Source organism: Dioscorea cayenensis, chromosome 15, assembly GCF_009730915.1.
Source record: "Dioscorea cayenensis subsp. rotundata cultivar TDr96_F1 chromosome 15, TDr96_F1_v2_PseudoChromosome.rev07_lg8_w22 25.fasta, whole genome shotgun sequence".
Lineage (NCBI taxonomy): Eukaryota > Viridiplantae > Streptophyta > Magnoliopsida > Dioscoreales > Dioscoreaceae > Dioscorea > Dioscorea cayenensis.
The window spans coordinates 5747921-5801886 of NC_052485.1; the positions used below are offsets into that span (position 1 = coordinate 5747921).

The 53966-nt window shown below is 31.9% G+C and overlaps 6 protein-coding genes across 11 annotated transcripts; 3 read left to right on the forward strand and 3 right to left on the reverse strand.

Moving 5' to 3' along the window:
* The first annotated feature begins 972 nt into the window (after positions 1-972).
* On the forward strand, positions 973-6003 carry LOC120277077 (TATA-box-binding protein). Of its 3 annotated transcripts, XR_005541460.1 has the most exons (10): positions 973-1732; positions 2365-2452; positions 2659-2730; positions 3717-3767; positions 3954-3998; positions 4090-4182; positions 4560-4661; positions 4742-4815; positions 4958-5041; positions 5160-5638. XR_005541460.1 is itself a non-coding variant. In XM_039283822.1 (9 exons), coding segments are annotated over exons 1-9 (603 nt in total). In that variant the 5' UTR covers positions 973-1655; the 3' UTR covers positions 4959-5638. The 3 variants fall into 3 exon arrangements, 2 of the variants coding, with proteins under 2 accessions (XP_039139756.1, XP_039139755.1); XM_039283822.1 differs by having other exon boundaries at positions 4958-5638; XM_039283821.1 differs by lacking the exons at positions 4958-5041; positions 5160-5638 and adding an exon at positions 5696-6003 and having other exon boundaries at positions 974-1732.
* Positions 6004-6083: 80 nt separating this feature from the next.
* Positions 6084-10514, reverse strand: LOC120277076 (2-oxoisovalerate dehydrogenase subunit beta 1, mitochondrial). The gene is made up of 13 exons (XM_039283820.1): positions 10307-10514; positions 9911-10022; positions 9736-9771; positions 9551-9610; positions 9153-9210; positions 8976-9073; positions 8734-8823; positions 8392-8460; positions 8231-8317; positions 7592-7687; positions 7437-7514; positions 6376-6462; positions 6084-6291 (listed from the first exon to the last, which is right to left on the reverse strand). Exons 1-13 carry the CDS (start codon positions 10462-10464, stop codon positions 6256-6258), a joined length of 1065 nt encoding a protein of 354 aa, XP_039139754.1. The 5' UTR covers positions 10465-10514; the 3' UTR covers positions 6084-6255.
* Positions 10515-14450: 3936 nt separating this feature from the next.
* Positions 14451-16882, forward strand: LOC120277859 (sugar transport protein MST3-like). The gene is made up of 4 exons (XM_039284701.1): positions 14451-14583; positions 14687-15009; positions 15578-16207; positions 16359-16882. The coding sequence occupies exons 1-4, from the start codon at positions 14451-14453 to the stop codon at positions 16830-16832; spliced, it is 1560 nt and encodes a 519-aa protein (XP_039140635.1). The 3' UTR covers positions 16833-16882.
* A 2763-nt stretch (positions 16883-19645) lies between these two features.
* Positions 19646-24190, reverse strand: LOC120277059 (YTH domain-containing protein ECT4-like). 2 transcript variants are annotated; one of them, XM_039283806.1, is made up of 9 exons: positions 24007-24190; positions 23407-23483; positions 23178-23304; positions 22729-22805; positions 21937-22521; positions 21075-21674; positions 20780-20992; positions 20545-20691; positions 19646-20308 (listed from the first exon to the last, which is right to left on the reverse strand). In XM_039283806.1, the coding sequence occupies exons 1-9, from the start codon at positions 24032-24034 to the stop codon at positions 20069-20071; spliced, it is 2094 nt and encodes a 697-aa protein (XP_039139740.1). In that variant the 5' UTR covers positions 24035-24190; the 3' UTR covers positions 19646-20068. The 2 variants fall into 2 exon arrangements, with proteins under 2 accessions (XP_039139740.1, XP_039139741.1); XM_039283807.1 differs by having other exon boundaries at positions 23178-23301; positions 24007-24189.
* A 4143-nt stretch (positions 24191-28333) lies between these two features.
* On the reverse strand, positions 28334-33173 carry LOC120277308 (YTH domain-containing protein ECT4-like). 2 transcript variants are annotated; one of them, XM_039284100.1, is made up of 9 exons: positions 32976-33173; positions 32406-32482; positions 32160-32286; positions 31777-31835; positions 30938-31522; positions 30078-30674; positions 29782-29994; positions 29541-29687; positions 28334-29075 (listed from the first exon to the last, which is right to left on the reverse strand). In XM_039284100.1, exons 1-9 carry the CDS (start codon positions 33001-33003, stop codon positions 28848-28850), a joined length of 2061 nt encoding a protein of 686 aa, XP_039140034.1. In that variant the 5' UTR covers positions 33004-33173; the 3' UTR covers positions 28334-28847. The 2 variants fall into 2 exon arrangements, with proteins under 2 accessions (XP_039140034.1, XP_039140033.1); XM_039284099.1 differs by having other exon boundaries at positions 32160-32289.
* Positions 33174-47582: 14409 nt separating this feature from the next.
* LOC120277847 (pumilio homolog 12-like) lies at positions 47583-52844 on the forward strand. 2 transcript variants are annotated; one of them, XM_039284682.1, is made up of 6 exons: positions 47583-47876; positions 48510-50346; positions 50460-50622; positions 51712-51875; positions 52004-52262; positions 52339-52844. In XM_039284682.1, the coding sequence occupies exons 2-6, from the start codon at positions 48608-48610 to the stop codon at positions 52444-52446; spliced, it is 2433 nt and encodes an 810-aa protein (XP_039140616.1). In that variant the 5' UTR covers positions 47583-47876; positions 48510-48607; the 3' UTR covers positions 52447-52844. The 2 variants fall into 2 exon arrangements, with proteins under 2 accessions (XP_039140616.1, XP_039140617.1); XM_039284683.1 differs by having other exon boundaries at positions 48547-50346.
* Positions 52845-53966: the final 1122 nt, after the last annotated feature.

A 53966-nucleotide genomic window follows, 5' to 3' on the forward strand; every position in this document is an offset into this window, starting at 1 on the left:
AATAATGTATAAAGTTAGTGAAGTGTTTGTAGTGAGGATGACATTAAATGTGTAACTTTAGAAGGATTTTTAGTGGAGATAATAAGACTTTGGTTGCACCGTTGTTTCCAGTGGTATTCATTTAGGAGAAACGGGGAGGGGTGGTTGGATTATAAGTAAAGTATATAATAAACAGAATTTATATAATAATAAACAGAATTTATATAATATATGATTATATATTAGTATAAGCTAATTAAATATATTATATTATAGGTTATCATAATATCAATATGTTATTATGCTTGATATTTATTGTTTTATATTATTCCTTTTGTTTGATAAATTTATTTAATTTATTATTTGAAAAAAATTAAATTATTTTCGTCTTCATACTTCTCCCATATACACATATATATTAATCTTTTTTCCTTTCTGTTTTTATATATACATACACACAAATATTCTTCATATTAATATATATATATATATATATATATATATATATATATATATATATATATATATATATATATATATATATGTATATATACTCGGACGAATTATATAAGGAGCAAATCTTGTGTAATTGTCCTCCTTTTCTCAAATTTTTAAAAATATTTAAAGTAAAATACCACAAATTCTTTATTATAATATTAGTGAAATATAATCATTAATAGGAAAGTCTCTTATTAAAACTTCCCAATTAAAAAAAGGAATCATCTGAAATATTTATTTAAAAACAAAATCATACAATAACTTAGCAGGTTCCAACTAAGGTTCCCCTTCAACCGACACCAGCCAGTCGGTCAAAAAATCAAGAGGAGCAAAACCGGCACTTGCCAGTCACCCACCAATTGATTCCAGAACGTTCTCATCATCAAGTCAATCCATCACCGTCCATTGAATCAAAACCGTATCTCCACGCGCATTTTCCAATCCAACGGTTGTCCTTATCCCCAACCCTTTTTCTCTCTCTCTTATCTCTCCATCTCTTTCTAATTTCGGACCAAACGAAACCCTCGCCCTTTACCTCCCCCTCTTCGCTTTGCCTCCAGATCTCGTCTCCCTTCCTATAAAAGACCTCATCTTTCAAATTCTCTCTCTTTGAATCCGAACCCCTGGCCTTCTTCCCGCTTCGATCCATGGATTTCTTTGTTTTTCTTTGCTGATTCATGCTGGGAACCCTATAATTTTGGGTTTTGATTTGGATTTGTAGCAGGAGGAGGTATCAGATCGAGCTCTGTTTTGCCGCTTTGGGTGTTGGGATTTTTTGAGGGTTTTTGCTGTTGATCGTGTCTGGATGATGAATGAGTTCTGATTTGGTAGCCTTCTCATTCTGCGAATCCGATTTTGGGGGAACCTTTTGATCCGCTTTCTTTTGCGCTGTTCTGCTGTTCTTGAGAATTTCAGGGTTGTTTTTGCTTTAGATCGTTGCTGGACGAGGCTTACAAGTGGAGAAAAGTTGGGATTTTGAACGAATCATTTCGATCTTGGACGATCGGATCATTTTTTCTACTATATTTCTGTGATTTTCGCCTGTGGTCTGATTGTTTTTATCTGAAATCAAGGGCAAGAGATTTGGGGGAAAGATTTTTGTGTGGTGGGTGAAATTTGAGGATAAAATATAAATTTTTATTAGTAGGGCTAAGATCGGTGAGATTTGGGAAGGAAATATGGCGGATCAGGCGATGGAAGGAAGTCAACCAGTTGATCTGTCCAAGCATCCATCTGGAATCGTTCCCACGCTACAGTGAGCACCTTTGCTTTCTCATCTCTTCTTTTGTTTTTGTGAAAAAGAAGAGAACCATGGAGTGTGTCTTATCATGGTTTTTAAACATCATAATTGAATTATAAATCAATGCTCATTTTATTTTTCTAATATTATGAGCTGATGATGGTGAAGAATGTTTGTGAGTAGATAGTTGCAACCTTAAAGGGCTTCTAGAAGTTATATCATCTGTAGGATGTTGCATTGATATCTAAGAAGATCATTTACAATTATTTTGGCTGATAGCTGCTAATATTATTAACGTGGTGGTATAATTTCAGAACTGTTTTGGAGGGTTTTTTTTGATTAATGAGAAAATAACTCCGTTGAGAACTGAAAATGGCAAGTTTTGAGAGGAAACTTTGTAAAGTAGACCTACTTTCTGTGGGATCATCAATCCTATGACTGCACTTGTTTTATTTTTGTGAGCTTTGGTTTCGTCGTTACCCCCTTTTTGTTAAGGATCTTTACATTTGTTCGGGGCTTTCCTTTGTGGATGTTACTTCACTTTAAATGGAAATCACTCATCATTTCTCAGTGGAATGCCTAGAAAAATTGTTTCAGCTTTTAATCTTTATTATTTCTCACTTCTTATTTTTGGATTGATGCTTAAGGAATATTGTGTCAACTGTCAATTTGGATTGCAAGCTGGACCTTAAAGCTATAGCTCTACAGGCTCGTAATGCAGAGTACAATCCAAAGGTAGGTTTTCACAATTGATTTGAAGATTTAAGATTATTTGCTCAAATTTTTAATTCTTGTGCACTTGTGGTTTGCTTTGTTTTCCTGTATTTTGTAGTTGAAATGATATGTGCACTTCTTTACTTGATTTGTGACTTCGCGAATGCTTGGCGTGGGTGTTCTTTTAATTGTTTCTTCTAATCACATTTCTTTTACTTTTCTGATAGCGTTTTGCTGCAGTTATCATGAGAATCAGAGAGCCAAAAACCACTGCTTTGATATTTGCATCTGGAAAAATGGTGAGTTCTTCTTGAGATGCTGTTAAATTTTGCTATTCAATGCTCAGGTCACAGGCTTTACTAGTACCTTTGATTTCATCGATAGAAAAGAGAATTGTATTGTTCTATTTTGCTCAAGGTGCCATTTTCTTTGGGAAATTGTGTATTTCTATTGCTGAAATTTGCATTTTAACTAAATGAAAAACTAGAACCTTCCATAACAATTTTATATGGTGGTTTTTAGATAGTGAAATGAAGGCATGAAGTGGCTTGCTGTTTTTGTCAAAAAAAAAAAAGACGAGTATTTTTTATATAAGTAAATGTAAATTATGAGCTATGAAAGCATATATATCTTTGTGGGTTTTCCTTAGTTATTCCTGCATATACATTTTAGAATGGTTCCTAAAAGGATGATGTGGTTGAGACTGGTTTCATAGATGATATATGTCTTGGTACTTAATGTGGCTGATCATTATGTTATTTTTATCTGAGTCCCAGCAAATTCGGAGTTGGTTTGCGGATCTGGATTGTTTTATATACTTTACACAGTTTCCCTGTGGCACCTGTGGAAGCATGAGTATAGGAAAAATTCTATGGTTTAAATGGAGTTTAGCTACTTCTAATGAAAGTATTGGACACTATTATACTTTTTGAACTTGCTTATACCAATTATGTGTGGTATAGTTTAGTATGATTTTGGTATCAAATTGATGCTTAACTTTGAACAGTTCTTTTGATCTTTAGGCAATACGCAAGCCTCATTTCAGAAATCACTGATTGAGTTTTTACCCTGCAGAAGATGATTCATTGCTACTGTTTTGGTTAGCTTTCATATATATGGGTTTTGTGGATTGACTTTTCGCATAGGGGTTTGATGTGATATTGAAAATACATATTAATTAGTCATAGAATTTGTATGGGAGTGAACTCTTATTTTTATTTTTATTGTTTTTTCTAGTTTGTGTTATCATGCTTTTGTTTGTATTGACTTGGAGTTCTATGCTTAGGTCTGTACTGGGGCAAAGAGTGAACAGCAATCAAAACTTGCAGCGCGGAAGGTAATCTGCTCATAGGCTTCCTTTACTGTCAAAGTCTGAACAAACAATGCCTTGTCCACTCATGACCTGTGTTGAGGATTCACCACCCTGTTTTGAGTTTATTTTTTTTATATTATGTATACCATATGATTTTTCTTTTCTGTTTTTTGTGCTTTTCTTTGCTAATGTGGTTTCTTTACCTTTCAGTATGCCCGTATCATACAGAAGCTTGGTTTTCCTGCTAAATTCAAGGTAGTTATTTGTCGACTTCTCCAGTCCAACTTTGCATCTCGGATGATCTTTCTTCATACATAACAATCTGATTTTATGCTTTGCTATCTAGGACTTTAAGATTCAGAACATTGTTGGATCATGTGATGTCAAATTTCCAATTAGACTCGAAGGCCTGGCATATTCTCATGGTGCTTTCTCCAGTGTAAGTTGCGATATATTTGGATCTGAATATTGCAATTATATTTGAAGAAAAGTACATGTGTATTTTTCCTTGCAATAATATGATTCCATGCATTTGAATTTAATAACTCTGAAAATAGATTGGTTGCTATTGTATTGAGTCGATGGATATTTATCAAAAATTTCTTTTTATTCGCTTTCTTTCTTTTGTCAGTCTCCTTATCCCTTAATTACTGAACAATGGGAATGAAGCTGCTGTACTCTGTCCATTCTGAGTAGTGTGCCCTTTAGAAAACTTTGGAATCACTTTTCATAGGATAGTGTAGCACTTAATCCTTGTGGCCAGTAGGTTTTTGGTCAAACTTGTTTCTTTGATCATCTGTACTTGTATTTGAACAGTATGAACCTGAGCTTTTCCCTGGACTGATATACCGAATGAAGCAACCCAAGATTGTGCTCCTCATTTTTGTTTCAGGCAAGATCGTTCTAACAGGAGCCAAGGTGACTGTTCTCATCCGGCATTTAATAATTTCATTTGTTGTTTTCTTTTTATCACCTTATTTAATTGATGTGCATTGCAGGTAAGGGATGAGACATATACTGCTTTTGAGAATATTTATCCAGTGCTCACAGAATTCAGGAAAAGTCAACAGTGGTATGTCATCGATCAAAACAGATGTATATCTGTAGTTTTTATTTATATTTATATTTTTATTGCTGGTAATAAAGTTGGTAGTGTTTTCGAATCAGTCCTGTGTCCAATTTACAGCTGCTTTATTATTTTATTTTCTTGGCAGACTGCTGGATTTTTACTAGGGTTACTTTTCTTGCATCAATAGAGTGCAATGGGAGTTTTGAATCTTTTGATAATTAAAATATCAGTAAGCCCTCAATTGTCATCTTCTGTTAGTTTTTTATGAGCTCCACTGTAGGAAATGTTTCTCAGAAAAACCAGAGTCACTAGTCATCTGGCAAGTTATATGGTTCTTTTTATTGTAGAGCTGTCAAATAAGGGGTGTACTATGTCAATAGTGACAGCTTTAAGATTTCATGGCCCTATGCATCGTCAGAGACATGGAATTCAAAGCTAGCAAGAGACTTGCATGGGCAAATTGCAATGACCCTTTTTGCTCACTATGTCATAACCATATTTCATACATACTGTCTTCTTGTAAATTGATGACGTTTTGTTAGATCTTGTTGATGATAACAGTTCTTGGCTAGATTGATCCTTAAATCACTATGCTTTAAAGATATTTCCTTGTGTGTGAGGAACTGTAAAAAAAAGAGCTACGTTGAGTTGTTTTTTCTGGAAAACTCAGATGCAGTGGAAGCGAATTGCTTGTTTCTTGTTATTATACAACTCCCCCCCCTGATGTTTGAACTGTTTATTATCTATTTTAAAATGCAAGACAAGATGTATACTCTATGTTTTGAATTGATGAACAATTTAATTTAACTCCTGGTTGGTCCTGTCATTGCTTAGCATTATTTTCATACCAAACTTATTTATTTCGTTGCTATACTTTGAGCAGATGATTAAGAAGAGTGCAGCAAGACAAAGATCTAGACCAACTCTCGCTAATCTTTTCGAGGCTTTAAACTGTTTATACTTCCATAAAAGTATGCAAAGATTACCCAACAGGGTGGGTGATGCAGACATGATGATGATCATGTATATTTTCTTTTTTGTATGGGAAAATTTTCTTCTTTGGTGCTTTTGTAAGACTGATGAGTTCCATCCAAAAAGCGCGCGAGGGACACAAATTAACCTGGAAAAACTTTTGTTGTGTTCTTGAACCAGTGAGACAACTTGTATAAATCATGGGCTCTCATTCAAAAACTATTCTGCTCTGTTATTATCTATGGAATCCAAACATTAGGGTTTTGATATGACATGAATAGCTGAATATACCATAGATATGTAACTGCAAAACAGCAGCTGGATGGGCATTCAAAATGCTTTATTGTTGCCCATGCATTAAGTTAAAAGTCAAGAATTACCATAAATTTTCAACTTATCTCTTGCAGGGACATTGCAGTATGTTACAGTAAATTATTTCATGACCGGAATTGGTTGGTGGTTTGATTCCCATCAGTAATTTACTGTTGCTTTAATGGCATCCAAGACCTGCAAAGCAAAACTTGAGATGATTTTTGTCCAGTTGGTTAAATGTGTATGCACATGTTGGGTAGGCTATGTTGATTTGCATACCTTGTTCTTTGTCGGCATATAAAACGGCTCGTAAACAAGCGGGAATGGAGTGTCGAGACCGCAGACTCTGGTCACCGGAGCTTCCAACTATGAAATAAAAGTCGCGAATCTCATTAAAATGACTTCTTATAGAGAATGATTTTTAGGAAAAGAAGCATGATAACAAATTTGGCTTGTCCTTAATGTTCAACCTCGTATTGACACAAAGCATTATTTGGATTCATGACAGTCTCAAACAATTCTATCATATATGTATAGTTCATACCAGGCTCAAAAGTTCATGAAAAAATCCTACTGTTACTCTTAAGAATCAGCGAATGTGATTTTTGAATAAACAAAAAATATGATACATGGGCATGATAGTATGCTCGTGTAGGCATAAATCTTATTGTCTTAAAAGGGTAATAAATATTTAGTAAGTTATTTTTTGAGCTATAGTTTAAGATAATATTTTATTTTAAAAAAGTGGATAAACAACATTGGTTAAAAGACAAAGATAGCACCGGAATTTTAATCGGCAAAAGAGTATTCACCAGCGGTGGAAAGACAACAAACAACAGGCACTGAAAACAACTGGTCCTAAAGATAAATGATTTAAATCATATCAAATTTTTAATTAAAATAAATCAAAAATTTTGAAATAGAGAAAATCATTATTAAAAAGATTTAAAACATAAGAAATAATTTATGAAAAAACATAAAAAAAAATTATAGAGTTTGAAAAATAAGGAAGAGATAAGATACTTCAAAAATGTAAACATAGAGATTAAAAACTAAAAAAAAAAAAATCTGATGGAGTATGAAACAAGAACATTTTTGTAAAATAAAGTAATAAACCAACATAAAGTAGGATCGATTCATGTGGACAACATATAATGATGAAAATGTATATCTGAACAAAAATTTTATTTGAATACGCCTTATTACTAGTTGAAAGTGTTTGGCTAATTTGATGTCTAAGTTTGCACTTCATATAAATAAAACTACTTCTTACCTATAACATAAAAACATGCATTGAAGTTCGACCAATCTCATATCAAAAAATTTATAAGAGAATTTACCCTCAAAAAGCAGCGTTCAACGATTGAAGCCGAGATTTCAGCACCGAACCCTCCAGTCACTGGAGCTTCATGGCTAACCTGCCAGTTGAGACACAAGCAATAAATTACAAACTCAACATTGAACACAAAGACTAAAGTTGTCATATATAGCATACAAGAAGCCTTCCGGTCTTGCTAACCGAAGCTTCGACTGTTTCCTTATCCCAGGGTATCAAAGTCCTTAAATCGATCAGCTCACATGAAATTCCCTCCTGTAAATTATCAAAATAAAACGAGATCAATGAAAAAATCACATTAACCAAACATGTATGCTTGATTTTCTCATCAAATTATCCAACATTATGTGTTATCATTCATGGAAGTGATATATTGGGTTAGTCAGTCATGGTGGAAACTAGAAAGTGTATAACGCCAATAGGTCTTGTCAGAATCTATATAATGCACTGGAATTGAGACTTGCTCCCTGGTTTTAGTTTTTTTTTTTTCCATTTAACATGAATCTCTAAGTGATATGGCTATATGGCAAAGACAAGGGAAAAATCTATGTACAGTTCGCAGAAAAATTATCATATGCATCATGTCCTTATGATTGAGCCAAATATTTCTAATGCATAAGATGCACAACAAATAATATACTGGGGGGTAAATTCGACTTGAATATAACCAATGGACGTAAATTTAACTTATCTAAACTGATGATGGTTTGCTAGAACTGTGATAAATATTCATTTGCCACTGTATAGATGATGAGTTAGACAAACTATAGTGCTGATTTTTTGGTTTTGTCCACCAACCTTGGCAGCGGCATCGCATGCTTGTTCCAGAATCTGGAGCTGAGCTCCCCACCCAACAATAGTTATGTCATTTCCTTGACGAATCACCTGAAGATAAAAAGACTTAAAAACTTTGTACTGTTTTGCACTAATGCAGACTTGTTAGTTCAGGTAATACTGACCTCTGCCTGAGAAAGAGGCAACATGTAATCCTCTTCGGGAACTTCTTCTACAGACAATCTATACAACCACTGGATAGTACATAGTTTACCAAGAGCACAAATGGATTAGATAATAAAAATTCAACAACTAAAATGCAAAAAGAGATTTCATCATCTATTGCCACTTTTGTTGATTTTTATCATAAATGGTCAATCCTATGAAGTTGTTCACAGAGATAATTCTAATGCAGTGCTCATGCAACTTTACTATAGAAACAAAAGATCTCTGTAGCTCACATAACACATTTCATAAGAACATCTTGTAAGTTTGAAACAAAATTATCCGTAGTTTGATATGGATACCTTTGGCTCAAAGAACACAACTGGGTTTGGATCACGGATGCATGCCAATAATAATCCCTTAGCTTGCCGTGGGCTACGAGGTATCACTACCTGTAGAAATTTACTTTTAAGCAAGTTGGACAAATATCAAATACATAGGATGCTTCAATGACCCAACTGATTCACATGTTATCCAAATCAATCTTAACATCCGTTAATGTTAAAAATTAAGCAGTGTACCAAGTGGAAAATAAGTTTGGGACCTTAAGACCAGGTACATGGCAGAAGAAGGATTCTGGTGATTGTGAGTGGTAATGACCGCCGTGTCCTACAGCTCCATAAGGAGTTCTTATTGTCAAACCTGCAGTAACAAAATTGTCAAGCACAAACATGCGCAAATTTAATGATGAAAAGCCGATCAACCTTACTATGAACTTTACCTCCACAATTAAATTGGTTCCCACTCCGATATCTGAATTTTGCGGCTTCATTTACAATCTGAAGATCATGAAGTTAAGCATATGTCAATTATTGTACATTATGATAATATCACATATATTCATAGAAAATGACAACAATTTTATCAGTAATTTTTCTTCTTTTTCATTTTTAAATTGAAGAAGTTACCACAAGTTTCTGACTATTGTATCTAGAAAGGAGATTGTAAACAACAAACAGACAATAATTCCAATGTGTAATTATTCATCAGGCTGTTCAAACAAATGTTAACTATTTATCAATCCAATTTGACTAAATCCTTGATTCACAATGATACAATACACGAAAGATGAAAAATAACAAACATTCTAAGGAAATTAAAAGGTACAAAAAGACATGCCTGGTCAAAAGCAGGAAAGATATAATCTGCAAACTGAATTTCAGCAATAGCACGATTGCCCTACAAAAACAGAAGCCGATCATCGAATAATTCAAGAAAACCAACAATAATGGTTTACCACAAAAAAGGCATAGCAAAAATCAAAACAAAAAGTTCGAAATGTAACACAATATTCATATACTCACCATAGCTGCCAAGCCAATAGCAAAACCAGCAATCCCCTGAATGACAAAATTTATACAAATTAACAAAAAAAATTAAGAACAAAAGATAGAAAATACCAAGTTAATTAAAACAACTAACATTAAGAAAAAAAAAGAAACAAGAGTTATCAAGCAGGATGAAAAATCAAGGATAAACCTGTTCACATAATGGAGTGTTAAAAACTCTATTTCTACCAAAACGATCAGCCAAACCGGTTGTGCAGCGAAACACACCACCAAACCCTATATCTTCTCCAAACACATAAGCACTGAAAAAAAGCAACCAATTTGAAGATAAGATCATGAAATGAAGCCCAGAAACACACTCAATCTCACATGAACAAGCTAATGCAACAAACAAATTAATCTATTTCTTTTTTCCACGAATTTTCATCAATCCAAACACAACCCATGAAATTCAAACTAATAAAAAGCTAATTTAGCTTCAAGATCAAAACTTTATCAATCAGAAGGAAAATTCCAATGAAACCCCAAAACATAAAAGCATGAATAGCTAATGATCCAAAGCACAAAGAAAAAGGGAAAAGCTCACCGGGGATCGGTGTCAAGGGCGATGTGCAAAGCCTGATTGATCGCAGAGAAGAGGTTGAGCGTCTTTCCATCTTTCTGGGGCTTCTCAATGGCCTCAAGTGAACTGGAAAAAGCTCTCTTTGGAATCAAAAGCTTCCCTCCCGCTCTTCTCAACGCCATTATCGAGCTCAGAGACGAAGCTCTTCCTCTCTTCAATTTTTGGGATTTTAAAAATAAATAAATAATTTTTAAGATTGGAAAGAAAAACTTCAGGGGATAATCACTGACGTGGCGAGAATTATGCTTAAAGCCACACGGAACACACTTTGGGGCAAGGTTTTTTTTTAAATTTAATCAAAAATAATTTGAACAAAAACTCCAAGGAACTGTATAACTTTTTATTATTATTATTATTATTATTTTTTTATGAAAAAGGGCCACATCATGCCAAGGGTTTATAATAGCTCGTAATATTGATCCACTGGGAAAAAAAAAATATAGTATGTATATTTAAAATATTGCTAATTTTAATTAGTGATAACGGATTTTTAGTTATGAGTGTGAGTTTGCAATCTAAACCTTTCATTCTTAATAAAATCATATTGGAGGAATGATTAATTTTTTATGTTTTCTCATGAAATTATCCTACAAAACAATTATATCCGATAAAAAATAGTGTGAAAAAATAACTATAATTTGAATATATATATATATATATATATATATATATATATATATACACCACAATTTCAACTATTGTCAATGTTTGTGTTCAATGTATGTAATATTATATAAAAGAAAGTAGTTGCATATTTTAGTTTTGTATTTTCTGAAAAAGCTAAAATCTATCCCTCTCAACTACCTCTCAACCAAACTATAATTTATTTATAAAAATTGTGGTATATTTGACTTGCCATCTCATGAATTTTTTTTAAACTACTAATTTTTTTAAAAAAAATTAACATGCAATTTTTAATTTTTATTAAAATTTCTATAATTTTTAAAATAAATTTAAATTAAAAAAATGGGATTTAAAAAAAATGTCACAAGCAAGATTCCAACCTGCTTACTAACATATGACATGCCCTTAAACCATACCCAATAATTCAAACACATCCATGTTTTACATTTAGAACACCTAAATAAATCATTATTAGATTAGTCTAAATATAAAAGAACACTTATTTTTCAAATACTCTCTTTCCATAGGGTAGTTTTCGGATCACATTAATCTAAATATAAAAGGACACTTATTTTTTAAATACCTTTTTCCGAAGGGAAGTTTTGGGGGGATGCTGAAGCCCCTCCTTGGTTCCACCCCTGTTGGGAGAAGGACATTTGTCATGACCCGTTAAATCGCCATCTAATGGTCATCATCATCTCACCAGATTCGTTCTATGAATAGTGTTATCATGCTATAGTGCTTATAACTAGTATTAAGTGGGATGCACAGTTATTTGATTTGAACCATTCGAACATTGGATGTACAACACCTCAATCAATCACAACTTTCTAAACTCATTTCTACTAGATCTATTAAAGAAATTATAAACCAAACCAACACTCTCTCACCGGCTCTTTGAGCTAGTACAATTATTTGATGCTATTCCTTATCTTGTTCCATTCTCTCTAGGGGAGTAATCGATCGAGTTTGAGCGGAGTAGTAATGGGCTCGAGCTAGAGCTCGCCTGAAAATTCGGTACTCAATACTTGACTCGAGCTCAATCGAGTATTCATTTTATAACTCGAGCTCGACTCGGTACACAAATCGAGCTACTCGAGCTCGCTTGACTAAGCTCACATGACCAATAACATTACTTTCGAGCTCGAGCTTGACTCGAGCTTGAAAGTTTTTCCCCTTGATTTTCATCAAATAAATCTAATATTATATATTTACATATATGCTCGATTAGGCTCGCGAGCACTTGAGCCAAGTATCACAATACTCGAACTCGGCTCTACCGCGACCGAGTCGAGTTTGAGTTTTCGCCGAGTCAAGCCCGAATAGCTTGCGAGTAGAGGTGCATCATTTACACCCTTAATTCTCTCTCTAACTAAATTGTGCATGTCTCTCTCGTCTAGTCCTCTCCCAATCTTTTTTGTTTAGTCAAAAAATAAAATATGCATTCATCTAATAATTTTGGTTTAGGTGTAAAAAAACCTGTCATATTTACATAATTAGCATATAAGTCAACTAGCTGTTAAACACTAATTAACAAATAATACAATTAAAAAAACTTAGCACAAATTCAATTATTAATTACAATAATTATTTAAATATAATCTAACTAATAATCAATTAATCACAGCAAATATCTAACAATTCTCACGATAATTTTCATAATAAATACTCAAACAAAGATTTAATGAATGTCAAATAAATTTACATAACAAATAATCACACAAAAAATTAAGAAAATTAAATTAGATATGAAACAAATTAAAAAAAATATATAATAAATCCCTATAATGAAAGATAAAATATACTTGGAATAAATTGAGCAAAGAGAAAAAAACTCATCAATCGACACAATTCATGAAATAACTTTTTTAGAGAATTTAAGATAGCAATTACAATTTTTTAAAAGTTTTATTATTATTATTATTTATATTAATATCTTAAAAAATTATAATTATGTATTAAAAAGTTCAATAAAAAATATATCTAAATATAAAATTTAAAAACAAAATTATTTGAAGATCTATTTTGGCTAGAGATATTATTTATTATTATCCCAACATCAATTTAATTTAATATAATAATTTTATTATTTTTCTTTAACTTATTTTAAATATTGTGGAGGTAGAATCTTGAAAAATAAAAATAAAGAGTGTCGATATAAATTATACTTACTAATATTTTAATAATATATATAATATATATTATATTCATGGGCAAGGGGTAGGGATGTAAATGGGGGTGGGGCGGGGTGAAGAATGGGATCCCCGTCCCCATCTCCGCTTCCAACGGTGTGGGGATTCCCCGCCTCCAAATTCCCCGCGGGAAAAAATTCTATGTATATATATATATATATATATATATATATATATATATATATATATATATATATATTAAAGTAGAAGACCTATTTGACACTTGTCTATTTCTCATAAAAATGTTACCAATATTATTTTAATAATATTAAAATATTTATAACATAATACTAAATTATATTATTTTAAACTAATTTTTATTATTTTATCACATAATATATAATAAAATTAATTTTTTAAAAAAATATTATATCTTTCAAGTTGATAAATAGCTTATTTTATCTAATTTTAATTTTATCTGTATTACTAAAAGTCTAAAACATCCCTATGGAGAACGGGAATTTCTCGTCCCATTTACATCCCTAACAAGGGGGTGCTCACTGCTCAAGCACCCGCTTGCCCCTTTTTAGATCCACCCAGGCCTAGACCTAGTTTTTGAACCCTAAGTTATAATTCGAGTAAACTAGACATTAAAAACACAAAATCACACTCTCTTAAGTTTTTTATTTTTATTTTACAAATACGCAATAAAAATCACTGTTGATAAAGGATGTGTGTAAAATTAATACCTCAATATCTGGCCTCATTTTATATGAATTTTAAATTTGAGTTTGGATTCTTTCTAAAACAAACATCTTACATAGACTATCTACTACTGTCAACTACAGAACAAATAGTTAACTATATTTTTATTAGTCATAAAACCAACTTAAATTTATATTTATCTAAAAAATATTAACAAAGGCTTCGACTTTTACTAAGAAAAAGAAAACCAACTCAAATTTATATTAATTATCTAAAAAATATTAAAAATGGGTTCGATTTTTACTAAAAAAAAATTCCGACTTTGGTTAGGAGCATGCTTACTAAAGATCATTTGGATCCCACGTCCTTTGGGAAAGATCAAGAATATTAATCACAAGATAAAATCACACCGAAAACAAAAGTGTAATTTCGAATTTATTTCAAAATCAACCAAACATTTTATCTTATCTGCAGAAAAAATTAATGTAATTTGAAATATATCCTTGTTTGGATATATCCTTAAGTTTTCACCTTCCTAGTAATCCTTTCTCTATATATAGACCTCCTCCCCTCCTTCCCTTACTATACATCTCGTTCTCTAGCTTGTTCCCTTCTATCTTCTGATTTGGAGCTCTTGACGTTCATCAATGGCAGGAGGAGCAATCATCAACACGGCCGGGGCAAAAGACTACCCCGGAAACATGACTCTCTTTGTCTTCTTGACCTGTCTTGTGGCCGCAACCGGAGGCCTCATCTTTGGTTATGACATTGGCATCTCAGGTACATGAAGGCCTAGCTTCATCAAAATTAATCCAATTCTTTTTTAGTTTCATGGATTTGTGATTGGTTTTGTTTTAAAACTGGATGTGTTGATTTGTTGCAGGTGGTGTGACATCAATGGATTCGTTTCTGAAGAAGTTTTTCCCATCAGTTTACAGCAAGGAGCTGGCAAGTCATAGCACCAACCAGTACTGCAAGTTTGATTCTCAGGTGCTTACTAGTTTCACTTCTTCGCTCTATCTGGCTGCGTTGATAGCTTCTTTCTTCGCTAGTACAGTCACTAGGGTGTTTGGAAGGAAGTGGTCCATGCTTGGTGGTGGTGTCGTCTTCTTGGTTGGTTCTGCCATCAATGGCGCTGCCAAGAACATCGCCATGCTCATCATTGGCCGTATCTTACTTGGAATTGGTGTTGGTTTTGCCAATCAGGTGAAGCTTCTCTTCCTTTCTTCTTTCTTTTTATGAGTCTTCTCTCTTCTTTGATCTCTTTGCCCTTGTCTGCGTGTGTGGTTTTTTTTTTTAAAAAAAAATACATATATACATATCATAGTAAAAGAAAAACCTTTTTCTAGCATACAATTATTTTGGTTTTCTTATATAACAGTACTAGGTTTTGTTTTCTGTTTTATTTGTTATATATATATTTGGTTTCTCTCTTTCAAATTGTCTGTTAAGTTCTATGAAGTATGTTGTTGGTTAAATCCACCAAACAGTTTATATATATATATATATATATATATAACTTTGACAGTCAATTTCTTTTGAATATTTAGTAGTGAGATACGTAAACCAAGGATCATATGTTGAATAATATTATTACTGTGCTGTAATTTGATGAGAGAATTTTTATGAAACATATTGGCCTATATTATTGTTAAGAAGATTCTAATGTTATATTTCTATGCTCATATGTAAGATGTATAATGTAATGATTTGCTTGTATTATATATTTGTGATGAGTGAATTAACTAATGTCGAAATTGCAATACAATGACAGTCTGTTCCACTATATCTCTCTGAAATGGCCCCGGCGCGCCGACGTGGTTTGCTCAACATGGGATTCCAATTGATGATCACTATTGGCATTCTTGTTGCCAACCTCATCAACTATGGAACTGCAAAAATCAGTGGAGGGTGGGGCTGGAGAATCAGCCTTGCTCTTGCTGCTGTCCCTGCAGCGATTATCACTATAGGTTCTTTGTTCCTCCCTGATACTCCTAACTCACTTATTGAGCGCGGTCATGATGAGAAGGCTATGAACATGCTTCGCCGTATTCGTGGCACTGATGACGTGACTATAGAGTACAATGATCTCGTCGTTGCTAGTGAGGAGTCCAAGGCTGTGAAACACCCATGGAAGAACATCATCCAAAGGAAGTATAGGGCCCAACTCACTATGGTCATCCTCATCCCTTTTTTCCAGCAGTTGACAGGCATTAATGTTATCATGTTTTATGCACCTGTGCTTTTCAAGACAATTGGCTTTGGAGACAATGCTTCTCTTATGTCTGCAGTTATTTCTGGTGTTGTCAATGTCTTTGCTACCTTTGTTTCCATCTTTTCTGTTGACAAGTATGGTAGAAGGCTTCTCTTCTTGGAGGGTGGAATTCAAATGACCATCTGTCAAGTATGTCATACATATATAGAGCTCTTTCATGAAACACTTTACATATATATATATATATATATATATATATATAGCTCAATTCTATGTAGACACATATTATATATATATATATATGTTATTTGACATTTATGTCTAATTTTTTGCATTGCAGATTATTGTTGGAACACTACTTGCTGCCAAATTTGGGATAAGTGGAGAAGGACATTTGTCCAAAACTTATGCAAGCTTTGTGGTGCTATTCATATGCATCTATGTTGCAGGCTTTGCATGGTCTTGGGGACCTCTTGGGTGGCTAGTCCCTAGTGAGATATTGCCTTTAGAAATCCGGTCTGCTGGACAAAGTATCAATGTCTCTGTGAACATGCTTTTTACTTTCCTCATCGCACAAGTGTTTCTCTCCATGCTTTGCCACATGAAATTTGGTCTCTTCTATTTTTTTTCTGGATGGGTGATGATTATGACTATCTTCATTTATTATTTCTTACCGGAAACTAAGAACATGCCTATTGAGGAGATGGTCCTTGTGTGGAAGAAACATTGGTTTTGGGGGAAGTTCATTGCTGATAATGAAGTTCATGTGGGCGATCTAGAGATGGGCAATGGCGGCAGGTCTATTTCCGTGTGATCTTCTTCTTTGATGATAAACTGAAACTATCATGTTCTTGGATATAAGTAGTTTTTACATATAGTTGGTTATTAATTTAGTAGTTGAACTAGTTTTGAGTCACTTCCTATGTATATCTCTCCTGGGTTAATATATATAGACATATACTTATGTATATGTATATATGAACTTGTTCAAGTTTTCTTTGTTTTCTTTGCTTCATATTTGAGGTTTCAATAAAAGATTTAATTTATATATATATATATATATGATGAATTTACAGCACAGTTGAGTGATAATTCTCTGTGATGGTTATTGTTATGGTGTTGTTTTGAATGTGAGTGGAATGTGATTTTTCAACAATCTTTTTTTCACAAGACCGAGTAGTCACTAGCTCTTGTATATTCATTCAACCTTTATAAAAAATAAAAGAGACATATATGCTGTTTGTATGCTTCACTTTCTTTTATTTAAGCATTCAATTTTATATATAAAAAATTAGTCTTAACTACAAAAACAAAAGAGACATGATGCTTCTCTTATGCTTCACTTCTCTTGTTAAGGTATTTAACTTTATAAAAAAAATATATTAATTACAAAATAAAAGTAACATGCTTCTCATATGATTCACCTTCTTTTGTTCAAACATTTAGTTTTATAAAAAAATAATTTTATTTAATAAATGTGGCTTATTTATTTATTTTAAATACTATTAACAAAAAAAAAGACATATTTCTCTTATGCTTCACCTTCTTTTATTAAAAAAATTAACTTTATCAAAATAAGTATTGAGTTATAAAATAAAAGAGGCATACTTACTTCACCTCCTTTTGTTTAAACATTTTAACTTTTTTTTTTTTGAATAAAGTGAATAAATCATAAATTTATTAAAAAAAAGACATTAGGTTTATTAAAAAATAGACATTTTAACTTTATAACAAAAGAAAAGAGACATGATTCTTTTTTCTCAAACACAAACTTGATCAAACATAAAGATATATATATATATATATATATATATTACAAAATAAAATTTAAAAATGTTCACAAAATTTACACCCTCCACATCTATATATACAATATTAGACCACATCCCTCCTCCTGCCTTTCTCACACCATCTCTCTTTCTCTCTTTCTTTATCTTTGGATTTGGAGCTCTCCATCTTCAACAATGGCAGGAGGAGTAATCATCAAAGTAAAGATGACTCATTTTCATCTTCTTGACATGTTGTTTTAAAACCAGATTTTTTTTGTTGCAGGTGGTGTGACATCCATAGATTCTTCATAAATTAAGTCATTTTCATCTTCTTAATTTATGAAAGAATTTACGGATGTCACATCACCTGCAACAAACAAATATGGTTTTAAAACAAAAAACAATCACAAATCTATGCAAATGTTTGGAGTATCACAACACAACTACCTGGATTTTCTCATTTCCTTAGTGAGCCTGAGCTTGCACATTTATATGTATCCTTCCTCTAGGTAATTATTAATAACTATAGTTATTAATATATATACATGAGAAAATGTTAATGAGATTAATATTTATTAACTGAATTCAGTATAAGATCAAGATACATAAGTGCTTTAAACATGTTTCAACTTATATTTTCCCAAAATTGAATGTGTATGATCATGTCAGATGAATTGTAGGGTATATGAACTTTTGACTTTTGTCAAATTTAAAATTTCATTTTACAGGTGCAACTTGCAAGGCTTAAAGAAGCTAAAGAATTGTAGAAATACTTCATTGAAATTAATAGAGAATTGAATGGGTTAAAAATGAAAATGTAGGTGAGAGAGCCCAATGAAGAATTTAATTCCCTTTCTTTTATGGTTGAGGTTCAAGTGAATGATACACAATTGAAATATATATGACTACATATATATGATATATTTGGTGAATTTACTGCACTTGGTACTGTGTGTGTGTGTGTAGATGTAGCTGCACATTAGATCATCTCAATCTATATGTTAAATCCACTATATATCCAGAATAATTAAAAATGTTGAATGCAGTATAATGGAAGTGCTTCATTAATTGGTTCAGTACATACAAAGTTTTTTATACATCCAATATCAAGACTATTACTTTTACATCTAACAACTGACATACATGATGGAATTTTTCTGAATATAGTAATTAAACAGGTTCACTGATATTGTTATTGGTTTTCTGGTTTTCCAACTATTTACAGTGACATACAATGTTGTATGTAAAAATTTTTTTATTTTCAAAGTGAATAGCATTTTTTTCTTTTAAGTCCTGAAGTATGTCAATTTGTTGAATTTTATAATTTAAAAGTCCATATATCATATTGTTTTACATTGAAAGTTTTTATTTCAATAGTTCACAATGGTGAAACAAAAATCTATTTTCTGAATGAGAGGTATTTTAATTCCTGTGATCATAAATAAATGCAAAATAAAAAAATTTAGAACTAAATATTTACAAAAGAAGTCTAGAGAGAGAGAGAGAGAATTGAAATTTGAAAACAATCATATGCAATAATGAGAAGTTCTGATTTGAACTCTTAGCAAAGAAATTAGAGAAGGAATATCTCCATTAAGCAGCTTATGTTTATAACTACATAATCAACAATCTCTGATCAACACCCTAAATGAAAGCACAAAAACATAATCACAAAACTCTTGAACAAAACAAAGAATGATGCCAATGAGTCTCTGCCTCACTGAGCCTGAGCATCAACAACACATGAACAAAAATCATTATCAATCATTTAGCTTCAACCTTCAACAGTAAATAGCAGCAAAACATAACCGCCCCTGCAGAAATGATTCATACAAAAGAGAAAAGAAACCCAATCTTATACCACAAAAGCATAAAACTTGTGCAAACTATGAAATTAAAATAAGCAAGCTCTTACAGATTTTAAAGCCAGAACAACCCATGTTTCAAGCTTTATGGGGACAGGTTAATAATAGCCTCCATTACTTATACACCTTAAAACTCACCAGAATTACTACCCAGAAGTAACAAACAAAACAGAAAAAAGGATACAGATACCCAACCAAATCATATGGAACACTATGAAAAATAAGGACCCTGGCCAACCTCTCCCTTCAAAGGTTACAATTGTGACTCAGATATCAGCCCCTACTACAATAGCATGCTGAGAGTCTCGACTGCCTTCGGCGTGCTGATCAATGAAATGTCAAAAACCTGTGAGATGCGCTGATAGAACAAATGACCAAATTACAGGCTGCAGTTCAGTAGGGGTGGCTTCTTGCTGCTAACAAGTATTGGCTACACCATTGGCAACGACATGCTTCTCTGTAACTGATTTGGAAGCCTTCAGAACATCACCAGCAACACCATTTTCCTCAGGAGGCTTCTGCTCTCCTTGTCCGCTTTGTACAGCTTCCTTCTTTAAAAGTGAAACAACTTCAAGAGGCTTCTGCAACCTGGGCTTTCCATTTGCAGCAATCTTTTCTTTCTCTTCAGCTGCATCAGCTGCTTTCACATTTGAAACCTGCAACCACAGCAAAAGATGGACATTTAAATGAAGCACATAAAAGATACCTTGTTCCATTCCAATTCTTATATGTGAGATTATAAACCATGGTATCACCATTTATACGGCCTCTGAACAAACATTTTCAGTGTAGCCTTCAATCAAAAATCTAAACTTACCAAATAGTTCCCAATTTAAAGATTAGACAGAAAAGAAAAGATACTTATTCAGAAGGTTAAAGAGACTAAACATGCCTGCTTATGAATTTGTTGGATTTTCAAGTTCTTCTCTTGCATAGCCTTCTGCCGTGTCTCATAGAAGGCAAAATCATCCAAAATGGAGGTCTTGCTGACATGTTCCTTAAATATCTTAAGCATCTGAATACCCTGCTCAAGCTTCACCTGCAAAACAAAAACAAAAAGATTTCAATACTCAAGCACACGCCAAATCATAGGAGTAGATCACAAACTAGCAGCACAAAGTTGTGACCTCCTGTGTGTCTCTACTGTTTGTCACTGGTTTGTTATCATTGTTCTCAAGTGTGATGTGCTTGAGGATGCTGTTTGGTACGTCCTTCACAATGTGCCACTTGACTGGGAAACAACCATTCCATTTGTCCTGCTGCCAGTAGTCGACGGTTTTGTTGAAATCAACTGGACCAGCCATCTCAGCAATCCCGACAAATTGTCCACTTGTGTTTACCTAAATAATTTGGTAGGTTTAGTAAACCAACCATGAGCAGAAAAGGATGCAACTGCTTGCAAGAACTTTAAGCTTTACTTACAGAGAAGAACAAAAATACAGGACACCCATCTGCAACCTTTTGAGCTTCCTGGTAAGCTGCATCTAATTTCTTATTTCCATTGGGTGTGCTAGCCCAAACACTGTACTTAACACTCTTATGAATATCATCCTCACTATAAGACTTGATAACAAAACACTTGGCATCAGAGTATTTTTCAGGGAAATCATCACGGTTGTAATGATCCCTAGCAGGTGCTGCACTTGCTTCTTCAACATTTCCATTTGTAGAAAGGTTTTGTCCCTTCACTGCGATAGTGATATTGGGTCCAAACCCCTTAGTATTTTTTAAACGGCCACCCCTTGGCCCCCTGTTCAGCTCACTCAGCCCATCCAAATTCTCACTGCCATACCCATAAAAACCATTGCCTCGACCTCGTGGTTTGTACTTGTTATCTGTAACAGAACCCCACCGGCCATTCATTCTGTAATCATAGCCATTAGATCCAAAGCCCAGGCCTGTCCTAAATGCAGTTCCGCATTGACCATACTGACCGTAAATTCTATTGCTGGTGTACATCCTATTCACAAACCCAGGAGCTGCAGGTCCCATGCCAGATGCTGGTCTTGGTGTATGCAAACCCTGAAAGAAAAATCAAGCAATTCCAATCTGCGGTGTCAGCCACTATTCCTAGTTCAAGTGTTTCAACTAAAACACAAAATGATAAAAACGAAAATAACACCGAGAAAAGAAGAAAGTTTCTTTGTGAGTAGATAAATAAATCAACCCCAACCCAACTGGCATAGCATACCAATCAACTAACACAACAACCAAAAAATACCATTTTGAGAAGACAAACAATTCTCTTGTTATAAAAATATGTAAGAGGCGTAGAAATACCAACCATAAGATGAGGAAGGGGATGAAGAATCTGATTTCTTCCTGAGGGATTGTTAGCAACATGAGAAACTGCAGAAGGTGCAGAGCTGGTTGTGGGTGTTCTTTGCTGCCCATCTGTGAATGCAGGGCAATCATACCATGGGATAGGTGATCGCATCCCATCAAAGCCAAAACGTGGATCCTGGTAACCAGAAGGAAGACCACCTGGTAGAATTCCTCGACCATAAGAACCATTTGATGGTAGTGACGAATTTTGGTGGTTTGGACGAGGCTGACCAGAAGAAATGTGGCCATTTGATTTCCCATTGGCAATTCCGTTTGAGTTCCCTTTACTAGTATCCACAGTGGCCGCAGGTTTTTCAGTGGCAACTGTAGTAGAAACACCCCCTTGAGAAGTTGCAGGTTTGTTGGGAGCACCAGTAGTTGGCGGAGGTGTGGGTGGCTGATAGTACTGAGCTGTATACTGGTAATGCGGGGGACCATACAGTTGGCCATCATGCCCCATAGTTGGAACCGGGGAGCCAGGAGAAGGATATGGCCCATAAGAAGGATATCCATAACCATGTTGATACATATCCCCATAGACTCCCTGACAAGATTGAAAGCAAACATTAGAAGAATGATTCATCTGTATGCAAAAGAATTCACTTAAAAATCCCCTCTCTGCATCTAAATTTTGCATCTGTATTTTCAAAAACATAAACAAAGGTCACCCAGTCCCAACAGGTGCCTTAACACTGAGCAACTCTTACAACAAAATTTCATCATTGATAGAGGAGGAAAAGAAAACACTTACAGGAGGCGGCACCTCCACCCCATCAGGATTGACATATCTAGGGTAATCCTCCCACTCATTTATTAAACCTTCATAACCTGAATGATAATTAAAATTAAGTTAATACTGTGGCAAGTGAATAGCATAAAACGACCAGAAAACAACAAAACAATATCAAAGCACTTGAATCGCTGAGGCTTCAGCAAACACTCAGGCGCTCAAACTAAATCAGATAACCACCAATTGACTCAATCGGATGTCAGGTAAGTCAAGTATACAGGTACATGGATGTACACCACTACACCCCGTGTATTCAACATAGTGCACAGTAATAAATCCAAACAAAAAACACCACATGCCAGTAACCATACCCATGTTTACACTTGTCACTATTCACCACGCAAGCAATAAAAAGATACCACACCTATAGACAGATCCCAATAAAACCCAAGAGTACACGGCAACCTCACCTCCATAATAATACGCTGAAGGATACCACATGCTCTGATCCACGCAATCCTGAAGCAGAGGAGTCACAGACCGTTCACCGGATGGAATTTGCACGCTGGTCACTTCCCCGCCATCAGCACTAGCCTGCTAAACCAAATTCCAACCAATCACCTTACAAGCTTAGCTATAAAGTATTGAGTTTTAAACTACTACTGTACAAGATACTACTCCATGAACAAAAGAGAGAACCTTCTTGGTAACTTCAGGCGCATCATGAGTCTTCTTCTTGGAATCTAATGACAGCTTCTGCAACAAATCTGTAGCTTCTGTGAATCAAACAGTCAAGGAGACAACCCATCAACACGAAAAACAGAGTTCCCGCAAAGAATTCAACAAAAAAATACAGCTGCGAATTGTGTCAAGAAATCTCAGCACAGCTCAAAAATTCAACAACAAATAAAAAAAAAAACATCCTCAATCTCACAAAGCCGCACTTAAACCCAGATCCACACATCAAGAGAAAAAAAGCAAAACCACTTAATTCATCATCCAATACCAAATATCAAACCCAGCGAACCAAAACCCTATCTTGAAACCCAAAACCCTAACACGAAATATCAACAAACAAACCCCTTCAGCTAAAAATCGAGATCCCAATTTACAGAACAAAAAGAAAACCCTAACAGAACCCAGTAGGAGACACAAAAAAACACATTGAAAACAAATCAAACCAGCATAACTCAATCGAAACACACAAAAAACACAGATCAAGGAAACAAAACCCTTAAAAAGAAAAAATTTCAACAAAAACCCAAAACCCTAGGGCAAAGGAGCTAATAATAAGGATACGGTCAGCAGCAGGGGCAACAGCCGCCATGATGATGGATCAGGCAAGGTCGATCGGAGACTACGAAGAGATAACGAAGCGCAAATAGGAATGGAGACGGAGAGGAGAGAGAAAAACCCTAGAAGAGAGGGAGAGAGAGGGGAAGGAAGGGGCGAGGCAGCCGCCACAAAAGGGGGAAGGATTGGAGTTGGGGTTTGGGGAAAAGAGAGGGCTTTGGGTTGTGAGAAGGCGTGATTCAAATACCCACCCACATGCTGCCCTTCTTTTACCACCTCATTGAATTTTTAATTATATAGATATTTTATATATATATATAAATAAATAAATTTAGAAACTGCAGCATAACCCAACTAATAACTACCATGTTGTGCGAGTTTAAGCTTCTCAACTTGTATTGTCTTAGGTTCCCTGTGGGAGTTCTGTTTGAAAAATACATTCTATTCTCTCCCCCCAGAATTGCATAACATGGGATTTATCTCTCAGAGTTCATTTAAACCATTATTGGTGCACCTCGTATGTCTTTTGATTTTGTATTTATCGTCTTTGTAAAAAAAAAAAACACTTATATAAGGTTTTTTTTTTTATTTTTAGGGTTATTTTTTGGGGTTTTTATGAAGAACCCTTGAGATTATTACTATTTTAAATTGGGGAATTTCTTTTTGAAGGAGATTTAATTATTAAATAAATATTTAATTTATTTTTATAAAATAAAATTTAAATACTATGATTAAATTTTGGATCACTTAAGTAATTAATTTTGAATTTAAATTTGGGCTCTCAGTATTTGTGGGTTCCATGAAATTAATGTGGCCATAGACCAAAAAAATTTAATACTAATTAATTTTTAAGTGTTTTATTTTAATTGATATTCACTGAGTGAAAATTTGAGCAATTCAAAGAAAATTTTTCAAAGGATGGTGAAATTGGAGTTTTATAAACCAAAAAAAAAAAAGGAGTAATAAATAATATGTAGAAACAAAATTGTATAACATTATTTGAAAATTGAAATGCATCGGGTTTTGTTTGTTGATAATAATAGTTTTAAATTATAATTACTAATTGAGAGCTGTGTATTCACTATTCATATCAAAATATTGAACCCTTTAAACCGCCAACCTTCCAACTTGGTCGCCATAATAATAATAATTATTATTAATTAATTAATTAACTTATATGTTAACAATGGAGAGCTCTATGGGTATGATTTTCCCAAATTTATTTAATATTCATATTTCTTTTTTTTCATAAATACCCCTGACATCATGAACAATTACATAGCAATATCTAGATATTGAATTTGTTGACGAAAATCTCTTGACTTATGAAATTTCTTGTTAATTGACAATAAAATATAGAGTTGTTGTAAATCTTATATATATATATATATATATATATATATATATATATATATGTGTGTGCGCGGGCATATTTACTTGCATATTCCTATTTTTTTAAATCTTTTTCTCCTACTACATTAAAGATCAACAATTTTTTTTCCAAAAAAAATATTCTACATCTTCGAAAAGATTGGAGAATTTAGTAAAAGAAAAGAAAAATGAGTTGAAAAAAAAAAAAATCTTTTCAAGGTAAAAATTGGTGTTTTGATATGGTGTATATAGAATTATGATTTTCACTTTAAAAAGTACTTTAATAAATACATATATCTACCCAACGGACTAGTAAAAAAATTGGATTAAAAATTAGTACTTCAATAATTCTCTATGGTATCTATCACACCCCTTACCGACACAAAGGTTAACCTTCAATACTTAACCAAATTTATTAAGTTGTGATAGCGCAACTTAACCTATTAATTGGTAGTTTTCTCTTTCAGCAAGAACATATAAAGAAAACAAAAGAAACTCATAAACTTAGATATTCAATAATAATTTTATTGATCAACACTCAACAACCAATTTACAACTCAAACCAATGGTTTTATTTGCATAAGTTATAAGATCATAAAACTCAAGGATCTCCATCACAAGCAAGTGAGCAACACTACACCCATGCATTCTCTCAGTCAAGTCCCAAAATTAACATTACCGTTATTTCCAATTTTAAACATAAAATTAAATCATTTAAATCACTAAACTATAAAAACAATATATATTTTTGGAGTTTTATTATTACCATCCTATCCAAATGATATTTTACATTAATTTTATTATTAAGTCTATCAAGAGATTTGCATTCTAATTGATACGTCAATTACACATAATCAACTTAGTTTTCAAAGCATCAAATTAGCATTAAGTGGCAGAGCTAACATCAAACATTGATTGACCACCAAAAGTGTACTATTTTTTCATTTCAGAGATCAAAATAATTAGATCACTTATGAGTCAAACATTTTTCTTAATCATTGGCCCACAACATGTATTTTTTTATTCATAAAAATTAAAATTCAAAATCATTTGCTCAGATAATTTAAATATTTACTTATTTTATAATACATTGTTTTATATATAAACTTATTTTTTCATAAATTTTAATACAAATTATTTTGTTTTACTTTATTGTATTTGTTTTTAATTTTTATATAAACGCCACTTCCGTTCACTTCTCCCACTCCAGGTTTTTTTTTTATTTTTTACAAATAAATACTAAAACTAATAGAAGTGATATTAACTTTTCCTCTATTTCTTTGCTTGTAAACCTTCTTCAAAGGTAGTTTGATTTTGCACACTATTTTTTGTTTTATATATAAAAAGGACAAATTTTAAAAATTAATTTATCATTTTACTTACCAATTTCATTGGGACAAGGAACCGTAACTCGTTGAATGACAAAGACTAGTAATTAAAATGTTGCCAATATAATAATGGACAACATTTGAATGAAAGCAAGTTGGCATTATTTGTGTGTCTTGTTGTAGTAGTTCCTTGTTTAATCTACTAATATTTTCTATCTTTCTATCAATGTTATATGCCCCACTTTGTATTCCCCTTTGTACCACCAAAGCAATGATCTCATCCTCTTCCTTCTCAACATGCATGTTACTTTTTATAATTTTTATTTATTGTTTTATTGCTTTAATGATAGCTTATATATATATATATATATATATATATATTTATTTCTCTTGCAAAATTATTGTTTGCATAAAAATGAATAATTGGAGATATACTCTAATGAAATTTTTCTTTAATTATATATTTTTATAGTTGAAAATCAATTTACAAATTTTATTAAAATATAATTTTTTTTATATATTTTACAAAAACTAAATTAATGGAAGAGAGTAAACAATAATATATTTTTTTAATATAATTTTTCAATTACTTTTGTGCAAACGATGTAAAAGCATTATATAAAGGTATATAAGTAATTCCCCCCCCCCCACCAAAGATCACTTTGGTTTTATAAGAAATCAAAGTATGTAAGAATAGTTCAATTATTTTTTGTTTATATTAAAACATAAGCTATACTGTTTGCATAAATAAATAATTTAACTTTTAGATATAAATCAAACTTTGAAATGTTTAAACACAATTGCATTTTAACATTCTAAAATTATAATGTAAAACCTTTAAATCTACTTAAAAAATTAATATTATAAAAAAATATAATATAATATCATTTATTTGTGAGTTTAGTTATTTATAATATGAGTAAGTCACTTTATCACACCTTAAATTTTAACTATGCTTTAAAAGTGAGTTGAATTTTTTATTTTTAATATAAGAATTAATCACACTAATACTCAGTCTATTGAGCGATGGTTATAAGTTACTAAATAATCTATAAAGTAAAGCGGTTTTCTAAATAAACACATTCTTTGCAATTATATATATATATATATATATATATATTATCTAGTACATTGCACATTAGCAAAAAAATATGGAAATTAATCAAAAGTACAATTATTAGTATATGCCAACAAATAATTGGAATCATATCATTAATGGCAACACTTGGTAAACATTGGAAATAGAAATGAGGAATAAACAACAGTTAAAACAGTATTCATGTCTTATGTTTGGATAGAAAGGAAATGGGAAAAGAAAAGGGTAAATTTGAAAATTAAATTTAAAATAATTATTTACTAATAGCTAAATGTCTAATATACAATACCATGTCTATTATTCAACATTTTTGGTTAATATGAAATGATAAGCATTTCCCCAAATTAATATGAGAAAATTATCTATTAATCTTTATAAAGATTTTCATTTACCAATCAGTCCTTTTAACTAATTAATTTACTTTTAGGTCCTTTTTATTTAGAGCTAGCCCATCAAGTACAAGGCCAATGGCAGTCCAACAATAATATAATAATAATAATATATATATATATATATGTATATATTCAACCATCTCCACTGCTTATAAAACCAAAGTTTCATTAAGATCCAGGAGAAATATTTGGGCAGGCTTACAAGTTACAAAGCCATTAATTATTTCAAATCCTGATTTGTTGAAAAAACAAGGGTGTAACCAGGAGTTGCATCCCTGCTCTTAAAGGACCTAAACAAAGTTAGGGAAAAAGAAAGAAGGAAAGAAAACCCCTCAAAACTTACTAAATCACTGCCCCTAGAAACAAAAGAAAATTAACAAACAAAAACTGATAAAAGGCAAACAGAACCCAACCAGACAAATATAGAACACTAAAAATGAAGCCAGCCCGCCACTCATACTCAAAGCTACAATTTGTGCCTCAGATATCAAACCCCTGCAAGCATAACAAGCAACCTTGATTCAATCCATGATGTCCACAGCCCTCGGCGTATCGATCATTTCCGATCACTGAAATGTCAAAACTGCAAGATCCATAGCAAGAAGAAGTAAATAAATAAACTGGTTGCCGTTGTTTCGGGGTTGGTTCTTTTGATTGATGCTAGCAGGTATTGGCAACACCATTCGCAACAACATGCTTCTCCGTTACGGGCTGGGAGACGGAAGCTGCACCATTTTCCTCAGGAGGTTTCTGTTCTGCCTGAGTGCCCTTGGAAGATTCCTTTTTCAAAATTGAAACTGTTTCCAGGGGCTTTTGCAGCCAGGACTTTCCGTTAGGTAAAATCTTTTCTTTCTCATCAACTACATCAATTGCTTTCATATTTGTGACCTGCAACAACAGCTATGGTGGTCATACAAATGAAGCAGATAAAAGAAGATAGCTGCTTGGAAGCAAATGCATAATTGAGAGGAAAGCATAATAGAGTGAATCCGAACAAAAGAATAAAGTAGGACTGGGGCAAAATAGTCTTATCCTTATCCCGATAGTTACCCCTAAAAAGAATTTTTGGATTTTTATCACCCTTTTCAAAACTAAGCCCTTGTTTTCAATCTTCTATCCATCAAACTGAACACAAAAAATATAAATCCACACTTTTGATTTCACTTGAACCAAACACACTCTAGACATACTCTCATCTCTTTGTATCCTATGGCCCAATGCAAATATCCACACACCACCTAAAACAATCAAATAGATAACTACTTTCTGCAAGGTAAGCTTTCAAATGAATTGCCAATTTGCAAAGTGGGCAGAACAGATAACTACTTAGAAGGCCAAAGAAAATAAACATGCCTGCTTATGAATTTGCTGTAGCTTTGAGTTTTTCTCTTGCATAGCCTTCTGTCGTGTCTCATAAAACGCAAAATCATCCAAAATGGAGGTCTTACTGACATGCTCCTTAAATATCTTAAGCATCTGAACACCCTGTTCAACCTTCACCTGCAAAACAAAAACAAAAAAAAAGAGATTTCAATATTCATGTGTACACCAAATAATAAGAGCAGATCACAAACTAGTAGCACAAAGTTGTGACCTCCTGAGTGTCTCTACTGTTTGTTACTGGCTTGTTGTCATTGTTCTCAAGTGTGATGTGCTTAAGGATGCTGTTTGGTACATCTTTCACAATGTGCCACTTGACCGGGAAACAACCATTCCATTTGTCCTGCTGCCAGTAGTTCACCGTTTTGTTGAAGTCAACCGGACCCATCATCTCAGCAACACCAACAAATTGTCCACTTGTATTCACCTAAATATTGTAAAACGGTTCAGTAGACACACAATGAGAAGAAAAGGAATCAACTGCTTACAAGAACTTTAAGCTTTACTTACAGAGAAGAATAAAAATACAGGGCACCCATCAGCGACCTTTTGAGCTTCCTGATACGCTGCATCTAATTTCTTGTTTCCATTTGGTGTGCTGGCCCAGACACTGTACTTGACACTTTTATGAACGTCATCCTCACTATAAGACTTGATAACAAAAAACTTGCCGTTGGAGTATTTTTCGAGGAAATCATCCCGGTTGTACTGATCCCTAGCAGGTGCTACACTAGCTTCCTCATCATTTCCATTTGCAGGAAGGTTCTGTCCCTTCACTGCAATAGAGATATTGGGTCCTAAGCTCTGGGTGTTTTTGAAATGACCACCCCTTGGCCCCCTGTTCAGTTCACTGAGCCCATCCAAATCGTCACTGCCATAACCATAGTAAACATTGCCTCGGCCCCGTGGTTTGTACTTATCTGTGACTGAACCCCATCTGCTATTCATTCTGTAATGATAACCATTGGATCCAAAACCAAGGCCAGTCCTAAAAGCAGTTCCGCACTGACCATACTGACCATAAATTCGATTGTTGGTGTACATTCTGTTCACAAAACCAGGAGCTGTTGGTCCTATGCAAGACGTTGGTCTTGGTGTGTGCAAACCCTGAAAGGAAGACAACACAATTCCAACCTTCAGCATCAATCATGTATCACTAATGCAGTTGTTTCTCAAAGAAAAAAAAAAACAATGCCACCTTGTGAGGATAAATAAATCACCCTCAAATGGATAGCTATACAGTATAAGGATAAACCATGCCATGCCATGCCATGCCATGCCAATCAATTGGAAAAGCCAAAAATCCTATATAGAGATGACCATGCAACTATCTTGTTATAAAAATAACTAACAGCAACAAAAATACAAACCATGAGATTAGGAAGAGGATGAAGATTCTGACTCCTTCCTGAGGTAGTGTTAACAACGTGAGAAATTGCTGAAGGGGCAGAGCTGGTTGTAGGTACTCTTTGATACCCATCAGGCAATCCAGAGCCATCATACCATGGGGTGGGTGATCGCATGCCATCAAAGCCAAAACGTGGATCCTGGCATCCAGAAAGAAGACTGCCTGGTGGAAATCCTCGGCCATAGGAACCATTTGAAGGTAGTGGTGAGTTTTGGTGGTTTGAACGAGGCTGAATAGATGCACTGTGGCTGTTTGATTTCCCATTGGCAGTTGCATTTGAGTTCCCTTTAGCAGTATCCAGAGGTACAGCAGGGTTTTCAGCAGCAACTGTAGTAGAAACCTCCCCTTGAGAAGTTACAGGCTTGTGGGGAGTGCCAGAAGCTGGATGGGGTGTGGGTAGCTGATAATATTGGGCTTGATACTGGTAATGTGGGGGACCATACAGTTGGCCATCATGCGTTATTGTTGGAACTGGGGAAGTGGGAGAAGGATATGGACTGTAAGGAGCATATCTATAACCATGATGATACATATCCCCGTAGACTCCCTGCCAAGAGTGAAAGCAACATCAAATAATGTTTCATCTACATGTGAATAAATTCACTGAAGCATCTCCTTTGCAAGTCTTATTAGATCCCAGTTTTGAAAATCTTAAATCAAAGACACTAAGTCCAAACAAGTGCCTTAATGCTGCAGAACCCTTGCACCCGAATTTCATCTTCGATGGCCACCAGATACAGTATCACACCAAACATGAAATTATGATAATACAAGCCAATCATCAAGGAGGAAAAAACTTACAGGAGGTGGCACATCCACCCTACGGTAATCATCCCATTCGTTCACTAAACCTTCATAACCTGAAATGACATTTATATTTAACTTAATATTGTGGCAAGAAAAGAGCACAAGGTCAGAAAGCAACAAAATAGTTCATGCAAGCAAGGGAGGTAAAAGTATAATATGAAAATCATATGACAATGGTGCCAAATTTATTCATGATAAAACATATTTTCACTGAATAAGCATATGCGCATAATGATAAATGTAAATGACTATAACATGTATTTATATCTGAACTTTTGATAGATTTAGTATTCAACAACTATATCAATCCTACATTCTCATCCTCCCCCATACAATCAACAAAAATCCAATTTCTAAATAGTACACAGAAATCTCACCTCCATAGTAATAAGGTGTGGATGAATACCACCTGCTCTGATCCATGCACTCCTGAAGGAGCGGTGTCACAGACCGTTCACTGGGCGGAATTTGTATGTTGGGAACTTCTCCGGTATCAGCACTAGCCTGCTAAAGCAAATTCCAATCAATATTATCAGCACCAACCAGCTTACGAAACTAGCTATAAACTAGAAGTTTTAAATCACTAATCTAAAAGATACCACTCCATAAATCAAAGGAACCACCTTGTCAGTAACTTCAGGAGCATCATGAGTCTTCTTCTTGGAATCCAATGACAACTTCTGCAGTAAATCTGTAGCTTCTGTGAATCAAACAGTCAAGTTAACAACCTACAGACATGAAAGCTCACGCAAAGAATTCCTAGAACCACCGCACAATCAAGAAGAGGTTTGCAAAAACAGATTAAATTCTCCAAATGACTGTTAAAACTAATTATCATTAAACAATTAAATAGAAAAAAAAAACAGCAAAGTGTTGAATCAAAACATCAAAGATTAAATAAAAGCCACAACCTCACCCAGATCCACAGCAAGATAAAATAAATAAATAAATAAATAAATTCATTATCCAATTCTAAATCTAATCCCAATGCCCCAATTAAGCCGCTTAATCAATCAGCAAGATCATAATCTACAGTAAAAACTAGCCAAACCCTAGAGAAAAATCTCAAGTAACAACAAAGACACATTGGAATAAAATCAAACAAAAAAAAAAAAACAATAAATCTCATCAAAACCCAAAACCCTAGGTCAAAAGAGCCCAAAAATAAAAAATAAAAATAAAATAGAGGATACGGTCAGTAGCCGGGCCGACAGCCGCCATGACAAGGGATGAAGCACAGGTGATCGGAAGCAAGAAAGAGGGAACACCAAGCCCTAATATGAACCAAAAATGGAGAAGAGAGAGAAAAACCCTAGAAAAGAGAAAGATAGAGAGATAAGAGAAGCAGCCGCCAAAGAAGTGAGTGAGGGCTTCGTTTTGAGATAAATTAAACGTGAAGCCGTGATTCAAATAGTACCTGCATCGCATGTACTTTTCATTTTTATTTTTTAATTATTTTTTTTATTTTAATTTTCTGGAAATACCCTTCAATTTTTTTAAGTTTTATTTATTCACATATCCTCCACACAAAATTTGAGCATTCCAAAAATAGTTGATCTTGACCCAAATAACCGAAATACTGTTTAGTATTTTAAGTATAAACACATAATATTAAACGAAAAAAATCTGATATTAAACATCAAAAATAAATATAAAACGAAAAAAATATTATATATTAAGTGAAAATTTATGTAGTTATATATATATAAAAAAATATTTATTAAGTGGGAAGTACATTTGTAAAATAGAATAAATTGAAAAAAAAAATTATCTTGAAAATTCATATTTTAGAAGGTTTGTCGGGTCGGTTTTGAAACTTTCAAAGACTTATAATTCATTTTCCATTTAATATTTTTTTGAATTTTCATATATAAAACCCAAAAATTTTAAATTATTTATGAAAATAAGTTTAATTTTATAGGATCCCTGTAGTAATGAATTATATATATACCAAATGGCTCATAGCTAACGAAACTTAGTTTTATTGTAGAAAATAAATCATCAGTTGTGGGTGCAGACTCACAGCTCAAACCTCTCATCCTCGATTGAGCGGGTAGAATAATTAATTCTAACTTTGTATGCATGTGTTTGTTGTCTTCATTAATATATATATATATATATATAAGAAAAATGTCTAATATATATGATAAATAAGAAAATTGTCCTTTTTGGCTTGTGCACGTTTATAATAAAATAAAAAAATAATTTTTTTTTCCCTAATATATGAAAACGGCCCATTTTATTAATATATAAAAATATGTATTCCTTGGATCCTTTATTCATTGGATGAACCCAAATTTTAGAGGTTTATTAATGAATTTTATTATATATAAAAAAATATTTTTTTAGTGAAAAAATGGTTTTTTAATATTTATATTTTTTATCTATGTATTTATAAGGTTCTTTTTTCAATGCAAAGTGGGAGTATATGATACGATTCATTATTATCCGTCTGTAAATTATCTTTTCAAAGTTCATGTGCACCATTAATGAAATGAAATGACTCCAAATTCTGTGTTGGCTTAACTTGCAATTATTCTCCAATAATTTGCACTTCTAAATCTAATCAATCTCCATAATTTTGATAAGATATAAAACACTTGCATTTCATTCTGATTTATTGTTTACTATAACGAAATAAACAAACAAAGAAAATAGTTATTTTTTTATTTACTCATTAACCCATCAATTACTGGATAAGCCACTCAAGCGTAGGTTTTTAATAAAAGTTTAAATTAAAAACTAATTGTTTAAATGACCTAAATTTTTATTATTTGAACTTATTTTTTAATAAAAACATTATAGTTTTAAGTTTTGAGTAGCAGATTAATTATTATTAGTCCGAACTATTTGTACTATAAATTTAAATGAGAAAATTTGAATGATTTGAATAACTTCATATACATCGAAGCTTTATGTCAATTAAGTTTATAGGATAAATATTATGCAAAATTAATTATGATTTTGGGTTTTTTTTTAATTTTTTTTTTTTTTGTGTGTTTTTGGATGGTTTTAGAAGAAAAAATAATTATGAACATAATTAAAAAAATAAAAATGTTTTTTTCAAACAAATTATTCAATGTTTGTATTGGATTTCTCGCTCTAAATTACTTTTTTCTTCTAGTTTTTGTCTATGCATCGTCTTATCTTATTGCAATTATCCATTCTATTAAATACATACCAATCTAATTAAATTTAATTTGTGCATGCATTAATGAAGACCAATTTCTTTTATATCATATATGTAGATATATATATTCATGCATGCATATATTATTAACCAATAGTTTTTTGGTATATTGATAGTTGTTTTTCAATATAGAGTGTTTATTTTGGGTGAGATCCCAAGATTAAACTCCAAAGTTTATTCAAATTAAGAAATAAAGTATTTGTTGAGCTTATGGTTACACTTTAGAAGCATATCTTTGATTTTTTTTTAAAAAAGTGAAAAGATGTGTCTAGAATGAACCAAGAAGAAATGAGAAGGAAGTGATGATGAGGTCATTGCTTTGCTGGTTCTGATTCAAATGTTATTATAGAAAACATCATCTAGGGACGTCCCTAGATTTCAATTCTAAGGATGTTTTTAAATCTAAGCCGTTGGATCATCATCCGATGGTTGATTGATTATATAACACTGTACACATTTTTACTGTTCATGATCACTGTACAACACTGTAGAACGTGGTTTCTACTGTTCATAATGATAAGAGCCGTCAGATTTTCATCTGATGGCTACTATGGACATCCCTAGATTTGAAATCTAGGGACGTCCCTAGATGATGGGTTCTCATATATTATTATTGGCAACATTATAATTACAAGTATTTTTCATCAAACGAGTTACGGCTATTGAAAAGAACAAAAATTTTGTGATATTCATTTATTTCTTTAATTTTTTTTAAATGTCTTTTTAATTAAAAACAAAATAACTAAAAAATGACTCTAATTTTATTTTATTTATATAACCTCAAGTGATTCAATAAATGTAATAAAGTTGAGCCTAGTTTATAAATGGGCCTAGAAAAATCGATGGGCTAACTGGGCACAACGAAAATGATGACAAATGAGGACCTTAAAGTTATTATTATTATTATTATTATTATTATTTAATCAAAATAATTATATTTAGGGATATAAAGGCCCATCTACATTTACACTTTTATCTATGATTTATTTACGATTCTTGCGATATTAAATCAATTTTTAAATTTTTATAATATAAGAATTGTGCATATTTCATTTTGCTTTTGGTCATTCTAAATGTTTTTCTGTTGATATTTTTTTTCTTAGGGTTCGATCCCTGAGTCCTCTCCAAACGCAAAGACTTTATACTGAGGGGACCGATATCAATTGATCCAAAGGCCATTGGTGTATACTCTTCTTTTTATTATACTTCTTTTTCCTATCATATTTAACAATTCTCTTTTTTTTATTCATGTTTTTTCTCTGTTTTTTTTTACTATATATATGTTGTAAAACACTATTAATAATATCAAATCCATTTGCATAAGAGATAAAACGATAGTGAGGGAAAAAAATAAAAAAAAAATAAAAGTGAATCTAACAAGCTAATGGGTCTAATAAGGATGACTTAAAACAACTGACAACTTTAACAAAACGGGTAGTAAAGAATATGAAAAATTAAGATAAAAATATAAATTAATGGGTTAATGATGAATTGTTGTTTATAACCGAACAAAATGTGGATTAAGAATAAATATGAATAATTTGGGGGGATTAGCACAATGAATTTAACAATGACGGTTGTGGCTTTAATCTAAACAACTAAAAATCTCCGGTGCAAAAAGACAAGATGGGGTTTATAAGTTGAAAGAAATCTTCATTTATTGCTAATATACTTCTATAATATTTAAATGTATTAAAAGCATTGGATAACAAGTTCATTCCCTTTGCCGTTAATCATCTGCTGGTGCTTTTATATATATATATATATATATATTTTACTATTTTTAAAAAGAGGGACTTTGGGGTGATATTCAAAAAGTCAACCAAAATTATATTTGGGTTTTTTAAAATTTTCTTTTTATATTTAACCATTTTATGTAGAAAACCAATATATATACATATATATCTATTTATATATTCATTATTCCACATTCATTACCATTTTAATCACAATATTTGTATCTATTGCAATCAAGTTTGGATTAAATATTTATTGCTTTGTTTTTAGGTATATATAAGATGAAAATATTGATGAAATGACATGACCATACGTTTATGTTTATGAAAAGTAAGATCATATGATAAAATAATGCATGGTGATTTTAATTGACCATTTATCATGTGAAGTTAAAGTTACACGATAAGCACTTAACTCTAAGCTCTTTTTACTCTGTTAATCTTAATTTTATAAAAGACAAGCCTATAGAATCCAATGAAGTGCCGAACTTTTGAGGAGTAAAGTGATTACCGAAACAGAGTTCTTTTACAGTGAGTCAGTAACATAGACTTAGTCATAAAGCAAATGCAATCATAGAATGGCATGAATGCCATTCATTTCATGTATAGATTTTTCCAATATATGTTCTTTTAAAGTGAGTCAGTAACATAGACTTAGTCATAATCATAGAATGGCATGAATGCCATTCATTTCATGTATAGATTATTCTAATATATATATATATATATATATATATATATATATAGATAGAGAGAGAGAGAGAGAGAGAGAGAGTACATCAATCTATGAATAGATTAGAAATTTGTTAACATTGATGCATGCCGTTGGATTTCAATCCAACGGTTATGAATTGTGCAATGAGCTTACGAACGATAGCACAGTAAAAAATAAGATGCATAGTATTTTGAGCACTGTATATGAACAAATCTGAACCATTAAATCCTATTTCTACTAGATCTACAGGAAAAAAAAACTTAAAAACCAAACTAAACCTAATCAACCTTTTAATGAGTTTGTGGTGCTTACTGTGCACAACTGCGGACGTTCTAAGAACGTCCGCAATTCTTAAATCAAACTTAATTTTAAGAAAATTAGAACTAAAATTTAAGGAATTTGTTTTTTACAAAGGGAACAAACCCCTAAATCAGTTAAGAGATGTATGTAGAGTTAATCTTTGATGGGTCCTCACTTTGAGTTATTAGAGTTCGTATGGAGTCCAAACTCTTGTAGAGTTAATTCTTTTATATAGAATTCGAATTCTTGTCACTTATCACTCCCGCAAAGAATATGGGATTAGTATTGCTAATCATCTGAACTAGGTGATTTTGACAAGTAATTATTTTGTTTTTCCCTCTTTGTTATTTTATTAATTTATTCAAAAATATGATATTTTGTTGTAATAATATGTTTGACATTGACTAACGCATCAATAGTTTATTTTTAACTCAAGAAAAATATATGCAAGTCAGGTGATTTTTCTTAATTGTTTTCCATGATATGATGATAATGCCATCAATCATGTTAGTAATAAAATTTAATAGAATGATCATTTTAGACATAAAATTATAGTTTGAGATGGAAATACATTTTTTTGATTTAAATTAAATTACCATAATGTGTTTCCAAATATAATTATTGGTATATTAACTTTTAAACATAATGCACACACCTACTTTATAGGGTGAATTTGATTCCTCCTGCACTTGAAACATACCTGATGTGCTATCGATGTATGTCATTTTTTGTTATGGTAGCATGCACTCATCTATTCTATAGGATTAATTGAACTCCCCCTACATCTGAAACATAGTTGGTGTGCCATTAATGCATGTGCATTTCTGATCATGAAAGCATGCATACACCTACTCTATAGGGCGAATTGGAGTAGCCCTACATTTAAAACATACATCGTGTGCCATTAATACATGTCATTTCTTATCATGAGAGTATGCGCACATACAAAGTGGATTAGATCCTCTACTTCTGAAACATATATGGTGTGTCATTAATGCATGTCATTTTTTATCATGCGAGCATGCATACACCTACTCTACAGGGTGAATCAGATTCCCTCTACATCTGAACCATACCTGGTATGCCATCAATACATGTTATTCTTATATCTCTAAAGGATGACTTTGATCCTCTCTACATCTGAAACATGCCTTATGTATTATCAATGCATGTCATTTCTTATCATGAAAGCATGCACATATCTACTTTATAGGGCAAATTGGATTCCTCTGCATTTGAAACATATCTGATGCACCATCAATGCATGTCATCTATAAAGCTAATTGAATTTCCCCTACATCTGAAACATACCTAGTGTGTCATCAATGCATGTCATTTCTTATCATGGGAGCATGCACACATCTATATGGCGAATCAGATTCTCCCTATACCTGAAGTATACCTGGTGTGCCATGCATGTCATTTTTAATTAAAATCCAAAATTAAAAATAAAATAGGTACAAAATAAATTTATATCTTTGAAATCTATAACAAAACAAATATTCTCTATACAAAATAAATAATAATAATAATAATAATAATAATAATAATAATAATAATAATAATGATAACAACAACAACCAAGGTTGTCGAAATCATTTTTTTTTAACTAGGATCGATAAGAGGTCCATAAAATTATATCGTAAGATTAAATCGAAAAATCGTAATATCTTACTAATTACTAAAAATTGGTTTTAATACCCTTTTGTTTTGGTTGCTCCACTTCATCGCCAATGTCAAACATTTCTTTCCTCTTTTTTGCCGAAATTTCTATATTTCTCATCAAAATATTAGCAATTTGCTCCTTGACATCCTCAGCTACGATTAAACGTACCTGTCAAATGATGTTTAAAACGATAAATACCTTCAATAAAGATCTTGTGACAATGCTTGCATTGAACATTTCTTTAATTTTCTTTTGCACATCTATACCATGTTCCCAACCAATATCTGACCTATTACCCAAAGCATTTTTCTATTTAAATTTCTCTCCCTTAGATGATCCATCACAAGATGTAAACATTCTTGATTCTTCTCTTAATATACATAAAACTCAAATTAATCAACTCTAAAAACCAATGTAAGAAGTTTCTAAAGAATCACTATAAACGTGTGTATATATATATATATAATATACATCAATGGCCAAAGGCATGACATTAGAAACCAAGAATTATATATTAATTTTGAGATTGCAAAGCATACAAGTGTTGCAACGCTAATTTCACTCTCATAGTAAGTCATAGAACAAATGTGCAAAGTTGCCAACCAATCATTCTCATACACAAAGCCAATCTCTTTCTCATATCTTTGGATTTTGGATTAAGATGATCAATACATGCTTAATTTCAATCAAAACATTAAATTAAACTTACCATTAGTTTAGTTTAGTTTATTTTTTTTATTTTTTTTTGAGAAATTTTGTCGAAAACCTTGTGTGCAAGGTTGTCAATTCACAATTGAAGCTAAAACTAAAGAAGAAGAATAAAAAATTAATATAACTATAAACAAACACAATTAGATAATTTAAAAATATAAGTAACTACCTATAAAAATTATCGCAATACAATGATTTAAGTTACTTAAAAGATAAATGAAGATGGAGAGGGGCAATTGGAAGATTTACATTTAGAGAATGAGAAAGACAACTAGCAAGCTATGGCATTGACTCGGAGATGGAGAGAAATATTCGAAATGGGAGTTGGGAAAAGATGAGAGAGGGAGAAATATTTGGAATGGAAGATGAGTTCCTGCTGCCCTCTTACCGAAAGGCAAGGATTTGGCCTCTTTGAACATTAGATAAGGTTTTCTTTTATCACGAACAAAATCATGACCATCCATCCAAACACCTTGGAATATGTATTTTCTTGATAGTGATAAAATGAACTATGATAAAATTTTGAATTTTTGGTGAGTTTTCAAGATTGGTAGATTTTACCGATTTTACATGCGAGTTTATCCAATTTTACATATTTGTGAGTTTGTATCTGATTCAACATGATTTTCATAGTTAAAATCGTAAAATCGGATGATTTTATGAGTCAAATCGCGATGATAACAACAACAATAATAATAAACACATCGAAATATTTTTTTTAAAAAAATAAAAATAAATAGTTTTAAACCATTTAAACCATGAATAGGTTTTAAAAACATGTAAAACAAATTTTTTAATAATAATAAGAATAATTTTTAATATAATTATGTTTTTAATAAATGTAAATATTGAAAATTATTATTATTATTATTATTATTATTATTGTAATAATAATAATAACAACATATTTTTCCAAAATAAATGTGGTTGAAAAAATATAATTTTTAAAAAAATAATAATAACTTAAAAAATGTTTAAAAAGACAAAAATATTTTAATTGATTTTTTTAAATGGTATCTATTAAAAAATCAATATTTTAGTATTTTTAAAAGTTCAACTCATCACATGTTTGATGTGATATTTTAAAACCCATATTGGTAAATAAATTTCACATAGAATTATTTTGATGATTAAAAACAAAGGTTATATTGGGGAAAAACCATAATGTTTTAAAAAATATATTTGTCAACAAGTAATATTTAATTTAGAATAATTTTGAATAAATGCTAAAAAATTGGAATAATTAAATAAAAATAATTTTACAAATAAAAATGACCAAACCAAAGAATATTTAGCTCTTAATTTAAAAACCTTTTCGTTATCTAAACACCCAATAAAATAATCTTAACATGTAGCATATTTTCTCATATCCAAAAATCAATTGTAAATTAAAGTGCACTTCTTTTTTTATAAAAAAAATATATATTAAAAGAAAGCTTCATTCCTCAAATCTCATACTCAAGATTGGCATCATTTTAAGTTGAAAAACCTTATCATCAACTTTTAAAAATAAGAAAAATAAAAAATAAGAAAAATGTTCCAACTTACAAGGCATTGAAATAGGCAATTGAATTAATTGTTAATAAGAAATAAAGACTAGAATTCCTTGACTTGGCCTTCTTATTCTCAAAAGTAATCAAACATGGAAACCAAGTCAAAAGCATTGCATTGTTGCACTATGATTCTTCAACCCTAAGTTTTCAAGAAGATGAAGGAAAGGCCTTTCATTTTTCATATTCAAATTGAGAATAATAATTATGAATAACTTTGGTATTGATGGCAATGTTATCATGGTGTAGCCTTTGGAGTGCCAATATCATCATCATGGTGTCTCAATAGATTAGTAAAATATTAAACAAAATTAATAATTTTTTAATTATAAAAATGAAAATACATTTTTTTTAAGATATCTTCAATCTTTAGAGAAATTATATATAGATTTTTTTTCCTTGTATATATAGAGAAATAATAAAAAAATTTCTGATTTATTTCTATAAAAAATGATATTTGCTTATACATATATATATCCAAATAATTTTAATTTGTTTGTACATCCTCTCACTATAAAAGTTAATAAAAAAAATTTATTAAAAAAAAATATCATTTATTCTCTCATATTTGTTCATCTAAAAACAGAAGGAAAAAAATCAATCTATATTTTCAGAAAAAAATTATATAAATTAATTTTCAATCATCAAAGTATCTATGCAACTTTCTCTTAAAATAAATAAATAAAATAAGTAAATTGATTTGAATGGAAGACATTTAATTAATACATTCCATATTATGAAATCTCTTCATGCAAACAATCACAAGAAAACAAATCTTCATTTTTTTTTCCTTTTTTTTTACTTTCTCTCAATCCAAACACACTTTTTATGGCTTTGCATCGGAATCCTACATTTATAAAGCACTTATTTACAATTTGCACTAAAACAAGCCATTCTATAATATAATTTATCTTTAAATTAATTCAATAATGTTCTCTCGAAGTTTTGATTATATCACATCTTAGACCATATTTTTTATTTTAGGTTGGTCATAATATAAATTTATATATGTATAGAGGAGTTTGCTTTGCCTTTTGTCTTCTCTTTTGTTCTTTCAATTAGTTCTATTGTTCATCATATATGGTTTGTTATATAATTATTAGAACAAAATTATGTCCTCCATATTGAAGTGAAGACAAGAAGGTAATGAGGAAGAGAAGAGCATATGAAGGTCTCTATCAACATTTTATAAAAAAGATGAACATTGTTGCTATTCTTGATTCCCATATCTATTATATATTAATAATTATATATTTGATTAAATCAATTATATTGTTTATTTCTCTCCTCCAAGTCAGTTCTTATTCTTAGGATGAAATATATCAACTGGATTAATTATGTATTTTGAAATACATGATGTCTAATATCTTGAAAAGTGGTTGAAATTCATATATAGGAATAAGAAGAAAAAAATGAGAAATGATTTTCCGTGTTGAAGTGTTGGGGTTTTTTTAAAAAAAATTGGCAAAAGAATAACTTATATATTTAATATTTGTTTTTGAACTAAGAGAATTCTTGAATTTTAGTTTTATTTTGCATTGATTAGATTCTTCATACGAAATAAAAAATTATTTTCATATGTAGACAGATGAAAATAGACTTCTATTTTAATAAAAAAAATGATCAAACATAATATAGAAAAATTATCATGTTTTATAATCTCAGTGTCAAATAATAATAAAAATTCATAAAAACAAAGTAAATAGTTTTTTTAATAAAAGTCTTTAACCCAAATTTTAAGATTTAATGGGAGGAAAATTAATGAAAATAAATAAATAAACAAACGATAAACTATTGCTTTTGAAATATTATTTTTCTCTGTGTTAAAATGATCATATTAAGAAATGAATTAACATATTCCATTTTATGCATATTTTAAAGACAAAAAAGAAGATGCATATATACATCACAAGTCTATAAATCGTTGGCATAGCTTCTTAAAAGACCTTCTCAAAATAGATTAATTTTGTTTCTTGCTCTGTAGCATTTGTATTTTGGTCTGGTTTTTTTTTTTGTATTTTTCTATCTTGTGTTTTTATAAATTTTTATTTTTATTTTAATAATAATTAGTTACCCACATCGTTTCTCACAGATTAATTAATATAAACAAAGGCATACCTTTAATCACATTAAAATAATTTTATACCAAGCCTTTCAAATAACATCAATAATAACTTGAGCTCCAAGTCTGAATTCCTATCGGATTATATTGTTTTCATATATAGTAGATTTTTCTACGGACAGTGTTGTCTTTCGTCTCTCTCATTCAATTCTACTATCTCCATATTTAATGGATTTTTCAATTGTTTCTGTCTTTAGTTTGAATCCCCTCATGTTCACAAATATTTATAATTTATAATACTATAGTCATAAATAACCCGAGTTATTTAAGCTTTTAAATTTGTGAGCGATGTGTGTCATAATAGCAATATTATTTTAAGGCGGTTTCAGGTGCAGTATACGTCAGCATGGTCACGTATCGAATCAAAGCTCAATGACATGCCACTTTAAAACATGCTATTATAGCCGCGTATAAGCCCGAAAAATGTTAAGTAGTTTTTGTATACGATTTTGTAATCCCATAATATTATAAATTACAAATATTTGTGGACATGAGAGAAATTAACCTTTAGTTTTTGTTTGCAATTGTCATCTATTTTCCTAGCGCTTTCTTTTTAATAAATCATTTTTTATAATTTCTTTAAAATAAATAAATAAATAAAATCTTGTAGGTATTTGGACGCCAAGTCATCGATGATGAATTGATGATGCTATAATTTCAATCCCATTGATTCTTAGCAATTAAGTATTTTCTATATATATATATATATATATATATATATATATATATATATATATATATTATTTTATTTTTAGTGTGGTACAGCAAAAATGAAGACATTAAGTTGCTAAATATTGCATGACATGTGAGAAAATCTTCCACTTTTATGTCCACCAAACTAACCATGAAAGAGCCTTGCAAAACATCATAAAAATGGTTGCTCCATTATGACATGTGATTGTCATCCCCCTTTCATTTTCGTTTTTATTATTTTTATTTATTTATTTATTTATTTATTATTTTTGTCAATGTTCACAATTCCCCTACATTTAGAAAGCTTTTAATTGAACTTCCCATCTTGGTTAAGTTTTCATTTATTCTTGGCCTGAAATAAAAATAAATCTCAATAATAAGTTAATATCATTTAATGGGCGAATTTGCTATTCTCATAAATAATATCTACTATTAAACAATGAGAGAACTGACACTGTTATTTTAGGAATAATGACTTATTTTTCTCTTATTTCTTATACCAAATATTTCTTCAGGGTACTAGTTTTAATGAATTGAAAATATTTTAGTAATAATCAAAATAAAAAAGTTATATGAATAAAAAATTACTGGTTATAAATAATTATGCTTGAAAAATAAAATCAAATAAATAAATTCTACCTTTATTTGCCATCATAATATCTAACTATTCATTTTGGTTGAGTTTTCAATTAATGTGTGCGTATTTTGTGGGTTAGGTCAATTTCAATTCAATAATCAAGTTTCATTTGAGAAGTTTATCTTAGTCAAACAAGAAGTTAACATTATAAAAATTTCATTGGTTATTAACAATTTAGTCTTAAAAGCTAAAATCAAATAATTACAACAATTATACATTAATATGTATCATAATATTTACTAACTCAACTTAGATTATATATATATATATATTTAAAACTTAAATTAGTTAATCGGTTGAACTAATTTGCTTAGTTTCCCTAGTCAAAATAAAAAAAAAAAGTCAAGTCCTTAATAACAGTTAGTCAAAAAAAATTGAAACTAAATAAACAAAACATAACCATCATCAAAATTAACTAAATCAAATTAAAAAAAAACTTGCTCCATTTTATAAAACCAATAACCAAACAAACTGGAAAATAAAATAACAATAAATTTCAAATTGATTAGAATTAATTAACCCAGTCAATAATTATATACCAACGATGGAGAGAAAAGGTTGATTAAAATAGTAGAAATTTAGGTCATTTAAGCAAGTGATTTTCAGTTTAAATTTTAATTTATATAAAAATAACATTTATTTAAATTTTTTTTTATAGCACGTTCAGTAATTTGTTGAAACTAGTTTAGAATATGTGGCTGATAATGATCTGGTGATAAAAAATTAATATATATATATATATATATATATATATATATATATTAAAAAAAAGTGTTTAAATGGAATGAGCTGCCAAGTTTGGTGTCCACTTGTCAGTCTATTCAACCTTGACCATTCCAAAAGCTTAAAGAAGTCCAAAAGCAAACAAAATCAGAAAACAGTCAAATTATAAGAACATTTAAATGATGCCTTCCAACTTCTAGAGCACAAGACTGCCAAGCACTGCCATTTTATCTCAATATATATATATATATATACATATATAGTTTTTTTTAATAATAAATAAGAATATAATAAATTATCTACTTCAATATTTAGTCTTGATTTTGTTTCACACAATTTAGCTTTTATTAGATAAATCCTTTTTTTTAATATATTGTGATGAAAAATATAGAAGAAACTTCAGCCTCATTCTTTATAAATCAATAAATCAAAATAAAGTAGATTCTAATAATAAAAATAAAATATAATAATTAGGTGTATCAGGGAGAATTCAAAGCTACAGTTTTGACTCTTTTGAGAACTTATGGAAAAAGTTTACCAAACTAAAAATAAAAACACATCCATGTTCTAGAGAAAGAAGAAAAAAAAAGTTTTACAATTAAAAAAAATACAAAATTCATGTCATATAAAAAAAATCAATAAGAAAAAATTGTCACATGCACTCCAATTTAATATAAAAAAATCACTAAAATTGAAGCACACGCTTTCTAACAAAATAAATATATTATATAAAAAAATTACGAACTTAACAAGAATTTATAGCTGAAATGAGAGAGTATATCAAAATTTTATTTTTTAGTACAATGGCCACTCTATCCACACATTTCAGTTATTTTCACATCTAAATAATCTTATTATACAATTGAAAAAAATAACAAAAATAGAGAAAAATATGAAAACTACTACTACACTTTCACTATGATTTTTAAATATTTGTTCTAATATATATAATTAAAAAATTATATAAAAATAAATATAACAGTTAAAAAAAACACTCATTAAAAGAGATCTATCTTTAAAGAGTGGTTGTCGGGTTTTAGGTATTTTATTTATCTTGCTTGATTCCAAAAATAGGTATTCCCTAATCCTCCTTTATCACATCTGACACATATACTGTTATTTTTTTATGGTGTGGTTGGGAGACACATGTCAAATGTTATAAGAGAAGACCAAGGAATAATCTAGTTTTGGAATTAGATGAGATGACTTCGGATTTTAGTATTATGGTGAGGGGTGATTTAGAGTTCACAGCTCATAAAAAACTAAAGATTAAAAATATATACAAAAAATTCTAATACTATAATAAAAGAGTTACTATTATATTCCCATGATAAGCACCTCCATGTAAAGAAATCACTGAACACCTACGCAAAAGACCCTGTACCAATAGACTGTTGGTGGTTAAAAACTTACCCACATGTAGGTGTTGTTTGGTTGACAGTAAATACTAGTAGGTATTTTTACATATAAAAAAAATATTTGGTTTGATGTAAAAAAAAAAATTATATGCAAAATGTTTCACAGCAAATTACAACTTGTGTTTTTCACTCTGCAACCAATTTGACTGTAATTAAAAAAAAAAAATAAAATAAAAATAAAACTATTAAAAAATAGGGACTGCAAAACCGAGACCAAACCAAAACCCAAACTAAAACCCAGTGAATCAATGAAAAAAAATCAATGGAATGCATGGATGCATGCATGCATGGCATGTTCTCTCTCTTTCTCTTTCTCTTTCTCTTTCTCTCTCTTTCTCTCACAACAACATATACAAACACACGCTTCACACCCGAACAAGGACTTCTCCATGTTTAATTGCATACCAAGTAGAGCCATACGCAGAGAAAGAGAGAGAGAGAGAGAGGGAGATATAGAGTAGAGATCATCAAGGGAGGAGGAGATTCACTATCCTCTCCTCCTTCTCCTTCTCCTTCTCTTTTTCCATTGCCTTTCCCATTCTCATCCTTTGATTATCCTTCCCAAATTTCCCAAATAATCCTCTTTCAATTCATCTTCTTGAATTTATGATGCTGGACCTCCATCATTGGCCGGTGAGTCGCCTTTTGGTTTCTTTTGATCCGTTTTGATGAGATTTAACTTGTACTTTGGCTGTGTTTTGGTGTTTTTTGGGGTGATTGATGTGTGTCTCGTGGTTGTCTGTTAAAAAGATGTGATTTTGGGGAGGTTTTTGAGAATTTTGGGTTTTTAATGGATGATGGGGATTGGGTTTGGTTCGCGGCGGCGATCGCATTGGACCTCGATTTGGGTTTTTGATTGGATTTTTTATGCTGATGAAGAGCGTCTTGGATTTTGGTGGGTTGTTTTTGATCTTCAATTGTGGGATTCTTTGTTGTTTTTTTAATTTTTTGATGATTGATTCATGCTTTTTGTCTATCTGTGCCTTTTTGATCTTTTATGGTGAACATGGAATGGATGCTATGGTGTTCTTGCATTCTCTGTGAGAAAAAGAGAAAAAGGGCCATGATCCTGTGTTGGTCCTTTGGGTTTCTATTTTGAGGATGAACTCGCCATCTCTGTTGTTTTCCTTTTGATTTTGATTTTTTCTTTTTTCTTTCTGACTGATTTGGACGGAGATATGATCATGGCAATGTGAATCTTCTGGGTTGTTGAACTATTCATTGTATTTGTTTATTTAATTCTGAGATTTTTTTTTATTGCGCAAGATCATCTCTCATCAAAACAACTTTTTGGGGCTTGAAGGACCCTTTTGTGGATCTGCATTGCTGATCAGTGCTGTTGTTCTGTAATCTGAACAAGTTTCATGGATATGGAAGGAAGAAGAGCAACAGAACAAGAGTATGATGAGCTTGAGATGCTTCTTGGTGAAATTCCAAATGTTACTCTTGCTAATCCTCACTTTGTAGACCATGCCATCACTGACATTTTGCCCAAGTTGGGAGCATTGTCTGTAGAGGAGGAAGAAGAAAGATCCTCACCCTCGAGAAAATTTACCAAGTCATACAACTCTCCTCAAGCTTCAATTCATGGAGGCTACAAAGCCTTGAATGGTAGCTTGAGCCAAACATTTGATCAGCATCCACAAAGCAATGGAAATTTCAGTTTGAAAACATCAATGGTGAACACTGAAAAAATTCCTTCAGATTTGCCGGATAACTGGCATCAGGCATCAGCATTTTTTGGCAACGCTTTTTTATTCGATGAGGGGAATACCCTTTTTAATAAGTTATCATCGTCGGCTGTTGATCATTCACCAGTGTCATCACTAGCCTCTCCAATTGGAAGTATGGGAGTGCCTAATTGTTCAATCCCGAATACTATGATAAATGGAGTTCATGTGTCCTGTCCTGAATTAGAATCACACCTTGCATTAACTAGGATAAATGGAATCAACAAGTATGTCTCGAGGATGGATGTTCAAAATGAGTCTGAGTTCCTTAAGAAGAAAAGGCAAGAGGTTCTGCAAAATAACTGGCAAGAGCAGCAGCGGAGTATTCAAGTGAATTCCAGATTTATGCCTCTAAATGCTGAAACTAATGCCGCTCTTGAATTGCTTCCTGGTGTTCCTTTTCCTGGAATGGAGTTGACAGCGTCTGCATTCCAGCAACAATACTGTTTTGATGTGCATTCCACAGCTTGTGTGCCATCACATGACAGTGCCTGGCAAAATATTGAGGGAGGAGGGCATTATAATATGCATCAACAGTTCTTTTACCCACCATGTCTTCACAAGCAAGGATTCCCAAATGGAACATTTTCGGGAATTAGGTCTGTTGGGAGCACAACCGAACCATACATTAAGCTTCCGGATTCCCACCAGATCCAACATTTCAACGGAAATTTGTATTGGAATGATTATCTTCTCTACAAAAGGCACAATGAGCCCGAGTTTCCAGCAATTGGCGGTGGCGTTTATCAATGCAATCCTTATGTCCAGAAACAAACATCTACCAACGAGCAAACCTTTTTGGCTAAAGATGACAATGATCATCTTTTTATGGACAGGAAGCTAGTTTCCCCCATAAAGATTTTGACGAGATCAGATGGAATGAACTCATTGAGACCTAGTCAATCAAGGTCTGCTAGAGTTAATCAATCGAAATCAACTGTTGACAGGGATGGAGATATGCATTCTAATGGTCAAGTTGAACAACCCCTTGCTTTTAGTAATGGATTATGGATGGATGGTCTGAATTGTCAAAGCTTATCACCTAGCAATCATGATTTTACAATTTCTCCAAAGTCTCCACAAGTTAAATATAATTCCATTGATGATGTCCTGGGAGGAATCTACTCTATGGCAAAGGATCAGATTGGTTGCCGTTTCCTACAGAAGAAATTTGCAGAAGGTGCTCCTGAAGATATTGAGAGGATTTTTGTTGAGATTATTGGTCACATTGTTGAACTCATGACTGATCCATTTGGGAATTATCTTGTTCAAAAGCTTCTTGAAGTATGCGATGAGGGTCAAAGAATGTGCATACTCAATATAGTAACCAGAAAGCCTGGGGAACTCTTTAGAATCTCGTGTGATATGCATGGGTATGTGATCTGTACTGCAGTTGATACTTCTTTTCTCAATCTGTTCTTGCATATTATATATATATATATATATATATATATATATACATATATGACTATTTAACAAAATGCAGAACCAGAGCTGTACAGAAGGTAATCGAGACTCTTCAAAATGCAGATCAATATTCAATGGTTGTTGCTTCTCTGAAGCCGCGTGTAGTGGCATTGTTAAAGAACATAAATGGCAATCATGTGGCCCAACGATGTTTGCAATATCTTCCGGCTGAATACAATGAGGTGTGGATCTATATATTCTGAAAATTATTGAATTGTCTAAATTGTTCATATACATATCTACCTGCATGCATCGTGCATTATTGATTCCCCTGTTTATTTGCTAAAAGCTCATCTTAAAGATTGGAAAGACAGATTCTCTCAAGGAGAGTCAAGTCATGAAATACCACATACTATGTACATGAACATCCTTGCACAGCTATATTTTCATCTTAGTTTATGAGGCATGTTACCTTTTTCCTGAAATTTGGAAGGTAAAGAAACCCTGGTCTTTAAGGATTCCTGGCAATTGGTGTTTCGTCAACTATTTGATTTGGAAAGAATATTTGTTTGAATTAGGAGTGGTGCAAGAACTTTATTATACAGGCAATTTTTCTTCATCAGGTGCGTTGATTATAAAACATTCTTGGTTTTTTTTTTCTTTTAGATGCTATGCTTCACTATCTAAGTCCTAAAATCAGTGATCATTTGTGGTTTTGACCCAATTACATTCTATAGCATTTTAATGCAAAAAATGTTGGCACCTGGGAGCATGCAAAAAGTTTATGTGGAATCTTTTATCATAATCCATAATGAGATGTTTAACTTTATTAAACTGTAGCAAATGATATTAATGTCCTGAAGTAGTCCTCTTGCACTATTACTTGGTGGGTTATTAATTAGTGACTAATGTGTTAAAGGTTTCATTTATGATTTAAAATTTTCTACTCATTGTAAAGCTGCTTCCCGTGTTCCATGTCAGTGGGTCTTGCATCTTCCCTTTTGTTTGTCTCTGAATACGATGAGTCTAAGCATTTATTTTCTTCAGTAATATTCAATAACAAGTGATTCATGAGATTATTTTGAAACAAGATCAAAAGCGAATGAACTCTAATTTTCAGATCAAAATGGATAAGGAAATTTGTATTTTTCTCTCCACATGCTGAATTGCTAATGTCTCTGCTTCGGGGTTATAATGACAAAACATATAAATGTATCACTAGGAAATTTTGTTATCACAAAAACTTGAGGAAATCATTTTCTTCTTTACTTGAATTTATATATATTTTCTCCTCAGTTGTTGAAAGAGGATATTTTTCATCTTTCTTGTAGTTCCTCTTTGATGCTGCGGTTGCTCATTGTGTCGAGCTTGCAACCGACCGTCAAGGCTGTTGTGTCCTTCAAAAGTGTCTCTATCATTCCGATGGTGACCGGAAGGCCAGGCTGATGTCTGAGATCGCATCTAATTCTCTCTTTCTTTCTCAAGATCAATATGGGTATGTCGAATTCAACTACTGCATTTTCATTAATAAAATAGGATTTCCTGAACTGGAACCCTGTTGCATTCTTATTGAAAAATGAGTGCTCTTGTTCATAAATGACCGAAAACCGTTTGCACTTGCAGGAACTATGTGGTGCAGTTTATACTTGATCAAAAGGTTCCATGGGCAACATCCATGATACTTGACCGACTAGAGGGAAACTACGCCGACCTTTCCATGCAAAAATGTAGTAGTAATGTTGTCGAGAAATGTCTAAGACTTGCAGGAGAGGAACACTGTGTTAGAATTGTTCAGGAACTGATGAACAGCTCTATGTTACTGCAAATCCTCCAAGACCCCTTTGGTAATTATGTGATCCAATCTGCTCTTAAGGAATGCAAGGTACAACATCCTTTGTGTGTATGCAATCTTTTAGTGTTTCTGATCAAGTGAACATAATAAACATTTTATTTGACAGACTGCTTTTCGGGCTTCCTTCGTGGAGGTTATCAAGCCGCATATTCCTGCATTGCGGAACAGCCCTTATGGAAGGAAAGTCCTGTCCAGCATCTGCCTGAAAAAATAGATAATGGATGTCGTTTCGTGGAACAATTAGCTGGTTGTTTACCCAAATTTTGGCAGAATTTCAGGTTTTTCAGCTTCCATATTTTGTCGGTGATTTTCTTCTTTCTGGAAGAGCAAAGTTGAACTTGGCATTTGTCCCTGTTCAAATAAATCTTCATCTGATGTCAATGTTCATTTTGAAGCTGGATTTTGGTTGGAGGCCAGAGATTTGTAGATTTCTGTAACAATAAAGAGTTAGAAGTGCAAATATAACATTGACACCTATAAATTGTGAAAGTTTGGGTGTACAGTGCATATGTTTAAACATCTTGTTCATCCTTGTCTTGAATTCTCAGTGTCTTTGTATACTTTCTTGTAAGACTCTTCTCTTTACATGGAATCTTGAAAGGAGAGTTTATAATTCTTATTGGTTTCACTGGTGTACATAAAAATTATCTTGCACTCTGTCTTCAAATCACCATTGAAGTTTTCAATCTACCTAATGAAAACAAAGCACTTGAAATATAAGTTATTATTATGGAGCATAGCAATGATTATATACATAAGGACATCCATCATTTAGATTAGTGTACTGTTAGTTATATAAAGTAACCATCTAAAATAGAGACTAGATACTAGCCCTTTGGATGCCTTTTGAGGAAAGTTTGCCGCTAGGTCATATTGGTCAAAGCATGAGTTATTCACCTTGACTTTTTTTTTTTACCTCACTAACTTCTTCTCTCCACCATCTCTTCTCTTCTCCTTTGGGGCATAATTTTAAACACTTCACATAAACATAATTTTTTTTTTTACTTCCTTAATAGCTAAGATTTCAATCTATGGAAGATGTCGTTGCATGTAATGCATCTATGATGTGGTCATTAGAATCTAGTGGAAAGTTGAGCAAAAAAACCCCATTGGAGGTTGAATGAGAAGCTCCCATTATCCCTTACTGAAAGTGTGAGCTGTTTTATCATGAGTTTCTTATTGTTTATGCTTAGTTATGTAAGTGATTTTTGTTGTAAGCCTTCTAGGTATAAGAAAAAAACTTGCGCTATAGAGTTTATTGTCTTGATTGGATGGGGTCTGTATTGGATGATATATGTAAATGTCGGGGCTTCAACCTCCTTATGTTAGAGTGAAGTATTTAATTCTAGATGATCACAATACAATGTTTTCTATTGGTTGACATGATGACTTTATGTGCATATGTAATATTCACTTTATGTTTTTTTTTTTTGGAAGAAAGAAAGAACCCCAAGGGCTAATTTATAGAATAAAAAGAGTACAAAACAAGGGAAACCACAACAAAACCAAATACTGAAATTAAAATGAGAACCTAGCATTGCAAAAGCTCTTCATGACCCAGTGAGGAAGGTCATGACCAGACAGGAACAAATTGAGAGCATGAAGATTAGCTCCAGGAACAACAAGTTTGGAGGCAGGATCCATCCAAGTTCAGGGAATATCAATGATCTTTAGGGTACCAACGTTCTCAACAAGAAGGTTTACATGTAAAATTGCAGGGGAGAGGCGCCAGGT

What these genes read in the sequence shown, in the direction of transcription:
- LOC120277076 (XM_039283820.1), bottom strand. Translation starts at nt 10,464, where the DNA reads ATGGCGTTGAGAAGAGCGGGAGGGAAGCTTTTGATTCCAAAGAGAGCT. An exon ending in TTGAACGCTGCTTTTTGAGG is followed by an intron (nt 6,463 to 7,436) that starts GTAAATTCTCTT and finishes TTTATTTCATAG; the next exon opens with TTGGAAGCTCCGGTGACCAG. An exon ending in ATATGCCGACAAAGAACAAG is followed by an intron (nt 6,292 to 6,375) that starts GTATGCAAATCA and finishes TTTGCTTTGCAG; the next exon opens with GTCTTGGATGCCATTAAAGC.
- LOC120277308 (XM_039284099.1), bottom strand. Translation starts at nt 33,003, where the DNA reads ATGGCGGCTGTCGGCCCGGCTACTGACC. An exon ending in ATCCTCTTCCTAATCTCATG is followed by an intron (nt 30,675 to 30,937) that starts GTTTGTATTTTT and finishes TCTTCCTTTCAG; the next exon opens with GGTTTGCACACACCAAGACC. An exon ending in TACAGCAAATTCATAAGCAG is followed by an intron (nt 29,076 to 29,540) that starts GCATGTTTATTT and finishes CTGTTGTTGCAG; the next exon opens with GTCACAAATATGAAAGCAAT.
- LOC120277059 (XM_039283806.1), bottom strand. Translation starts at nt 24,034, where the DNA reads ATGGCGGCTGTTGCCCCTGCTGCTGACC. An exon ending in CGCCTGAAGTTACCAAGAAG is followed by an intron (nt 23,305 to 23,406) that starts GTTCTCTCTTTT and finishes AATTTGGTTTAG; the next exon opens with CAGGCTAGTGCTGATGGCGG. An exon ending in ACAGTAGAGACACACAGGAG is followed by an intron (nt 20,692 to 20,779) that starts GTCACAACTTTG and finishes TTTGTTTTGCAG; the next exon opens with GTGAAGCTTGAGCAGGGTAT.
- LOC120277859 (XM_039284701.1), top strand. Translation starts at nt 14,451, where the DNA reads ATGGCAGGAGGAGCAATCATCAACACGGCCGGGGCAAAAGACTACCCC. An exon ending in TTATGACATTGGCATCTCAG is followed by an intron (nt 14,584 to 14,686) that starts GTACATGAAGGC and finishes GATTTGTTGCAG; the next exon opens with GTGGTGTGACATCAATGGAT. An exon ending in GTGTTGGTTTTGCCAATCAG is followed by an intron (nt 15,010 to 15,577) that starts GTGAAGCTTCTC and finishes ATACAATGACAG; the next exon opens with TCTGTTCCACTATATCTCTC.
- LOC120277077 (XM_039283822.1), top strand. Translation starts at nt 1,656, where the DNA reads ATGGCGGATCAGGCGATGGAAGGAAGTCAACCAGTTGATCTGTCCAAG. An exon ending in ATGCAGAGTACAATCCAAAG is followed by an intron (nt 2,453 to 2,658) that starts GTAGGTTTTCAC and finishes CTTTTCTGATAG; the next exon opens with CGTTTTGCTGCAGTTATCAT. An exon ending in GTTTTCCTGCTAAATTCAAG is followed by an intron (nt 3,999 to 4,089) that starts GTAGTTATTTGT and finishes TTTGCTATCTAG; the next exon opens with GACTTTAAGATTCAGAACAT.
- LOC120277847 (XM_039284682.1), top strand. Translation starts at nt 48,608, where the DNA reads ATGGATATGGAAGGAAGAAGAGCAACAGAACAAGAGTATGATGAGCTT. An exon ending in TTCCGGCTGAATACAATGAG is followed by an intron (nt 50,623 to 51,711) that starts GTGTGGATCTAT and finishes TCTTTCTTGTAG; the next exon opens with TTCCTCTTTGATGCTGCGGT. An exon ending in CTGCTCTTAAGGAATGCAAG is followed by an intron (nt 52,263 to 52,338) that starts GTACAACATCCT and finishes TTTATTTGACAG; the next exon opens with ACTGCTTTTCGGGCTTCCTT.